The sequence below is a fragment of the Cornus florida genome, unplaced genomic scaffold (genome assembly GCF_030987335.1).
Source record: "Cornus florida cultivar Cherokee Brave unplaced genomic scaffold, ASM3098733v1 CherokeeBrave_3.0.0_Hap2_Chr08, whole genome shotgun sequence".
In the NCBI taxonomy this organism is placed as follows: Eukaryota; Viridiplantae; Streptophyta; class Magnoliopsida; order Cornales; family Cornaceae; genus Cornus; species Cornus florida.
The window spans coordinates 31,286,776-31,347,839 of record NW_026775578.1 but is presented as its reverse complement, the minus strand read 5'-3'; the positions used below and the strand labels follow the sequence as shown (position 1 = coordinate 31,347,839).

General features: G+C 33.7%; 5 protein-coding genes and 1 pseudogene across 8 annotated transcripts; 3 read left to right on the top strand and 3 right to left on the bottom strand.

The window, feature by feature from the left end:
• Positions 1 to 5,852: 5,852 nt before the first annotated feature.
• LOC132271117 (lysine-specific demethylase JMJ26-like) lies at positions 5,853 to 17,889 on the bottom strand. Of its 4 annotated transcripts, XM_059772392.1 has the most exons (9): positions 16,044 to 16,095; positions 12,877 to 14,838; positions 12,429 to 12,784; positions 11,186 to 11,935; positions 9,833 to 9,905; positions 9,655 to 9,740; positions 8,502 to 8,621; positions 7,053 to 7,114; positions 5,853 to 6,198 (listed from the first exon to the last, which is right to left on the bottom strand). In XM_059772392.1, the coding sequence occupies exons 4-9, from the start codon at positions 11,531 to 11,533 to the stop codon at positions 6,192 to 6,194; spliced, it is 696 nt and encodes a 231-aa protein (XP_059628375.1). In that variant the 5' UTR covers positions 11,534 to 11,935; positions 12,429 to 12,784; positions 12,877 to 14,838; positions 16,044 to 16,095; the 3' UTR covers positions 5,853 to 6,191. The 4 variants fall into 4 exon arrangements, 2 of the variants coding, with proteins under 2 accessions (XP_059628375.1, XP_059628376.1); XM_059772393.1 differs by lacking the exon at positions 16,044 to 16,095 and having other exon boundaries at positions 9,670 to 9,740; positions 12,877 to 15,347; XR_009469654.1 differs by lacking the exons at positions 5,853 to 6,198; positions 7,053 to 7,114; positions 8,502 to 8,621; positions 9,655 to 9,740; positions 9,833 to 9,905 and having other exon boundaries at positions 11,533 to 11,935; positions 12,877 to 12,940; positions 14,749 to 14,838; positions 15,132 to 17,889.
• Positions 17,890 to 20,361: 2,472 nt separating this feature from the next.
• Positions 20,362 to 24,125, top strand: LOC132271116 (protein RADIALIS-like 3). Its single transcript, XM_059772391.1, has 2 exons — positions 20,362 to 21,664; positions 23,722 to 24,125. The coding sequence occupies exons 1-2, from the start codon at positions 21,607 to 21,609 to the stop codon at positions 24,123 to 24,125; spliced, it is 462 nt and encodes a 153-aa protein (XP_059628374.1). The 5' UTR covers positions 20,362 to 21,606.
• Positions 24,126 to 24,916: 791 nt separating this feature from the next.
• LOC132269988 (acyl-CoA-binding domain-containing protein 6-like) lies at positions 24,917 to 26,124 on the top strand. The gene is made up of 3 exons (XM_059771215.1): positions 24,917 to 25,228; positions 25,312 to 25,371; positions 25,475 to 26,124. The coding sequence occupies exons 1-3, from the start codon at positions 24,917 to 24,919 to the stop codon at positions 25,550 to 25,552; spliced, it is 450 nt and encodes a 149-aa protein (XP_059627198.1). The 3' UTR covers positions 25,553 to 26,124.
• Positions 26,125 to 26,413: 289 nt separating this feature from the next.
• LOC132271114 (NAC domain-containing protein 78-like) lies at positions 26,414 to 30,644 on the bottom strand. The gene is made up of 6 exons (XM_059772390.1): positions 30,353 to 30,644; positions 29,575 to 29,852; positions 29,134 to 29,319; positions 27,373 to 27,873; positions 27,165 to 27,273; positions 26,414 to 27,026 (listed from the first exon to the last, which is right to left on the bottom strand). Exons 1-6 carry the CDS (start codon positions 30,525 to 30,527, stop codon positions 26,611 to 26,613), a joined length of 1,665 nt encoding a protein of 554 aa, XP_059628373.1. The 5' UTR covers positions 30,528 to 30,644; the 3' UTR covers positions 26,414 to 26,610.
• A 13,538-nt stretch (positions 30,645 to 44,182) lies between these two features.
• LOC132271115 (acyl-CoA-binding domain-containing protein 4-like) lies at positions 44,183 to 51,557 on the top strand (annotated as a pseudogene).
• Positions 51,558 to 53,172: 1,615 nt separating this feature from the next.
• On the bottom strand, positions 53,173 to 56,952 carry LOC132271113 (NAC domain-containing protein 78-like). Its single transcript, XM_059772389.1, has 6 exons — positions 56,717 to 56,952; positions 55,933 to 56,210; positions 55,498 to 55,689; positions 54,108 to 54,608; positions 53,900 to 54,008; positions 53,173 to 53,749 (listed from the first exon to the last, which is right to left on the bottom strand). Exons 1-6 carry the CDS (start codon positions 56,889 to 56,891, stop codon positions 53,334 to 53,336), a joined length of 1,671 nt encoding a protein of 556 aa, XP_059628372.1. The 5' UTR covers positions 56,892 to 56,952; the 3' UTR covers positions 53,173 to 53,333.
• Between the last annotated feature and the right edge of the window lie 4,112 nt (positions 56,953 to 61,064).

Genomic DNA, 61,064 nt, shown 5'->3' with positions numbered 1-61,064 from the left:
GAATGACTTTCATCTTCTTCCGTTTTATAGGGACCTTGACCGTTGATTTTAACTTTCCACACATATAATCGCAAATAATTAGGGTTAGAGGTGCAAGTGTCATGAGTGGTTGGTTGCTTCTAATGTTTGGAAGTGTGTTCCAACCTTGCACTTTCTCCCTCTCTTTTAATGGCTAACAACTAAACTTATATGTATGTATGTGTGTATATATATATATTCATCTCATTATCAACAGCTCAGATTAAAAAATAAAAAATAAAAAATTAGAGTTGGAGGTGGGGAAAAAAGAATAAGAAGTTTTTTCATTTTCTGAAAAACAAAATATTTGTAGAAAATGTAATGGTGTTTACGTAATTTTCCCCTTTCCTTTGCCTCCTCTTTCTTTCAAGAATTATATGCTTTTTGCCGAGAAGTTTGTGCAAAGTGTCACTCCACACGAGTCGGGTAAAGTTTGAATTTTTATTAACAGATGTAACTCTAATGAATTATTTATATTTAAGGAGAGTTGAATCGTAAATATGATAGTTCATGAAACATCATACACCTTCTCCTCTTTTCTCTTTTCTTTATTTTTTTTTGTTTTTTTTTTCTTTTTTAAATTGTAAAAACTAAAATCTCCCTTGAACCAAACAACCAAATTGAGAATGTTAGCCCAGTTATTTCTAACCCTCAAATGCATTGGATTAGACCCAGTGATAAAAGTCCTTTATTTTCTTTCTCCCAGCCCTCACAGAATGGAATTGAATATGATGATAATTCCTAACAAAAGTTTTATCATTATTTATGGTATCTTCAGACGTATTTTTAGGAAAATAAATAAATATATATATACACACAGTCCTAAAATATGCTTATAGCGCATATCACACTCCTCACGTGCAAAAAACACTCCTAAAGTTTCAATTTGGTGCAATTAGGTTCATCGGACAAATTTAAACCTTAAGTTGACTAAATTACCCTTATTGAACTATTATATAATATATATAAAAATAAATAAATTTATAAAATGACCGAAAATGACACTATTGGAGGACGTCCCTCACGTGCAAAAAACATCTCTAGAGTTTCAATTTGGTGCAAATAAGTCCATCTGACAAATTTAAACCCTAAATTGACTAAATTACCCTTATTGAACCATTTTATAAAATATATTAAAATAAATAAAATGACCGAAAAAGACACTATTGGAGGACGCCGGCAATTGGAGGACACGGGCAATGGACAAGTAAAGAAAAAAAAATAGAAAATAAAAATAAAAGTGTAAAAGAAAAGTAAAGATAAAAATAGGAAAAAAAATAAAAATAAAAAAATAAAAATAAAGTGCATATTGATATTGAGATTTTTTTTTTTTTTTTTTTTTTTTTTGCAGTGTTGGTACAAAATATAAAATAAAATAGAGAAAAAAAATAGTAGAAAACAATAAACTGAAATCTCAAAAAATTCAAATACTTATTTTACAAATTCTTAAAAAAAAAAAAGTTTAGAGATATATACAGAGAAAAAAGTTTCAAATATATACACATAACACTATAGTATGAGATTAGTAATATATATACTTCCTTAGACATTTTCGGAAGAGTAAAAGGGCAAAACAGATATTAAAATACTAATTTATGTCAGATTTTTTATTGAGGGGTATTTTTGCTCAATGTGAAAAGATTAGAGGTATTTTTTGCACATTTTTTCAAATAGGGATAAAAGTATTATGCGGAGTATACTTTATAGGTATTTTTTGCACTTGTAGGGAGGACAATGCGACGGGGCAGGGCGAGGACGGAGATCTCATTCCCCATTCCCATTCTAAGTAATTTTTTTCATCCCCATCCCCGTTTAAAATTTCACTTCAATCCCCATACCCGTCTCCGCCCCCACCCCTACCCTCCATTCCCCTGCCCCGCAATCCCCATTCCCGTTTAATATACACTATAATTTTTTTAACAAATAATTTTTCTTATTTTAAAAAGTATGTTTATATATACTTAATATAATTTAGTAATATATCATAATATATAAAAGGGTATTTTAGTAAATGTACACCCTAAAAGATACGGGGCGGGGCGGGTTTACCTATTCCTATCCCCGCTCTCGCCCCAGCCCCTCCTGGTTTTTTTAAAATTATCCATATCCCCATTCCTGTTTGTATAAAAAGGTTCCCAAACTTGCCCTAAACGGGGTTTATTTACATTTTTCTTAAAATAACTGATGATAAAAGTGAAGTTTGAAAGGGTATATATGAAACGTGAATAACAACTCCCTTTGTTTAAATTTGAAATTCCTGTCATTTCAGATTCATTCATCAAGATGCACTACCATAATAGTTAATTAGGAATTCTTTAAACTCAGTTTTCAGAAAATTCAGCGGCAACAAAGGCAAGCAATGGAAGGCCCAAATCTAAAGTCCCTCCCAGATCTGTAACCCCAAGTGGGAGACCTACCACTATTTCATCACAAAACACTAAATACAAACCATTACCAAACCAGAAAATGAACCAGTCCACCACTGACCTCATGAAAAAACCAAATGTACTAACTACCACTCCAAAACCCACAAAGCAGAGAGAAAGCAATCCTAATTTTCTCACTTCAAACCTTACAAAAAGCATTGGCACAGACTCAAAATCCATACCTAAAAGCAGAGGGGTGTCACCCCTAGTGAGATCAACAATCCCAGCTCAAATTCCCGGGTTTACGAATTTAAGGACAGACAGAGCATCTTCTGTCACAAGGGGTCGACCAGGGAACAAAGCTATGCCGATTGTCCGGAAACCCGAGCCAACTACTAACCGTAGGAGGCATTCATGCTCACCAAGTGTGACTAGGGGGCGCAGAGTGGAACAAAAGCGAGTGAAGGAAATGTGAGTGCACAAAAAGGTAGTAGAGTACAATCTGCAGGGAGTGGAACACAAGTTTTGGGCAGTAGAATGTTGGACAAGTTCATGAATGCTAGGAAGTTGAGTGCTGAAGATAGAGAAACAAAGCCAAAGTTGAATGGTTCTGTGAATGAGAGCTCTGGTTTTGGAAGGATGATGTCAAAGAGTTCCTTGGATATGGCTCCAAGCATATGGTATGCTTCTTCCTTCTTTGCATTCGTAAAAACTTATATAAATATATATATATTCTTAAAAAAATGATAGATATATAAAAGGGACATTATTCAATTGTGGTCGGCTGTTGTAAAGTCCGAGAAGGGAGGGCTTGGGACAGACCTAACTTTTGAAAACTTAACTTTATATAGTACAAGCTATATAGGTGTTGTACTGTATTGAATGGCTGATATCGATTCAAAGTAGTATAAATTGATCTCAACTGTTCAATGTAGTGTACTGTATTGGATGGCTGATATCAATTCATAGTATAAATTGATCTCAACCGTCCAATGTAGTGTACTGTATTGGATGGCTGATATCGATTCAAAGTAGTATGAATTGATTTCAGTCATCCAATGTAGTGTTGTACTACATAGGATATCAACTCAACTTTTGATGTTTCACAAAATGAGGGAGGACTTGGGACATACCTAACTTGAGAACCCAACTCCTCTATAATACAAGCTATACAACACAGGTGTTGTACTGTCTTGGACGGCTGAAATCGATTCAAAGTATTATGAATTGATCTTAGCAATCCAATGTAGTATTGTACTGCACAGAATGTCAACTCAAGTTTTGATATTTCACAAAATGACTACACTGAAACTCGAACAAACCTATTATCGTGAATTGATCTCAGTCATCCATTGTAGTATTGTACTACCAAAGATGCGAACTCAACTTTTGATATTTCACAAACTGGAACAGACCTTAAAAATACCTTCTGATGTGGTCTTGTACTATCAACTCAACTTTTGAAGTTTCACAAAGTGATTGCTCATAAACTCAAATTGATACAAGTGTTAAACTGTTGAATATAGTCCAAACTTTTTTGATAGAGTTTGTGCTCGAATCACAAATAATTTCCCTTTTATTTTTTTTTAATATCTTGCATTTATTTGGAAAATTTTAAGCCATATTTACCCTCTAAGTCTCTAACTGGTCTCATCTTTTATGGGTTGATAGGAGATTAAAAGAGAACCAATTATTTATCGTCAAGCAGGCACCAGGAGTACCTATGGCAAAGGTTCTGCAACCATAGAGAATGCTAAATGAAATTTTCATGTTTTGGTGACTTTAGAAGGAAACAGAGGAAGCTAAGTTCTTCATCAATAAGACTAAACTGAATTAACTGCCTTTATTTATGTCTAAATATTACAGTTATCACACAAAGAAATACAGTGAAATCGGATGTGTGACTAGTGACTACAGATACAAAGAGGTGTACATAGGTTTTTTTTTTTTTTTTTTTAAATGGTTGAATAAAGTTTTATTAGCTTTAACACAAGCATGACAATGACATACATACTTTGTTGGGACAATATCTTTTTCTTTTTCTTTTTTTAATTTAAAAAAATAAAAACTTAAAAACTCTTTAGAAAAGAAATGTTACTAGGAAAAATGTTTAGCAGACATTAGAAGCAATGTTCCTTGAATCAATGTCCTAGAGCACCACTAAAGAGGATTAAAGGTCATGCTAAAGTTGTGTCAAAAAGACCTTAGATTTCAGCACCTTTGTTATTTGGGTAAAGTGGAAAAAATATATATATATATACTTTTTGTGTACCTAATGTGCAAATATCTCTCCGATGTTCAGAAAACCTCCTGCATTTTTTCAAATTGAGCAAACAAAGACAATCTATCAATTTAATTATTGAAATATCTATAATGTCCTTACAACAAAATAAAAGAAACAATTAAAAAGCAAAATGTCCACGATTTATAAGGGTATTTTGAGGTTTTAAGAGAATTTTTTCATCAAAATTGGTCTGAGAGGACAACTTATTACAAATTTTCAAATGTACGGGATTTATATAAATTGAATAGTTACAAGTTTGGGGCCTTAGCCCATAACAAAGACCAAAATGGAAGAACAGGCCCAAAACGGCAAACAAGGGCACAGGCCTAGCTATCAATTTGGAACCACCAGGACTCTTCTATTTAAATATCATTACTCATACACATATTATAATTTTTTAATAAATATATATATATATATATATATATATATATATAAACACACACACACACATCAAAGTTATGAAAAGTTAAAAAAGTTACGAGTATATATCTAAAATTAGAAGTGAACTTAAATTTCCAGACATGCCCCAACAAAAATTAAGGCTTATAATTTTTTTTTAAAAAAGAAGTAAAGATATATATACATACAAATTCAAACACACACACAAAAGAATGTCAAGGCCGACCCTTTAAAATAGCGTTGGTTGGGTAGTTTAATCGGAAAAGGCATTCATCATCATTTTAAGTTGTATATACTATATATACACATATATATGAGGTCAAAATGACACAATATATATATATATACGTGTGTGTGTGTGTGTGTGTGTGTGTGTGTGTGTGTGTGTGTGTGTAGTCTTGGAGTAAAGCAGTCTCTTGCTATCCATACACTTGTGTGGAAGAGAGGGCATGTTGATTTATTGTTCCCCATGATGGGTACCACGTGCGTTACTAATTGATAATCAGTGGGCAAATTGGTTTTTAGTGTTTTCATTGTTTGAAAATCACACAGCTGTACAAAACTTCGTTTGGTTGCCATTGTTTGCTGGCCTTTATGTGTTCACTTTGCTGGATCCAAAAAATAAAACAAAATGCTTAGCAATCTCAAACCTCTTGAACGCAGGATTATTTTGCTAGGCCCAGAAGCCCAAAACATTCACCGAGCTGGGAAACTGAGTAGTTTAGGGATCGGTAATTGATAATATTCAGGGGAATTTTCAGACTACACCATTAGAGAGGAGAGAGCACAAAACTTTTCTACCTTTTAAATTGCAACGCAGTACCAAAAAAAGGTCCTGGTAAAGGACAATCATCCAGGAGCGCCGCACAAAAGCAGGGCATATTGCACAAGTGATACAACCACCAAAACCAGACCGAGCAAAATTAAAAAAACACAGCAGATTCAAATTATTTCTAGTTTTTGCTACTGACATGGACTTCGATCCTCCAGAAATGATGCCAAACATTCAGGTGGAATGTGAAGAAGATGCTGGGGAAGATGGAGGGAGATATTTGTGACGGCTGACATGAGTCTGGACTTTGCAATGAAGTTTTCGATAGTGATGCTTGAACTTCAGTGGTCTAAGACCTGGAAAATAAAAGTCAGTAAAAACATTATTGTAGCAACTACTATACTAGGTTCACCACCACAGAGAAGTTTATGTGATCCATGACATCCGTGACAACATTTTAACAAATGAAAAACCATTGACATTCACTCTAACCGACGTCTCCAACAAATTATCACCAACCTTAAACAAACTAAATGGCAGGATGAAGTCCCCAAAACTTGTAAAGAACATCAAATTGTTTTCTCAAGACTGTTGTGGTATTTACATTTCCATGTGATGTGGTACTTGTGAGCATATGGATATTAATGGAGAAGAATAACATTGTGCCAAAACAAACTGGTTCCATGATTAGGTGGAATGTGCATTTGTTACACCTGATGCAAACTAAAAGAAGAAAGACAAACTCCGCAGCAGATATAGAAAAAGAGCAAACTAACTCGTGTTGCTTTAACAATTATATCTCATCCTATGACGAAATGATTCAAGTTTTATCTATTACATAGCCATTTTATTGTAAATTTAGTCTTTTCTGTATCCATGAAGCATGGACAAGGATATGTGATACAAATACATGACATGGGAATATTAATATGGCAAATTTCAAGAAGATGGAATACTAATAAGGAGGGCTATAATAACAAAACAAAATTGATAAAATGGTAAACAATTATTTCTCATCAATATATATATATATTCCAATTTTCTTATTTAAGATAATGAAATTCAGGCAACAAACTTGGAATTATGTTGCATAGAGTTATGTTGAAGGCTATGAAAACTGGGGAAATAGCATAGCAAGCAAAACACAAGGGAAAAGGAAATTGAAATAAGGAAATGCACTAAGAAAGAATTCAAGTTAGCTTATACTCACCGTGTAAGCTGCTCCAAATCGTCCACAGCTCGACTTAATGCGTGGAGAGACATCTTTTTCACCTGCACCAAGCAAAAATGCAGAACAGGTATGAGATTATCACAATGCATATGCCAAAAGCTATTCAAGAAGTGAAATGGCCAATATTTAAGAGATACAAAGGCCTTTGACCTATATACAGATATGTGATGTTGTGGCCCGAATTTTGTTCTGGCCCAGGTTGCTGTTTTGACCCGAAAGTGACCCGTTTTTACTTGCGGCTCGTGGACCCTGTTTAGAACTCTCTTGCAGCCTGGTATATAAGGGTGTATAGGGTTTGGAGTGGGTTAACGAGAGAACACTGAAAATCGCAGGGTTTGGGGACTGAAACTTATAATCTCCTGATTTTCACATAGTGAAGTCTTTCACCGGATCTTTTCCATGAACGCAGGTACAACTTGTGTCGCACAACATAAATCTTTGTGTCTTGTGTGGTGCTTGTTTTTGTCGTGTTCCGTGATTGTTTCTTGGTTTGCAGCTGTTTGTCGTAACAAGATATAAGGCAATTAACCATATTGCTGCACAATATTCATTCTTGGATGGATAGGCAACAGAGGATTTGGTTCAAAGCTTACCCCAGCTAACAAGTTATACACTGTATTGACCTACTCTAACAAACATCTATTACAAACTGCAATGTTTCTCGTTTACAAAGAATCTTTTAATTAAATTAAAATGCAAATTCGCCATTGCAGCACCTGCTTTATGCAAGCATAATATGTTAAGGCAGCAATGCAAGAAAATAGCTACTGTAGAATTGGGATATAGAAGGTTAATCCTGTATGCTACAATATATGGACAGAGATAGCAAACAGCAACTGAGAAATCTGTAACTCGGTTATCTTGAGAGGCACACTAAGGATTTCAAGGTTCGGAAGTTTGATCACTGCTTTAGGAAAGCAGATGAGTAAGGTAAAGCACAATTTAGGGAGACAGCCTGGGCTAACTTAGAAGCTATAAGTAATTCTAACTGTCAAAATAGGATTTCCCAAGTTAAGAAACGACAACTATTGAAATATATCTGCAGTCATCGATCTAAGCAAATTCATTTCCCATTAGCCGGAAGCTTTTCCAGATCCCTTCTAGCCAAATACACCCGTTAGCCAAATGCTTCTCAAAATTTGCTTACTTATTATACTTAAAAATTAAAAGAATGTACAAGTCTAGCAGAACCTTAGCTGAGGAAACAGTATTGCTCCCACAACTTCACAACCGACTTACTGGCCAGATGTGGCCAAAGTCTTGAGGATTCTATATATAATGTATTGGAAAAAAAAAATTAAAATCAAGATTCCACCAAACCTCTAGATGTGTCACGTTGTCCCATAAACCCCAAGCAGGAAAAAGAAGGTAGTAGAAAGATAAAACCTTTAGGCAATATAGTGTTATTCAGGAAACAAGACAGCGTACCTCTAGTTTGTCTTCCTTGGCACTATGATTCTCAGGAAGAACACGAAATTCCTCAGTCAAACGAATGCACTCGCCAATGTTTTCAGGTGAAACAAAGTCAAGAGCAACCTTAATACATGACTGCAGATGATATAAAGAAGAAAGTTTAAAAAAGAGTCATACAAATAAGATCACCGAATGACGAATTCCAAAATGAAAATAACATACCGGGGGGGTTATAGTTGTAAACATCGCAAAAATTTCCCCAAAATGAAATCTAACTAAGAATTGTTCTACGGTTTTGTTTAATTAGATCATAAAATTTACATTTTCATTTCCCAAGAAAATCTTTAAAATGTGAAGGAAGATACAACAGAAACAAGGAAAATATTGTCCAATTTCCTAACACGTATCCTCTCCCTTCTATTAGAAACAATAGAAGTTATAAGAAACCTAGTTCAAGGAAACCTGGAAAATATTGTCCAATTTCCTAACACATATACTCTCCCTTATAGTAGAAACTATAGAGATTATAAGAAACCTAGTTCAAGGAAACCCAGCAAAAATAAAACATAAATTGACTGGTAGGCTACATGAATATATAAAAAACTTGTGTACGTAACCATGCATGCATGTATATTTTTCTTTATTCATTCCTGATTTAAACAGTTTACAGTTGCATAAAATGGATCGACTTGTATTTCCTACAACACATATTTCCAACAATTCCTTTATTGCACGTGAAATTAAATGAACTAGCCTCGGGGTATATAGCGGTCTTTGTCAGAATGGAGAGGTATCTAAATGCTCTCATTTGGGAAATCATGAAACATGCCAGAGAGCATTAAACTGAGAAGGTTCTAAAAGTTGTGTGTTCTGGAAAGACTCCTTTAGTAGCATGGAGGTTCAGATATTGAAGGGGAAAAAATGCCTAAAATGTCAGTCAAATTGAATAAATGTTTAAAAGAGTCACCTTGATGGAATAGTTATATGCTTGAAAGAACCACATGTGGTCAAAATGTACACATACTTTCAAGAAAAAGGCCAATACTCGTAGGATAATAAATGTTCTCACTAGTCATATAAAGATTGCAGATAGTACTATAGTCGCCACATCCTAAACAAAGGTTTCATGGACTAATCCATAAACAAAAAAATTCTATGACTGGCCTACCTTAAGATTTCTTACTTGATGAGGACACCCAGCAGGTATAAAGACAGCCTCTCCAAGTTCTTGCACAAATGTCCAAGGTTCAACTCCTGCATTAAGCATTCAAGTGAATTATTGCTCTGAATAATAGTGAAAGAAACAAAGCACAAAGCCAACAAAGCTTTGATAAACAACAACTGACCGAATTCCTCTTTGATCTTTTTCTTATGATACAAATTGAGGTAGAAAGTCTGATCATGAATAGGGTCAACCACCTATAAAATTAGATAAATATAAATTATTATGCAAAACTTTTATAAACTATAATTTCATTGAACGATAAAACTACATTGATTAAAACTAGAATACAATTACTCAAACTGATTACAGATCAATGACTATGAAATAAAACAATCTAACACTAGAATACTTTAGGGCAGAGAGTGAGGTAATTACTTAGTTACTCACAGTGACGGTTGTATAACAAATTTTAGAGGAAATAGAAAAAGCATACTTTTGAAGAAATAAGTCCTTTCGATAGATGACGAAGAAGAAACAAAAAGGATAAAGGTGAGGTATCCCAAGGGTCAATTACAAGAAAACAATTTAGACAAGCTAATATACAGATATGAGAAGGAAATCTAAAACAGCAGAAGGAAAGACAATAAGCATATATGATGCACCCTCAACTGTTATCCAGTAAACATTATAAAATGTGATGTTGCACACAGCGGAAATTTAACCTTGTGGAAATAACAAACATGAGTAATTTACCAATTTAGGGCTAGGTAAAAGGCAAAGCTAACACTACGTTTACAAAACTAATTTCCTCAAATTAATTAAAATATATTGAAGTTATGCAATAAGTGGTTTTCTTCTTGTAACACTGTGGTCTGAGTATGTTGGACAGTAAAGGAGCCAAGCTGAGTGAGTATCAGTCTGTTCAAGCATCACACAGAAGTTGATGCTACGCTTGGGAACTCAAAAGCTCGGCTTGGTGAACAACTCAAAGCTATAAATAAAAATCAAGCACCACACAGAAGTTGATGCTACACTTGGGAACTCAAAAGCTCGGCTTGGTGAACAACTCAAAGCTATAAATAAAAATGAAAATAAAAAATAAAAAAGCTAATTTTGTTATGCACATAATTTTCTTGTTTCCAATTTCAAGTAGCTAATTTGAAAAAAATAGTTGATAATATAAGAAGCATGATGTCAGCAACCAAGGTGCAAAACAAATTTACTCACACACCAAAAATGTTTCTCAGATAACAAATAGCCGTGGGACTTGTATAAAAACTACATAGCTGCTGTCACACCACCATGTTCACAAGATGAACAAAGCCTGCTTGTTTAGAGGACTCATAATATAATTGACACTATATAAGGTGTGCCTACATTCAGATGCAACACTGAACAAGCAAAAACAAATTTCTCTACATAAATCTCCACCTGAAGGCAGTTCAAAACATCCTTGACACAAAACCTACTGTGACTTCACATTGCAATCAGGATATTATCCAATGCATATTCTTCATGACGGAATTACTTTTACCTGCTCTACAGGAAGACAATAGATGTGCCTAAATTCTCTGTGGTGCTTTCTAAGATATTCCTGCAGCTTGGGAACATCTTGTCGGCGGAATATGTCCCAGACAGCAACTCCCTCTGCTGTCTCCAACCCATTCAATCTGTTTTCAGAAACTCCAGTTGGACCGCCAGAAAACTCTCCTTGCTGGTGGACATCAGTTGTTAAACAATGACGATCTGAGAAATTAGTATCACTCTGTCCTGCTTTCCTATCATTTTCCACATTTCTAGTACCCACTTCATTCAGAGATTCAATACCATTACCAGTCTCTGTCAACAAATCTTCAGACTCAACATCCAATCTATTATGCATATTTCCTCTGTTCCTCTTACTACCTCGCCCAACTCCTCTTCCCTGCCTGTTCTTTGTCTTCTTTTCTTAAGGCAAACTAGAAACTCGATCTATTTCATCAAACATGATATCTTGCATAACATTATTTCCATTTTTACCCAAAATGTCAGCATCTTCCCCCTTGTCTTCAGCTTTAATAACCTCAGCACAATAATCTTCACCGCATGAGCTAGTGTTAGCTCCCTCAGATTTGAACTTCCCATTGGATTCTGGGACGTGCTTCTCAGCCTCTTGATTATCTATAGGAACTATCCCAAAAATTTCTTCTTGGTCTTGGGCAGCATGTTTATTTTTCAATTTTTTAATTTTTGAAAGCTGCTGAGGTGCATAGGCCACTTCTGCAGTGTGCATCAACACATTCACCTGGAAAGTATAATGACATCAAATGAAAAAGGATGGTATTTAATGACAAATGCATAACAAATAAACATAATCAAAACCAGTATACTGATACACGTTAACATAAAAGCACAGACTATGTTAGTTTTCAGGAAATTCACAACTTTTCAATACAAGGAACTTTTTAAATACTATTCCCGTTTTTACCAAAAGGAATTACTACTTCTGTTTCATGGAAATGTGTCCTTCGCTTATGGAAGAATATAAGTGATCATACTGTGGCGTAACCTAGATCATCGAATCTACTTCTAAGATCTCAGCACATTGAAATCATGTAGAAATTAATTCTGTTCTTTGGTTAAAGAAACATGACTTAAATGTCATGGATACTGCTGTTACAGAAGTGATTAATAAACAAATGTTCAGGCTTGGGAATTAACTTCTAGACCAACCAACAGGTTTTATTTTCCCAGGAAAAGCCAATAAGCTATCGTTAAGTCAATTAAACAAATCATACCGCATCTGACATGTCACAGTGAAGCTTTGTCACAGAATCTCCACGTCCTAGCTCTCAGAAAATCCATATGCTATATATGTTTTAGGACCAAGGTCTGGCTTTAGTGATTTATCGGGCAACTTTGAGGCAACATTAAGCAGACCAGAACGGGGATGTGTGTATTCTGAATATGGCAAGGCACTGACAAATTCTGCACCATGGCGTGGTAAGTGCTCCTCAAATAAATTAGATGGGGGCCAATCTTTCAGTTTGAGCATCTCAGGCGAAGAGTTTCTGTGTGATCTACATTCTGAGTAACCTTTAAAAAATTCGGACAGCTTCTATGAAAATCAACCATACAGGTTCTGCAATTGTTGCTGCAATAGAACATGTGGTATCATCAAATCTTTGTCACTACTCAGATTTCAAAACAAAAGAAATCATAAATCATTCAAGAAAAGAACCATACCAGTTTACATGTTCATCGTTATAACAAACTGTCTGCTGTATCTCTGCCTCTGTTGGTGAAAACCCTGTTAAAATTCCATTATGTATTGACAAATTATTAAGAAAATGAAAACTGTTTTAGTTTCATAAGCCACCGCATGTATGACAAAGTGCTCCAAGGCACAGTCAACTCAATGTTATAGATGGTGGACTACCTGTTCAATTCTACAAAAGTTACAATATTTGTGTAAACATGTAAAAATTGAACTTTAATGACCTTCCATAGCCTTCCAAGCCTAATTCACCACATATCATCCTTGGTAGGGGTGGGCATTTGATCCCCAGATCCGATTTGATCTGTGTAAACATGTAAAAATTGAACTGCAATGACCTTCCATAGCCTTCCAAGCCTTAATTCACCACATATCATCCTTAGAAGGGGTGGACATTTGATCTGCCATTTTGATTTGATCGGTGTGGATCAAATCGGATTGTTAGACTCGTGGATCGGTCGTGGATTCAATAATATGGAATCCGTAGTTCACGGATTGGATTACGAATTGAGCTGTTAAAAATTCGATCCGATCCGTGAGATTTATATATATATATATATATATATATATATATATATAGGGCGAATTGCAAAAAAAACTCCTTGACTTTCATCTATTAGCCAAAAAAACCCCTTATGAATTGTTTTAGCAAAAAAAAACCCTCAACTATAATGGGGGTATTTTTACTGATGTCTGTTTAAGGGGTTATATTTTGGACGAAAATACCCCTTAAACACTTACCCTCGGTTTTTATTTCTACTCTCTCTCTCTCTCTAACCTCTCAATCTCCTCCATCGCCACCACAACCCACCACATAACATTGAGACTTCGATTTTAATGAATTATGCTCCTAAACAGTTCATGAATGGCTCAAAGGTGATTTCACTAGTTAATAAACCATCTGATTTAAACTAAATAATTGGGAACTCAAAAGGAATTTTCGATGGGCAAACTTAATACAGTCTCTCAAGACCTTCATGTTATAACCTGGGGGGAAACAATCCATCAGTAATTCATCAAAAATCCCAAATCATCCTTAATTATGCTTCTACCTGTAATAAATCCAAGATTATTGTTTCAAAGATCCAATTCGTCCAAACAATAAATCACCAAAATGGAGTTTATTCATTTTATTAATCCGAATAGCCAATCTAACATTATTTGCTAAAATCGACTTAACCCCAGATTCTCCAGTTTCTCCATGTGGCATCCAATCATCCTCTTCCCCAACCAATTTGAGCAACCTAACTGCAATTGATGGACAAGATCATGAGTTCAAAGTAAAGAAGATATTCGAAAGGTTTCCTCACTAAAGATTGTTTAGCAGAATAATACCTAATTTGCTTTCATCAATCCTGGTTTTCAGAAAAAAGAAATGAAAATACAGCATGTTGCAGAGATATCCAACAATGGCCTAATAAGGGAGCACTGGAAAAGTATTCAGAATAAACCAAAACTACTAGTTAACCGTGAATGGGTTATTCACCTGATTATAAAAAGGTTAGCAGAGGAAAAATGTCTTATGGTTATTTTAAGTGTACAAAGATACGAATCATTTTAGTTATATGTCAGGTTGTTTAATAATTTAAAATCAAAATATAAAAACCAAAATATGCACCTACTTCAACTCCATCCATAGCACAGGTTCACACCAACATCTTTAATGGTAGCTAAAGTTGCTAAAAGGAAAACATTTACATTATAAAACTTCAATCATCACAACAAAATAAATTCAAGCATCTTAACCATTAGAAGGAGAAAAACATGGATTCAGCACAGAGAGATATGCAGTACTATATATATATAGAGAGAGAGAGAGGGAGATGACTATAAACTAGTACCTCTACTGAAGGGAACTCTGTTAGCACAAACGACATTGGATTTAGAGTGGCCGCCACTAATTTTGCACAACAGAATATGAATCACCAAGGCTAAAAAAAAAAAAAATATGTATCACCAATATGGAGGGGCATACTATACCATATTTCAAGTATTCAAAGTTCAAATGCCCAAGTCAATATGATGAAAATATTAAACACCAAAACAGACTAACCATTCAAATGATTTACTTGCCTCCCTTCTAAGAATATTAAACCCAGGAAAAAAAAAAAAAAAAAAAAAAAAAAAAAAAAAAAAAAAAAAAAAAAAAAAAAAACTCCAAACTAACTTTCAGCTTTCTACTTTGCATAAGTAATACGACTTCATTAACATCTTGTAAAACAACCTTGCCATGGCAAATGCCCATTAGATGTAATGTCCACCAATACTAATGTGGCCGACATCACATTCATGTCCAACCTTCATTCCAGTCATGCATTACCTGCACTGTCAAATTAATTCCAGCCCTATTCCTGCAGTTCCTGCAATCAAATATCTTGGGGCCCTTTTTTTTTATGAAGGGACTCTATCCCTAGTATTCAATTCTGTTACATTTCAAATTTGTAAATTCATTGGCTCATCCACTTTCCTCCCCTTCTGTTTCATCCTCCATGCTTCTGTCAATATCCCTTGATCTAGAATCACCGTTAAACAAACCACGATGCCCCATAAGAACAAGATCAAGAAGCTTCCTCCTCACATTGTAAACTGGATTCGGATCAATCAAGCACCCCCTCTCATATGCTTCTCTCAGAAAAACAGTATGTCTCTTCCCCTTGGTTGACAAGTAAAATATCCCAGGGTGATCCAAGAACAAATCCCTTATGTTCAAATCAATCCCGAAACAGTTCCTAAAATGACTAATCTTCTCCACCTCCACCATCTTCTCTACCGTCAAACTCAAGAACTCATGCACAATCCCAACCGCCCGTTTTTCTAATGCCATTATTCCACTCTTAGTTCTCTTCTTCTCTCCCACATCCTCATATGGCCCAACATACGGCAATCTCTGCCACTCCTTAACTTTGGCTCTAAAATTCTTACTCAACCTCATTCCTGGTGGAAACCCATGTTTAAAACTGAACTGCATTTCAGTCCTATCAACACTAGAATCCTCCTTACAGCACTCTGTAATCCTCCAATTCTCAACCGAGGCCACAAAATTATTACTGGGAATTGCACCAACAAGTTTCAATATATGAGTATTAGGTTCATGGGCATCACAAAGCTTAAAAAGATGAGGGTTTTTGGATATTACCGAGTCCTCGAAATCATCAGGGAGTCCGAACTCCCTCCAGACCTTGAAAATTGCTCGAAGTGGCAGCGACTTGGAGGCAGACATGGAGAGAATCCGAACCAGACGATCCACGACAAGTGGCGAGGAATCGCTTATGGCGGCGGCTTCTTGGCGGCAAATTTGAGTAGAACTGTCAGTTAATCTGCAGAAAGGTTGGGACTTCTTGGGGTCATAGAAAATGTCGAAAATGTGAGGGTACTTGCGGAGGAAGGCGGCTGCGCCGCGGTTGAGATGGAGCTTTTGAGAGAGTCTGTTCAGGAATTCAAGGGACACGGACGGTGGGTTGTTGCTGCGGTTTGCAAGGATGAGGTCTTGAATGGCGATCACTTTGAGGAGGTTCTTGTACTTGTCCATGAGTTTCTCGAATGTGGGGTCTCTAGCTCTGGATGCTACGTACTGGGAAGAGGTCGTTTTCGAGCGCACGACGGCCATTGAAGGGCCTTTTGTGGAGAGTTTGAATGGTAACTTTCTGAGGACTTGGGTCGCCATTGACGGACTTTGAGATTTGGTTTTGTGGGAAGTGGGAAGATATGCTAGCTCGGTTCTCGCTGGTGGTCGAGTACAAATCGACAACGGTATTCTAAATCAATCGTGTCTCTAACAACCAGTTTTCATAGAGGACATTCTTCAAGCACATTGCAGGCATATTAAAAAATAACGAAGACACGCAGGTAACAAATGTACTTGCGTGAGAGCTCTGTTCCTGTACCACCGTGTCTTTGGTATAGTTTTGGTTCTCTCTCCAATTTTCCTAATAATTACTAGGGTTAATTACACATTAACACGCCTGAAATTTATTATAATAACAATCATATATAAACTAGACTTTGAACAATGACACCCAGAATTTTTTATCCAAACATGCCCTTAAATGGTTCAAAGAACCAAAATTCCCCATCATAATTTTAATGATAAAATTTCATAATTTTAAAAATACACTTTTGCCCTTCTCCACCTAACTTATTCATTCCCTAAACCAGTTCTGTTAATTCCCTCTCTTCAGGAAGATTATGAATACCAGATGTCAGTGAATAAGATCGATACAAATCATGACCCATAAATATCGTAGATGCTCGCCGCCGACAGCACACCACTCGGACGAATTCGAAGCTCGGAGTGCATGGTCCAACTCCTTGCTCGAGCCATCACCGACGACGATTGTATCACCGCCAAAAACTCCTTATTGAACGGCCCAAACACATCCTCCACCTCTTACGGCAGCGGCACCACTGTCATCTCTATTGTTGGTATTCCCCCTTATCGCTTCTCCTTAACAGAGATCGTCATCACGATATTAAGTCCGTACTCTGATTTTGCAGCATCACCGGATCTATTTGGATAAGGCTGGATTCACTTTCAGGTTGGTATGTGAGACGTCGAACACGAAACTAGTCGAATCGATTCGATTACATCCAACCCGGATGGAGTACCCAGTCTGAGATACAGACCCAAAACTGAAAGGGGAGAATCCGCACTCACCGATCTCTTCAATGGCTGCTGATTTAAATACTCCATCGCCTTCGTCGATACTCATCGACGATCAATTCCCACTTGAGGGTGGAGTTCCAGTAGTTCTATTTGGCCTTGTCGGTTCGACTCGAGAGGAGGGGGCGATGGTGATCCATTTGTTGCCAAACCGGGCGATGGTCTCCATTAAAACTGGGTTTGGAGAGAATTTTTTGTAATTAATTTTGGGAAGGTTAGGGCCGTGTAGGAGTGGACTGAACTGGATTGAAATTGTATGTGTGTATATGTATGTGTCTGCATGTAATACATGTGTGTGTATGTGTATAAGAGATTGAAGACAGGAAATAAAAGGCGGTGGTGGCGGCGGTGGGGGCTGCTGCTTTGTGGGCAGGTGTACCCAGAGTCGTTTGTCCCACGTTAGAATCGGATTGGAAAAGTGATTGGATATAAATGAATGAGTTTGTCCCACGTTGGAATCGGATCGGATGGAAAAGTGATTGGGTATAAATGGATGGGTATGCAACAATATCCAATAGTTCAAGCTAAATGGACAAGCGCCCACCCGTTATAATTGGTATTAAAGTCAGACTCAGTCCTTGATCCGGTGTCACGCCAAGCGCTCGGCCCGGAAGGCGTTTGGGTGAGCATCCCGAATAGACAAACATCGGAGTGAAAATTGTTTTTTTTAATAAAATAATTAAGAGTTTATACAGTACAAAAAATAACATTTTTGTGAAAAAATAATTTTTCATAACAAAAATTTATTTTATTTTTGAAAATTTGTAGTTTGTTAACCAATTATATTGTTTCTTTAATCATAGCAAAATAAAGATGGAAAATGAATGCCAACCTACTTCTTGAAAAATCAAAACACAATAGGATCCTTTATGTTTTTATTTTTGAAACATAATAGATTCACTGATTTTTTCTTCTTCTCTATATTTGCCCTTCCTTCTTCTCTTGTTTTTAAAACAAGTTGGAAACATTTTACTTCTTCTCTTGTTTTTAAAACAAGTTGGAAACATTTTACTTTTACTATTATTTTCACCACTGGGGGCAAGAATGTTGTTATACAGGAGGGAGAGAGTGCTAAGTTGGAACACGAGATCCACAAATAAGAACCGGCTCAATCGTCAACACAATAATTAATATATATATAGGATTGTTCTCTTCAATTTTTAGAAAACAATTTAAAATTTAGAAATTTAGAGATTTGTATAGAAACTTTTTTGATTGCCAATAATGGAAATTATTTTATGAAAATTTCAAAGAAAAAATTGTTTTTAATAATGGTCTTTGATAGTTCTTTAATATATATATTTTTTATTTTATAAGTTTTTGAGAAGTAAATCAAATACAACCTACATTTTCTTGAGATTTAGTGAAAGTTAGTAAGATAATGTAAATGGGAATCAAAGAAAGAGTATTTTAGTTCTAAAAAACAAAAAATAGTTTATAGGCAAATTGCATAAAACCCCTATACTTTCTATTTTTGGCATGAAACCTCTATCCAAAATATTTTTAACATAAAACCCCCTAACATTTTTTTATTGTTGCAACATTGCACCCTAATGACGAAATTGCCCCTTATTTTTTTTTAAATGATTTTCATTTTAGGTTTTATTTTCCTTTTTAATTTTTTTAAAATGGAACTTTAAGAAAATTTTGAAAATTACACACCATTAAAATGATGTAATAATGACAAAAATTCCCCTTAATATATAATTTAAGAAGATTTAGGTTTTCTCAAAAATAATTCTCGTTCTATTTTTTTAAATAAAAAATTAAGAAAATTTTAAAAAATAGAAAGTAATTTTTTTTATTGATGCACCATTTTTTTTAAAAAAATTATTTTTAATAATACCATATTGAATGAGTTATTTGTACTAATTTTAATCTTAGATTAAGGTGCACCATTTTCTTAATATAATATATGTACATAGGAGCATTTTTGTCATTTAGGGTTATGTAAAATAAAAAATAAAACTGGTGGTTTCCTTTTTTATTTCATTTAAAAATTATAAATAAGGGACATAAAATATCTTGAAAAATCAAATCTGAAATACCAAATCATACATTAATTTAGCAACAACATTTCATTTATAAAAGGTTGCGGTTAACTTCAACATTTTTATTATCAACTTAATTAACACCATATTGTGACATCATGTTTACTTTAACTCATCCTCGCTATTAAATTTCTCATTCTTGGAGGTGAAAGTAATTCTTTCACCCCTTTATAAACATCCTATTTTAAATATTCTATTCAAATATTTACCCTTCTAAAAAAGAGTCACAAATATTTTAGAATATTTTACCATATAATAATTATTCAATATCCTAAAATATTTCATCTCTCTATAATAATTCCTACTCTTTCTTTCATATTACAACCTAATTAATTCTTCAATACTCTAAAATATTTCATATATCTATAACATTCCATATCGTACTTGAAAATTGACTAAAAAGTGACAAATTACAATTAGCAATTCTAATAGACTGCCAAATCACTTCTCATTGTCAAAATATAACAAGTGAGTTTAAAATAAATTCTCAAATTGACTGTTAAAGTAACTGTCAAAATTTGAGATTGTCAAAGCTTTTGCCAAATATAAAACAAAATATTGTTACCCGAGTGGGCTGCCAAATAACCTGTCATTCAATTTTAATTAATTTATTTTTATTTTTATTTTTAAAAACACGAAATCCTAATACCAAAACTACCCAAGCAGACACGGCGTCGTTTTAGCTTGCCCGAGAATATCTAAACTGCTAACGGTACCGTCGTCTTCACCGTTTAGGGTTTACATTGGAATATTCAGAACTTCACAAAATTTCTCAAGCGCAGGTGAAGGGTATGTGGAAATGCATTTGGGAGGCTTTTGTATACATAGAAGCAGTTGAATGGAGTAGCATCTACTGCCATCCGTTCATCAAATATATTGACTTTGATTTGGTTCTTCGGTAACTCAAATCGATTTGGGAATTTCGATTTGGGTTACTGAAGAACACGACTACTATGGGAAGATGATATATTCAACAGGCATATAACAAAGTGACGTCGTTTAACTTGGGGTAGATTCGGATCATTTCGCATGAAAGTTAACGGCTAAGTCTTGGAGTTCAGGGTTTAATCAATTTGGCGTAATACAAAATGGATATATCTGTTTCAATTCGTTATTTTTACAGAATTGAAACATACCGAATATTTATATGTACAAAATGCATTAGTTTTATGAATGTTCTTGAAAATCGTGGTATGCAAATTGAATTCAATGACCAACTGACTGATTGAATTAGTATTATCTTTTTAAGATTCAGAAATGGAGTCGGAAGAAGCGGACGAGGTGGATTTTTCTTACCTTAAAAAAGGTTAGACTTTTACATTTGATGTTTGTCGATGGTAAATTCTTAGTTTGTTTACTTAACATTCTACTGACTTGATTGTTTCATAAATTGCGTAGCTCTGCCTTTAAAGAAGTTTTCTTCCTCCTGGTTTTTGTCTGTTAATTTTTCAGTTTTTCTACAATGGCGATAGTGGTTGTGTATGGTGTGACTGTCAAATGGATTCTGCATCTAGTGATGTAGTTTCCAAAATTGTTGTTGATTTTATAAAGTCGATTTTAAGTTAAAGGAATTTTGAAACCCAAAAGATGTCGATTTGGAAGGCATTTAGTGAACTTGCTTATTAATTTGCCAAAATATTTCATGCAAACATTATTGTACTACCGATTTTAGAAGGTTGAGGTTAAGTTCAAGCTAGGTTTTTTTGTTTGGAAGGTAGTTGTCCACACTATTTGTTTCAGTGGTATTGCTGTTGAAAAGAAGCATATCTGTTATATCTTTTGAATTGGCTGTTGAATGGCTCTCTGTAAAAACTGAGATCTTATGTCTGGTGTAAATGGTTGAAGAACACAAGCTCCACAGATGCTAGAGATATGTATATAAGGAGTGCAATATCACATGGACATCTCAATTGTGTGAACTACCCATGTCTACTTAAAGACGACACTGGTGTGGGCATGAAATATGAATTCTTCATGCCTACCTTTGGATGCTCATGCAACAAGCAATCTCTACAAAGGATAAAAGGAACATATTCCTTGCTCATTGTAAGTTCCATTGGAATGTTTTCTTAATTCTCTTCTCTACTGCATGAACATATTATTAGTACCCATGTGATACATTCTACGGATACACCATTCTTGTTCTAAGGTAAAGATGAAAAGAGAAAGAAACTCTTATATTTCATCCATGCAGCTCATATCCAAATTTTTTTGGAATTGATTGTATCTAACAACTTAATACTCATGCCAAGTGATACTTGTAAAGAAGTCAATGATCAAAGAGAAGGGGTTGAATTGGTCAGGCTTTTACTAAAAGCATAATCTGTTTTTCTTTTTATTTTGTTAAAAAGAACATAGATATATTAAAGTCGAGGCCAGGATCTGCACAAAGTGGTAGAGGGAGAGATTCTTTTAGGGCACAAAAGTGAAGAGAAAAAAAGAGAAATATAAATTAAAATTATAATCTTTCCCATAATCCATGGAAACCTAGTCCCACAAAAACCTCAAGGAGCGTGGAAGTGACCTGTGAATCTCTATTGGGAAATTCTTTGTTTTTGGAGAGCAACACAAATCCAAGATTTCTAACATTGAGTAAGCACAGTAGCATGAACCACAAGATCACAATTTCATTAAACACACCATAATCACAGAATCTTCTATAATTCAACAATATGACTACCCAATGGGGAAGTTCTTGAAGACCTTCCAAAAGTGCAATAACTTTGTCAGGAGAGGAAAACCATTTCGCACCAACCTAGGGATATAAAGAACAACTCTACCAAGACGTTCCTGCATTATCTACCATTGACAAAGACCGGGAGTCCCAAGTGCATTTCAGTAAATCAACAATGCTCGTGACGGGTGTTTTCCATTTACGGAAGGGGAAAATTGATGCACAGGATAGCATCAAACTGGTTTCTGACCATTTTCAAAATTAAACTTATGGTGCTCTATTTAAATTTATAGTCACAGAAGCCCAAAAGAGGTTAAGTGGTGCACTTTATACCATAGCTCTTCCCCATTTTGGTTCTGCACAGAACTTATTGCATTTGTTTCAATCCTAACCACCTGAATTAAAGCATCGCATGACCCATCCTCAGAACTTTACGTTTGTTAATAAAACCAAAGGCACCAATATCAATCCCATTTAAGGAACCAACTTCTTGAGTATTTCCCTAAGTTAACCCTACTCAAGAAAAAAAAAAAAAAAAAACCCTCGCCAGAGTTCATAACAAAAGGGGCAATGAATAATGACTGTGTACACCTTAATAATCTTCTTTGGGATATGCCAGCCTTTATTATCTTGTTTTATGTGTTTTTGGCAAATTGACCCCAATTTGAGAATTACAACAAGTGTCTCTTTATAAGAGCCTGAACCTTACATTTATACCTTGCAAGTTTGCACTATCACATTGTTTTATCCAGCTTTTTAATTTCATTCATTTCAAATTTTTGCTAACCTTGTTTCTCTGCAACTTGTAAGGTTGGTTTTGAATAATAACTTAACCATTCATTACTCTTCCAAATTCTACTGTCCATAACCATCATCATGTTAGTATTTAGTTCATCATTAATTATCTATATATTCGGTCATATTTCACCAGTTACTCCATTATTGGTAATCAGATATCTCTTGTTATTAAAGAAATTTCATTACCTTTTTCATCTGTAATTTGTTTGTTCATTACAGTATAGTTTCTTTATATGTTTTTGAACTATAGTTGGTTGTCATGATGCTGGTTATTTGTGCATGTTCCTTCGCTTTTGTGGATCTTATTGGTTTACACATATTGCTGCTTCTCACTTTTACCTCTTTGGCCATATCACATATGTTATTTTTTTTTGTCCTGCTCTACCTATGGGTCAGCTATCAGTTATTGAAACTTGAAAATCCAAGCCTAGGAGTCAGTATAGAAAATTGTTTTGGCGTTTCTTCACGTGTCCAACCTATCAAAGGGAAAGTTTTCGAAAGTAATGCAATTGTCGGTTGTAAGACTATTTCTCGTTTTGGGTTGGAACTGAAAATTGTTTGTGAGATCCATTATTTTCTTTTCTGAGTGCTCTCCCAATCTCTTCCCCTGTGGACTAAACTCCTCAAGCAGGCTTAAGCAAGAGGATGAGCATGAATGGAGCATGCAGTAGCTCTGTGTGGACTAGGGAGCAGGATAAAGCATTTGAGAATGCTTTGGCAATCTATTCTGAGGATTTGAGTGATCGATGGGAGAAGATTGCGGCAGCAGTTCCTGGGAAAACGCTTGAGGAGATCAAACATCACTACAATCTCTTAGTTGAAGATGTCAATGCAATTGAGTCTGGCTTAGTGCCTTTGCCTTCCTATGTTTCTTCTTTTGACGATTCTGCAAATCATGCAGGAGATTTCGGCATTGGTAAGAAGAGAAGCCTGTCTCGGCAAATGCAAAGTGATTCCAGCCATGGAAGGAAGTCATCAACATCATATCAAGAACGGCGGAAGGGGATAGCTTGGACAGAAGAGGAACATAGGTAAAATACATTTGGAATGTGCAGATTTTCTGGAATATATACTCATTTGCAGCTATTCATTAATTTATATGCTTTTGGGTAAATTCTGTTTTCATTTACATTTGGTGCCAAAATTTCATTTTAGTACTTTTCTTGGATAAAAATAATTTATTTCTCCTTCCTAACAATATTATTAGGGGTGCACATTTAAGTGGCCAGACCATCCGATCTGATCCGATCCATTCTGTTATGTGTGGATCGGTTCAGTTTCACAAGCAATCGGTACGGTTACTGTTTCGGTTTCAGTTTCATAGTTAAGAGAATCGTGATGATCAGTTCGGTTCGCGGATTATTGTCCAAAAATAAATAATATAAAAAAAAATCCGAACCGATCCGGTCCGCTATTATTATATATGATATAATAGTTCTCATACTATTTGTTATCTATGTAATATAATATAATAGCTCTCATACTATTGTTTATCTATGTAAGTTTTCCATAGACCTCACACCACACCTTATACAAACAATCCCATAACCCAACCCTAAGGTGATAGGACAGCACCTATGGTTGGATTGTTTTGGGCTTTGTTTCAATAAAGGGTAAATTGCTAAACAAACCAATTTGAACTGTAGTGCTATTTACTGGAATTTATTCAGCCAATTATTGGGTAACGGTGCTTCAATCTATGCTAGTTTTCTCCTGGTTTCCATTGTGAACCAATTTCCTTTTCCTGATGCCTTGGTATAGCATGTCGTTGCAGTTTTATCTTTTTATTTGGTTTCTGTGCTTGCCTGAAACTTTAGGTATTTGTTATGAGACCCAAACCAAGGGACTCTTCACATCCCAAGATTTTCCAGTCGGCAGCAGCTGCAGCAACGGCAGCCTCAGTTACCGCTGCATATGCCGTAAACCAACCTGGAAAGTTGGACTTCATTAAAACAGAAGATTCAAACATTAAGTTAGTCGAGGACAATGGCTCTCAACAGGATCTTTCACTTGACATCAACGCAATTAGAGAAGAAAACAAGGTGTTGGAATCATTACTTGCTGAAGTCAAAGCAGAAAATTCTGGTCTGAAGGAAAAGATTGAGGAAACTTCAAGTACCCATGCCGAGTTGTTCAAGGTATGCCCGTTACTGTAAATTGCTAATAGGTTTTATAAGTCTGTCAATGATCGTTTTTCATCCTTTTTACCAATTTGCTTTAGGAATTCCGTTCATTCAAAGGTCAACTTGGAGCTGAGAGATCAAGATGCACTAAATTGGAGGTTTCCTTTCTATCCATATTAACTTTTTACCAACGTAAATTTTTGTCATCTTTCATAAGAATGGTTGTAAACTTGTAATTGACATTGATAATGGTGTCTCCAGGCACAAATCGCAGAGTTCCAGAAGATGCTGGATAATCTGCAGTCTATAGAGGAAGAGGTTCAGTTACTCCGGAGATAGAAATCTGAGTTGGAACGTGAGGTGGAGCTTGCCACAGCCGCTCAGAGCCAAAGTTCTGGTGGTGTTTGGAAGTGGATAACTGGATTACAGGAGTAAATGCAACTCATTAAAGTTGCTGGTACCTCAAAATAGGAACGTTTAAACACTGGAAAACTGACCACCACAAAGCCTCTAGGTCAAGTTGTATTTCCTCATCCTCCCATACGAGAGGTTGATGGTTCAAGTCTCCATTGAAACCTAGATGTGTTCGTTGAGTTTGACGGCTGTATTTTTACTGGAAAAAAAAGGTGACCTTTACTCACAGTTGTAGCCTCAAGCAATAGGTCTAATCTTTAGCTTATGCGGGATGCCACTGTATTTATATGGTGAACATTCTTGATAGTGAATTTTGAAATATTTTCTGAATACCGATCATTATACGAATTTTGTGAGAACATGAGACCACATTGGGACAATGATTTATAGTATGGGTACCATGTTGTGAGAATCCAAGTAATTTGCTTTGTATCATATATATATATATATATAGTATATTTTTTTTATTTGATCCCATGTAATAGTAATTGTTATTTGTTTATCAAATGTCAAGTTTGTTCCGATGCCACTCAAATTATTTATACTCTGATTTTGTTGGTTCTCTTTGGTATTAAAAAAAATACTGATTTTTGGTACTCATGATGTACCCATACTTGCAGGGAATATACACGCCATGTTTATACTTATATAGACAGGAATATATCCACACTAACCATTTGTCCACACTACGAATCATTGTAAAATACAACACACCAATGTAGCTGAATGATAAATCGTCTCATAGTTCTTAGTCGAGGCCTACATGCAAAGATATGCAAGACCCAATAAAATCTAGAACTCAGCAACTGCATAATGAAAAATTATAGTTGTCAACAAACAATAACAAATTGGAATAACAAGGTCATATATTAACACTATGATTTCAAGAGTAAGCATTACATTCTAAACAATCTTGCAACAGTAAGTTGTGTATCAGGAGTATCGAGTAAATATCCACCGACATGAATTTTTGCCAGTTCTAGTCAATGAGCACAACCTGAATAAATATAGGACCCAATTTTGAAACTAATCAAAAGAATCAGGACCCACATGAACACAATAAGGTAGAACCAACCCCGCGACATTGCCAATCTGTCCTTGTTCGATATGCTAGCCATTGGTTCCAAACTGGCTGAATTTACATTAGTATATGACAGGCCAAGAGAGAGGACAACATTGACGTTCCCAAGCTTATCAAATGTCAAGTTTGTCCCAATGCCACTCAAATTCACGTTTCTTATATGGATCATACCAGCAGTGAAATGGACTGAACTGGAAGACTGAGAAGCAGCATTCAGCTGAAGAATTGCATTCTTCGTAGGGAATTCTGAAGCATATGCAGGAGGAGCGGGGATGCTGCCCAACATTCGACTGGCCTGATTGAATAGATACTTGGTAGCTGCACCATCAGAAGATATTAGGTTTAACAGAAGTAGGTGAATTTGGCAGGTACAATGCAACTCATACTGCAACTAGAAAGGAAATTCTAATGCCCTAGCTGGGCTAGTTCAAACTAGAATAAAATTATCTGTGTTACCTGATTTAGACTTTTCCGGCTCTTGGTTTGAAGAAGCCACAAAAGCATTATTACATCCCTCTAGGAGCTGTTGGCTTTCCCAAGCCCCTTGGTAGGTTTCTCCATTCACCTGATGGTATACAGTAACGAACTGAATAAATCACAAATCCCAATTCTTAATATTGCAGTCAACAAGGGAAATATAGTGAAGTTTGAACTGTAAAATTACCATCCGAGTAAAGGAAGTTTGGTCAGATACAGGATTCTCACTTTCCACCATCTTCGAAGAATCATAATCCATATACTTTAAACTGCCATCATCCGCATCAAAGAATGTAAGGTACTCTTCAAGCATGTCAAAGCCAGAGGGATCCGCCTCAATGGTGTTTGAAAGGTCATCAGTTTCAATGAATTCTCCATGAAATGGTTGATCATTGATAGCATCAAAGAATGGTTCATCAAGTAAGTAATCTGCATGCTCCGGATTCCAGGGGTTGCTTGATTCACCAATAAATTCATTTTTGACTGGTTTGGCATCCACATCATTTTGTGCTGGCAAATCCAATACCTTCTGGCCATCAAGCTGCTCTAAGCCATGATTTTCACTTATCCCTACTGAGAGCTTTTCAGCATCATTAACAACGGTCTTTGACTCCTCCACGTAGTTGTCAAAATCCACATAATAATTCGAAGGAACAGGAGCAGTTTCTAATGGAATGCCTGCTAAAATCTGGGAAAAGGAAGTACAGAGTTTCAACAAATCACATACAATTAAACTAATAGGGGAGTGGGTAAATCACAAAAACAAGTACTGTGGCTTAAATTTTAGGTCATACAGACCAAAGATGCTGTTCCCAACACAACTACAGGATACAATTAGGAAAATTCCAAAAACTAATCATTTTAAATTGCAAGAATCACAAACCTTCATATATTGGGGTGTGTCTGGAAATGGAATGCCTCGACAATTTGCATTTTGTAAAAACATCGCAAACAAAGACAGACGTGCTTCATTTATTTATTTATTTATATTTACAAAAAAGAAGAAGCCAGACATGTGACAATAGAAACGAAAATAAGACAATAAACAATATTTCTTGCTGATGAGGAGGTCAAGAAGGGTGGGGGACTATTTTGGTTGGCAACTCTTTCTCTATTGTGCAGAAAACATCTCCGAAATACAAGTGGAAGAAAAAAGAATTTGCTGGTGTAAGAAAATTAAATTGACCTAAATTGTATCTTAAAAAGAAGTGAAAGACAGAGAATATGATGCAACAACAATTTGGAAGAGTTTATTTCGGAATGGTCAATATATTTTGTACAAGTTTGTGACCAATCTACCATGCAAGCAATATAAAGCAATTCACATATATCATGTACGAGATACAAATAACAGAATCAATAAACAATATAAGTTGGTTTTAACAGATGTCCAAGCTTACTTTTAATGTCAACTACTTGGGCTGGCTGAACTTGCTAAAATGTCTGCTTCACTCAAAGTCACATCTAGTAATTATGTGAGAATATATATATATTTTTTTTTATCTTTGTAAATGTTGTTTTGATGTGCCTCTGGTGAACACAGATTTTCACTTCCTTATTATTTCCCCCCCCCCCCCCCCCCCCACCTAATTTTATTGTACAGTATATTCCATCAGAGGAAAGGAGGAACGAAGGACAAGTAGATGCTTTTTCAAGTACACTAGGCCCCTGTCAACACTCCACACCTAACAGGTACCTCACTCCTAGCAGTTCACAAAAGCTATCTATGCACGTGCAATATATATATATATATATATTGCCCCTCTAAAAATTTACACTCCTATGAATTTGAATTTAAAATATAACAGGAATTTATTCATATAATCATGCAGAGATAGGGCATCACTATTTGACAAAGCAGATTACTTCCAATTCTCACTGTAGTGAGCATGGGTGTGTGAGGGAGAGAGGTACTAATGAATATACAACAATGAAATGGAGTACAGACCTGCTCAAGGTCATTTTCATCAAGAAAAGTATCATCTACAAGCTCTTCTGCACCCCCTTCTCCAGGTACCAAAACAGGCTCATTGTCATTCTCCCATTCTTCCTCGACGAATGGTGCTCCATACTGTTCTCCATTCTTTGGCCCTGAACCACTTTTTCGAAATATTCTACACAGCACAAATGCATCCTACTCCACCAAAAACAAAAAAATAAACAAAAGAAAAACCATATTATATCAAAATCGCATATTACTTTTTTTGTGCTTTCAGAATACTCTTGTTTTTGGTATGTAACAGATTTTCTTTTGCAAAACTCACATGCTAACAAATGCAATTGCACCAAACAATTTCTTTTATATTTTTTTGTCAGAAACTGAAAACATATATAAAAGGAAGACAAAAAAGATTTTTATAACCATTGACATACAACGCACAATTCCCACCTGGACAATGCCAGCTTTCTCCAATTCGTCATCAATCAGTCTGTACTCATGCATCACCCAGTTGGTCCTCTCACCGCGTGGAGCCCTACCGCTATGATAAACGAGGGTCTTTTTCATCCCAACAGTCCGCGACCTATGCAGGACCGCCCGGTCCTTCCCTGTAGTCTTCCAATACCCTCTGTCCGTTGCTCGATTCGTCTTCGATCCATTGCCATGTTTCTTGTCCAAAACAGTGAAGAAGTACCATTCTAAATCCCTACTCTTCAGCCTTGATTTACCTAGGACCCACAATTTACCAATTAGTCAATCACAAATCTAAAGATATTATTTAGATATACATAGTGGAATCAGCTATATAAATCCTAATTTTCCTGTCTGCTCTATTTAAGGCCATAACTCAATCAAAACGCATAACTCTATCCATGTTAATTTTGGTCTTCTGCTTTCTGTAACACACCCTCAATGTGACTAGTCCCTCTTCCTACCAACTTACTCCAACAACAACATCATCATCATTTTCCCAACTACTTGGGGTCGGAATAGTATGTCTCCATTCGGCATCTGCACCCTCTACAGATCTTCTGGTGTGAAGCTGATTTCTATTTCCCTCTATATAAGGCCGTAGCCTCAGACAATCCACATACTTTACAAAATTAGAGGGGACCATAAACCCTCGATACTCTAGAGCTAGGGTTTTAGAGAGGCGAATTGAAGCTCGACGATTCACCAAACAATCAAAAAGAACTCAAATTTATAGTTTTGGAGAGAGAGAGGATACCTGGGAGGTCCCAAGGCTCGCATTTGTAGATGTCCGTGTCGGAGATGGCGTCGAACCGGAATGATTTACCGCAGATCTTGCGCCTGAGGTAGTACCGAACCAGTTCTTCATCGGTTGGGTGGAATCGAAACCCAGGAGCGAGCGATGTCGTCTGCGTCGCTGAATCGATTGCCATGAACGATTGAATTTGCAGAAATAGTGGAAATTGGAGAGAGATGATCGAGAATGGATTGTACAGAGAGAATTCTAGGGTTTGAACGTAGAGAGTTTTTGCGATTGACTTCGAATAATTATGCTTGGTGTCCAAGTAAAATGCAGAGTGTAAAATTATTAAAATACCCCTCCTTATTAATTTATATAAAAATATAAAATATCATAAATATATAATACCCATAATACCCTTCAGAAGTCATGTTACAACTAACCAATAGCTAAGGAGTTTTTTTTTTTTTTTTTTTGTAATTTTACCTAATAATAATAAACCATACCAATAATAATAATAATACTTGAGAGATTTTGGGATACACTATCTCCAAAAATGAGTAGCATTTGGACATATTTGTTAACAATTTTTAAAATTTTGAGCATGAGTGTGTATTTGAGGGATTTTATATTATTGTTCCATGACTAGCTATAATTTTAATCTTTTGATGACTATATTGCTTAAAATTTAAAAATTGCTCGACTTGAGAGTCCAATACTCCTTGTATGCCTTGTGGATGTCATTTAGGAGTAAATTTTTTGAAAGATTGATATCATGCTTGCACTTGTGGTCCACATCATCCTGATTTTTGTGATTATTTTGAGATTCACTCTAGGATTCTACACTAGCACAAGTGCACACTAGCATTCATTTGTGGGGTACATGCTTTGTTGACTATTGAATTAGTTATATCCCAATTGGACTAGTAGTGCATTGAAAACTTTCATCTTGATAAAAATAGATAACAAACCTTTTTTATTGAATAGCCAGGATTCTAGCCTTATCAAGCACTGAATTTCTTGTGCCAAAAGGTGGAGGGCCCAAACTCTAGGTTAAAAAAAAAAAAAAAAAAAAAAAAAAAAAAAAAAAAGTAATAAAAAAGTGAGGACTTCTTCCAAAAGGTGAGAAGTGGGAAATGATTAGATGGAGGTTGTTTTGATTTGTAGCCTAGTTGATTTAAGCTTGTAAGTCCTTAGAGGTGTTTGAACACCTAGTGCCTTAAAGCCATCCGGTTTGGGAGTCATTGATTTAACGCTCGACCTCATGGATCGCTAGAAAGCTTAATAGATCAATACATTGTACTATGCTTCCATCTTTGATCCTTAAGGTTAGTAAAAAAAAAATCGAGTGAAAATAATAAATGCACCTAGATCAATAAAGCTTTAATAAAAGGTCCACTTTTTGTCTTGATGATCGGTACTAGATTTGTGTGCTAATTTGAGGGTAAGAATGTGATCATTTCTTTAGTTGGCTAAGATAACATATTTGATGCCGGTTCACTCAAAAAGGATTCTAGAGTTGTTTTGATTTGCATGATCATTTTCTTGATGTGTGGAAGGCCATACTTGTTTGCTTGATGTTGAAATTTTGGGAGATTGCTTGGAAATTATTGAAAAATTGCATACTTGAGGTAGTTTTCTTCCAATGCTTGTTTGCAATATTGGTGCCTCTTTAGTGTGAATGAGCTTAATGTTTATGGGTATCATTTCTGGAAACCCTCACGAGACTTCACTCATCCACTAGGGGTAACTTAGGGGTTTAAAAGGCTTGTTGCATGTGCTAAATGCAATCGTATTCCCTACGAAAGTGGCATTATCCATTTATTGTTTTCTAGTTCATAGTTGGTAGTTGTTCATTTCATTCCTTTACTTTGTAGTTCATTGCAAGGGACTAGCAATATTTAAGTTTGGAGGTGTGATGAGTGTTGAAAAGTGCGCATTTAAACCTCTTAAGTTTGAGTATTCTAGAACCTTTATCTATCCTATTTTCCCGTCTTATTCTAATTTAATGGTATTGCCCTTTTCAGGTGCTTATCCTAAAAATAAGTTAATTCAACTAAATAAGAGCCTTAAAGAAGTTATCTCAAGCTGAATGGATGAAATGAGCAAAGTGGAAGCAAAATGAAGCAAAGTGTGGAAAGCCAGCATGTTCGATCAATCTCAACAACTCTTCGATCGATCAGAGCAAGATCGATTTGGACACTTCAAGATGGATCCAAGCATTCGTCCTTATCCAAAAGAATCCACCAAGTTCGATCGATCCAATATTTTTCACATCGATCGAAATTATTCGATCTTATCCACACCTACCATCCCACCTACCACTTTTGTCTCTTTCCTAAAATATCTCAGAGATTTGTCTTTATTCAAAAAGGCGCCGCCAAGGATGATCGATCTGTGCAGCATTCGATGGATCTCAGCACAGTTCGATCAAGAATGTGATGACCCTGTGGGCGGGTGCGAGAGACACTGTCAGGCCACCACACTGGCGAGTTACGGGTGCACAGTCCCACATCGCCTGGGAAAGGGAAAGGTGAAGTGCTTATATGTAGGTGTGTTATTTCTAATTGGTATGAGGCCTTTTAAAGTGAAGTCCAAGAGCAAAACCGTGCGGGCTCAAGCCCAAAGCGGACAATATCATACCATATGGTAGGTTGAGTCGTTACAAATGGTATCAGAGCCTCACCCAGCCGGAAGTGTGCTATGATACCCCTCGATTCTAGAGTCACGGGTGATCAAGTCCGAGCACAGATTCGAGGGATACCAAACAATTAATATGTAAACAAGTAGAAATAAAACTGAATTAAGAACAAATTAATAATACGCTGAAAGAAATCTAAAATAAGAATCCTCAAACTTTAAATAATAAATTAATATGATTTAAAACCGTACAACTCGGGAATCTACCTATTGGACCCCTAATCCCAAATCCTTGAATAAATTTACAGAATTAAAATCCAAAATTAAAATAGGAAGGAAATCCTATGTGACCGGAAGAATGAGTGTCTGTATCTGCATCAACACGATCCAGCTCTGAGCCTGGTACTGTCGAACACCTGAAAAATAATAGAGTGGGTCAGGCCCACATGCAAGTCCTGATCTACTATGATCCAAACAGTAATCCGATACGCAGATACATCCTAGAAAAACTCAACAATATCTAGAGTAGTCCATATATGTATATATAGTACACACTATAGGACGCTCGCTAGTCCAGTAGGTCTGTCTCAGCCTGAATAAAAGGCAACATGCGAATACGCACCCTAAGGTGGGCATGAGTACCTAGACCTACCAGGGAACAACACCTATGTCCAGTTATCCATCCTAGGCGATATACAAGCCCTAACCATGGTCCTGAGACTCAGGCTCATACCATGGCACATATAATGAATATATAAAGTCCGTACTCCTCCTAATACAGAATATCATCCATCTGTGTAGTGGTCTGATATCTGTATAATAAATCCATCCTGAAACTATAGTAAGTCTTTCAATTCACAATTGATATGACACATGTAGGTGATGGACTTAACCTCTATGGTTAATCCATACCTTAATCCAATTTAGATAGGTCTTAATATTTTGAGCTAAGCCATCCCCAATATGACACCGTCCCATACCGGTTCATATATATACATCCATATAAGTAGGACTTAACTTTTTTATGGTTAATCCAACTCATTCCAATTTAGGTAGGATTTAGTGTTTGAATTAATCCATACCTAGTATGTCACCGTCCCATACCGGTACATACAATCCTCCTGTTAACACAGTTGACCATGCAATATTAAGTAGTCATCAACCACACTTCAAAATATGCACAAGATAAATTAATGCATATACATAAATAATAGGCATTCATTACGGGCCTAAAATCTAATTCCAATAATGTAAAGTGCTACAATAAAGTCAAGCATTCACATACTCCATTATAGTCCACGAATTGATACAGTGAATAAATATTTTAAGTATCAAGTTCACCCAAGCTAAACATAGATAATTGTAGTTAATTTACTATACTTACAACACTATGGTCATATGATTTATTATATATATTCAAATCATGTTTAACAACCTTGTTAAGCTCCAATATCTAAAACTAGCAAATCCTCCAACATAGCACAGTTACTAAAACAACACTATATAATCAACTGCCATCCTCCAACTATGTTCCCATATGAATTCATACATACATATCAACATTAAGTATTCACTTCAGAACCTAATTATCATACTCCAACAATTTAAATAACTAAAATATTTCATAGTATTTAAATTCTACATACAGTGCATAAACTGATACCTTTTAACAGCCTTTAAGTACCAAATTCATTCCAACCCAATCATAGTTGAATTTACAGATAATTCACTACGTTCATTACATGGTGGAAAATAGGGTTAAATATAATTAATTCATATACCAACAATTTGCTAAGTTCCGGTAATTAATTTCCTTAGCCAAACAGTGCAACGTTTAAACATTTCTTTGAGTTGTTCCTTACTCCTTTCCTTAATTCACTACTGTACTAAGTGTTTTCAACTTTAACATAAGTCCTTAACATTTAATTACACCTTACAATAGCCTTTAAACAGCTTTTGAAAACACTGTATAGCCCAAACATGCCCAAAACCCCACAGAAATGCAAAAATTGGACAAGAGCAGGCTCTAGAAAAATGGAGCCTGCTCTTTGGATGATTGAGCCGGCTCTATGGCCCTAAGAGCCGGCTCTAAGGCTGCCAAGAGCCGGCTCCAACATTAGGGAATCGGCTCTAAGGGTTACAGAGCTGGCTCTTGTCCCCTTTTTGAGCTTGCTCTCACTCCCTTAGACGCCGTCGACTGTTTCTGTATTTTCTTCTCCAACTCTGGTGATTAACGGAGCTTCTGTGATGTTTTTAAATCTTTGTTCTAGGTTTAAACTCAGTCCTAGATAAATTTTAAATCACTTATATGCAATGATAGCATGCATAGAAAAATAGGTTTAGAATTACTAATCATATAAACTTAGTCTGAAATTTGTAAGCAACCCACAACAGAGTATTTTGGTGAATTCAAACACTGTTTTAAGTACTTATTTTAGAGCTCGTTTAATGTCTCAGACTAATCCTCCCACATTAATATACGATCACAATAGGAATCTAACACCAGATTTAGAAGCAATCGGCAACAAGCTTCCAGTTAATACTTTTAAGCAACAATAAAGCAAAGTACTACGATGGAACTAGAAACTGGTTTAAACATGCATACATAATTAGTTTCATCTATTTTAAATCTTTGATTAATCCCTGGAGTCTTAACTAGGCATGCACAGAATACGAATTAAAGGGAAAGAATAAGAACAAGACTTGCCTTTGAAACCCAAACTTGCAAATCTAATTCCACATCTCTGAGTGTTAAACCACCCATGTTGCTTTTACTACAGTCTAGTAATACACACCAAACTTCCCTCCTTGATTCTGTTTTGTGAACCACCCAAACTCCCACTCCGGTTCTCTCTGTATCTTTCTGGTTTTCACTACCAATTTAGGGCTCTGTTTGTAATTTACAGAACATACGTTTATTTTGTTCTCCAAACCCTAAACCATGTATTGCTTTATATTTAAAGGTGTATATTAATACCCTAGTCCACGAATAATCAGAGACTAAACCCTAATCCCCATCCTAACCGGCCCATGAAACTATCTTAGTTCTAGCCTACGGCGGCTCACCTATACATGAATTATAAGCCAAAAAAATATAACTGTAACCCTAAGTTACCATACAGAAAATAAATAAACATTACATTAATTAAATAAAATAATTCAATAAGTATAGTAATTAAACAGGTAATAAATCCAAGTTACATATTACTAAGGCAATCAATTTAAATAAATTCAAATAATATAATTAAATCAATCTCAATTAACATGTAAATTAAATACACACAAATATTAATTAAATCAATTAAACAAACAAATTAATCACTTAAGAAAAACAAAACAACTAAGTCACGTAACAAAATCAATTAATCAATGAAAAATAAAATTAAATTTTCAATTCTATCCTAAACTAGGGGTATTACATGTGCCGACGGGGACGTTGGGCTTCCAAGGGAGGTGGATTGTGATTACCCTGTGGGCGGGTGTGCCGTGGACGGGTACGAGACACTAACAGGCTACCATACTGGCGAGTTACGGGTGCACAATCTCACATCGCCTGAGAAAGAGAAAGGTGAAGTGCTTATATGTATGTGTGTCACTCCAATTAGTATGAGGCCTTTTGGGATAAAGTCTAAATACAAAACCGTGAGAACTCAGTCCCAAAGCGGATAATATCATACCATGTGGTGGAATAGGTCGTTACATCGGCCGAGTGCACTCCGACGGTCAAGTTAGTACTTGACGGTCGAATATCCGAGAAAGAATAAAATATGAAATTTCTAGCATACTTTTTTAGGTTGACAGGTGACTTCTTTTATACTCTATCCGTCCCAAAATAAGTGTCATACTTTTTTTTTTTGTCTGTTTTCATTTTATTTTTTAAAATAATATATTTCACATCTTTTTATATATGTTCTTTGAAATTTAACTTGAATATTCAAAACTTAAAAGGACAAATTAATAGTTTTTTAAGTAAATAATACATGTACCACTTGTTCTTTTAAAAATGACTACTGATACTTAAATCGGTACAAAAAGAGTATAAAAATTAATGGTGATAGTCTTTTGTAATGAAACTAATTTATTTTCTTTGTTCATTATGAATTGTAAGAATCACAGGAGAGAGTAGTATTTATTACTGCTCTCTCCTTTAATTTATTCATATCTTTTGAGCCTCCAATCAATTTAAACTTTGTATCAGTTGGCCCGAGTTTGTCTGTCAAACTTAAGTAACGTTTCTCTTTTTTGACCAGCTTAGGAGTCAAGCAAGAGTACAGGAGCAACAAAACAAACACACACACACACACACATATATATATATATTTCTTTATTATTATTATTATTATGATCAAAAGAAGAATAAGCTGAAGAACCAGCTGGGTATTTGCTGTTCTGTGCTGGGTGTATTGACCCGGTGAATCACAGGTGATCAATTTTTAATTTTATTTTTTTTTAATTTTTATTTTTATTTTTTTACAATCACTTGTTTTGTCCATGTGTAATATATGGGTGGTTAAAAGATGCCTCAGTGAAACAGTGCACTTGAAGTGTTGAAAACACGTGTAGCATATACATGTGAGAATTTTATGAAGTCTTAAGTATTGTCTTACTGAAATTAGACATAATAAAAACACTAAATAAAAACATAATGTTCATGTAAAATTTTAATTTTAATTTTAATATCTGTTTTGAATTCAATTGTCTTACTTGAAATTAAATAATAGCAAGATCAAGAACATATCATGTAAAATATGCTAACTTGAGCCGATGCTGTCTCTGTGAAATGTTTTTTTAGTTTGACTAAACTAGTATGGAGTTTACTAGATGCTGCATTTTGCATGGCAATGAATTTGCGAAGTTCAAGAACATCAAATGTTGAAGTAAGACTGTATACATCTAATATTAATTTTGTCGATTTTACACTAATGTAGCGAAATGTAATAATCAATCTCGAAATATAATAATCAATCTCGAAATATAATAATACAATATATATCTAAATTTTCATCGATCGTGCAATAGTATAGCGAAATGTAACAATCAATCTCGAAATATAATAATACAAGTCGAGTTAGGTTTTTTTTTCTATATATATATTTTTTTGCACCAAGTCGGTTTAGTTTAGTTTAGTTTATATCCTCTCACAAAAAGTCGTGGAACCCACCTAATAATTTATCAGTAAGTTGTGTCAAGCATAATAAGCTTAAAATTATTATTATTTTGATAATTCATAACTTTTGGTTGGCTTCAAAAAAGAATTTTTGGTAACTTTATTTGTGGCGGCCATTCAGCCTCTCAATATCTCTGAATCATAATTGACATAATAAATTTGATTCATTGAATAAATTTTTAGACTCAAGTCAAAGACACGTGCGACATACATAATGAATATTTTTTAACTTATATAATTTATATTTTTTATATTTATTAATTATTTATAGTTTAAAAAAAAAAAATCGGCAAAACAGTTTCAGGCCAGAATGCCTTAGAGAGTAATAATTGTCACCTCAAAAGAAACAAAATAAGGTTTTTCATTAATGTATGAATGAAAAATATAAATATTTAAAAAATATATGAAAATAAAATTTTATAATTTACAAAATATTCATAAATAAATACTATCTATATATTAAAAAATCCGAAAGGGTACCAACAATTTTTAAATTGTAATAATTGTTACCTCAAAAGAAATAAAATATATTAGAAAATCCAAAACTATAACTGTTTGAAAATAAAAGTATTCCTAAATTATTTATTTCTCAGTCTTTATTTTTTTTGCATATCTCATTTCTTCATGAAATGAATCATTGTCAATAGTTAATTCTTTTAATTATTCCACCGCAAAATAAGTTTTCACGACTTGTTGAGTATTGTCTATCTTCACTAGAAAAAGAAAATATTTTCCTTGCAGCTTGTCACTTTGTTGCTGAATTCATCCATGTCTTGCAAAAAGAACAAATATAATTTAGAGCTACTGAAAATTTAGAGCTATTGAGAAATTCAAGTAAATATTTTTTTAATTTAATTAAATTTTATGAATAAGAGTAGAAAATTACCTCAATTTGTAATTGTAGTAAATCATCTAGTGAACAATTTATTAATATTTGACAATCATTGAACACTGTTAGGGTTGCAAGTGTTCCAATATGTTACATACTTCGCACTTTAATTATCATCATGAATCTGCACATGAGTAAAGACAAAGAATTATGTATTTGTAATATTATTAAACCAATGAAATAAATACAATAATAAGATTTTAAGATATAATAATACTTTTGAAAGCATTTTGGGTTTGTTGTGCTGCATCGAGGACAATATACTCTATCTTTTTCAATTTTAATTTTCTTGTTGCATCTCTCATACGCGTTGTACGTGCCACGGTTTGCGATAATTGACGACATTTTCAATTGTTGCTTCGAGAGAGTAATTTGTTTTCCGCAGGTTGTGCAACAAAATATAACTTCTCAATATATAAATTGAATATAAAAATGTGATACACAATTAAGGAAGATTAAGAAATATACTTATGAAATTTAATACCTCAAAGGACATTGTAGATTTTCCTATTATGTCTTGAAGTTTGACTTTTCAACACCATTGAATTTTTTATTTTTTGTACTGGAAATCAAACTTGTTATATCTTTGTTATTTATGTTCTCTTTGGACATGTCCACATATAAATTATCTTGTAAAATAATTAAATAAATAAAACAAAAAAACATGTTATCTTTTTACAAATAGTGTATATATAATGTAAAAGAAGTTACAATAAATAACAAATCAATATCTTAATGCTTTGACACTTTCCATATCCATATTAATTTGCAATGTAGATCCTTTTTGTGTTTGAAGAGACAGACCTATAATATACATTGTTATTTGTAAAAGTTTGTTATTATAGATTTACTTAATAATATATAATGTAAATAATATCAATTTGTATGGTAATTTATCTTTGTAGGTGTTGATTGCCACATGTGTAACTGTGATGATAGGTCTTTCCTGTATTAGCTCTATGATAAAGTTTCCTTCATTCTCAGCAAGATCCTCCCATAATATCAAAGTAGTTGTCCTTCAACTGTAATAAAGATTAATTACTTTAGTTATTATATTATATTTGCATAATTATGATTGTATATGTAATATAGTAATGATGTACTTTATATCCATTATAATGACTTTCCGCTTTTTGGTTGTGCCTTTGTTATTCTTCTTACATGTTCAATGAAGAAGATACCTCAATAGCAATTCCCAAAGCATCTAGCAAGATTAAAAATAAAATAAAATATAAAATTTTAATGTTAATTTAAATTTTTTTTTTTTTTATATATGTACAAGAGAGAACATATATATAGAAAGTTGATAATTAAACGAAAACTAACCCATATATATATATATTTTGCATCAATGTACTTGTTCAGCTCCTTGAAGTCCACAAAATTAAATTTTATTGTTTCTAAGCTTATTACTTTAAGCTCCTCAACTTCAATTGAGGTCAACTTCAATTGAAGTGTTATTAAGAAACTTCAATTCAACAACTTCAGTTCCACCGTTATGAATTCGACCAGTCAAATAGTCAGTTTCTTCTCAATTTCTTCAAGGGTTAAAATGATGAGGGTTATTCTACAGAGAACATCATATTCGGAAGGCATAAGCCATGGACATATAAAAGAATTCATTACTCACAAAAATAAAAAAACAATGCATGATCTGGGTATAAGACACATAAAAATTAATAAAACAATTCATGATCTGGGTATGAGATAAATAAAAAATAATAAAACAATGCATGATATGTGGTTGAGACAAATAAAAAATAATAAAACAATGCATGATCTAGGGGATAATGCATAATCTAAGGGATAAAACAATGCATAATCTGGGGGTTACACGTACCTTGGAAAAAAAACATATAAAACTAATGTGATTACAAGAAGGCAAAAAAAGACATATATAGAGAGAGTATAGATTTTTTTAGAAACAACAAATATATAAAATAGGTAACTTAAATTTTATTAGGTAATAATTTTCAGAGTTTTATGGAAACTCTTTTTTAGAGTTTCCATAATTTGAAATATATTTTGTATTAGAGTTTTAATAAATATTTTATTAGGTAATAATTTTTAGAGTTTCTTTAATTTGAAATATATAAATTGAAATGTATTTCGTGTTAGAGTTTTAATAAATATTTTATTTGAATTTTATTAGGTAATAATTTTTAGAGTTTCTATAATTTAAAATATATAATTTGAAATGTATTTCATGTTAGAGTTTTAATAAATATTTTATTTGAATTTTATTAGGTAATAATTTTTATATTTTATTTGAATTTTATTAGGTAATAATTTTTAGAGTTTCAATAATTTGAAATATATTTCGTGTTAGAGTTTTAATAAATATTTTATTTGAATTTTATTATGCAATAATTTTTAGAGTTTGTATAATTTGAAATATATTTTGTGTAGCAAGGCCAAAAAAGACCTTTATATAGAGAGAGTACATATTTATTTAGAAACAACAAATAGATAAAATAGGTATTTGAATTTTATTAGGTAATAATTTTTAGAGTTTTATATAAACTCTTTTTTTTATTTCTTTAGGTCGAGAAAGTAGTATTATACTTGATCTTAGTCACAAGGCCGAGAAATGTGTGATTATTATTTTTTTAGGTCTAAAGTTTTATAAAAGGTTTGCATGTAATCATTTTTACTTAAAACCAATATGGGACAAGAAAAATGAATTGTATTAGGTAATTTGTAATTTGAATTAAACTCTTTAAATAATTTTTACGTAATTTTTTGTTTATAAAACTCTTTTTTTATATTAATAAATAAATACTAAAAGCCAAAAAACCGAGAAAGTAGTACACACTTGATCTTAGACAAAAGGCCGAAAAATACGTGATTACTATTTCTTTAGCTCTATAGTTTTATAAGAGACTTCCATGTAATCTTTTTTACTTAAAACCAATGTGGGACAAGAAAAATAAATTTTATTAAGTAATTTATAATTTGAATTAAACTCTTTAAATTAATTTTTATAAATTTTATTAGGTAATTTGTAATTTGAATTAAATCTTTTAAAATAAATTTTAAGTAATTTTTTGTTTATAAAGACTCTTATATATATATATATATATAAATAAATACTGAAAGCCAAAAGGCCAATAAAGTAGTATTACACTTGATCTTAGCCAAAAAATCAAGAAAATAGTACTACACTTGATCTTAGCTAAAAAATCAAGAAAGGTTAGCCAAAAGGCTGACCCAAAAAAATTTAATACTACACTTGATCTTAGCCAAAAGGCTGAGAAATGTGTGATTATTATTTCTTTAGATCTATAATTTTATAAGAGGCTTTCATGTAATCATTTTTACTTAAAACCAATGTGGGACAAGAAAAATGAAATTTTATTAGGTAATTTGTAATTTGAATTAAGCTCTTTAAATAATTTTTAGGTAATTTTTTGTTTATAAAAACTCTTTTTTTATATTAATAAATAAATATTGAAAGCCAAAAGGCCAAGAACGTAGTACTACACTTGATCTTAGCCAAAAGACCGAGAAATGTGTGATTATTATTTATTTAGGTTTATAGTTTTATAAGAGACTTCCATGTAATCCTTTTTACTTAAAACCAATGTGGGACAAGAAAAATGAATTTTATTAGGTAATTTGTAATTTGAATTAAACTCTTTAAATTAATTTTTATAAATTTTATTAGGTAATTTGTAATTTGATTTAAACTCTTTAAATAATTTTTAGGTAATTTTTTGTTTATAAAAACTCTTTTTTTTATATTTATAAATAATTACTGAAAGCCAAAAGGCCGAGAAAGTAGTACTTCACTTGATCTTAGCCAAAAGGCCGAAAAATGCGTGATTATTATTTATTTAGCTCTATAGTTTTATAAGAAGCTTTCATTTAATTTTTTTTACTTAAAACCAATGTGGGACAAGAAAAATGAATTTTATGAGGGAATTTGTAATTTGAATTAAACTTTTTAAATTAATTTTTATAAATTTTATTACATAATTTGTAATTTGAATTAAACCTTTTAAAATAATATTTAGGTAATTTTTTGTTTATAAAGACTTTTTTTTATATATTAATAAATAAATACTGAAAACCAAAAGACCAAGAAAGTAGTACTACACTTTATCTTAGCCAAAAAAATCAAGAAAGGTTAGCCAAAAGACTGACCCAAAAAAATTTAGTACTACACTTGATCTTAGCCTTTTAGTACTACACTTGATCTTAGCCAAAAGATTGAAAAATGTGTGATTATTATTTCGTTAGGTCTATAGTTTTATAAGAGGCTTTCATGTAATCTTTTTTGGTTAAAACCAATGTGGGACAAGAAAAATGAAATTTTATTAAGTAATTTGTAATTTGTAATTTGAATTAAACTCTTTAAATTAATTTTTATAAATTTTATTAGGTAATTTGTAATTTGAATTAAACTCTTTAAATAATTTTTAGGTATTTTTTTGTTTATAAAAACTTTTTTTTTTATATTAATAAATAAATACTGAAAGCCAAAAGGCTGAAAAAGTAGTACTATACTTGATCTTAGGCAAAAGACCAAGAAAGGTTAGCCAGAAGGCCGAGCCAAAAAAATTTAGTATTACACTTGATCTTAGCCAAAAGGTCGAGAAAGGTGTGATTATTATTTCTGTAGGTATATAGTTTTATAAGTGGCTTCCATGTAATCTTTTTTATTTAAAACTAATGTGGGACCAGAAAAATGAATTTTATTAGGTAATTTGTAATTTGAATTAAAATTTTAAATTAATTTTTATAAATTTTATTAGGTATTTTGTAATTTGAATTAAACTCTTTAAATAATTTTTAAGTAACTTTTTGTTTATAATTTTTTTTTATATTAATAAATAAATATTGAAATACCGAAACACTTTAACACTTTGCACATTTAATAATAATATACATATTTTCATAAATATGCAGAGTTGACGTAAAAGCTTAATATTTAAATGATCAATAAATACATGTTGTCAATTTCAATTGGCTCAATTTTTATTTATTAATTTTCACATATTTATGTAATTTGCGCTAATCAAACATGAATTTCACAATCTTCACGGTGGATGTGGTGATTAAGAATTTCTATGTTAATGAAATATGATATATATATATATATATATCTATATATATATGAATTTCAAATCTTGTCTAGGTTGGTCTCTATCCATCCAATGCCAATAATGTGTTGAAAGTTCGAAACCTGGGGGCACTAAATAATTTCCACAACCCCACAAACATGCAGTCACGCAGAGATCACCGTTGACTGAGACGGATTTGACCCCGAAATCCGTTTAACGCACACCGTCCGATCTTAACCGACACTTTCAATTGTTCTCTCTCAAGTCTCAACCTTTCATCTACGAGTCTCAGCCCAGAAATCTGTAACAACTCAGCTATCATCAATACTCTGATTATTATTATTATTATTTTTTTCAGTATTTGAATTATAGATGCATATATACACATTACACAAACTCATATCATATATTTCATTCTATTACTGAATTTGAATTGGATAAATTTCATGCTATGTTATTGATCTTGCTATTGTTTAATTTCAACTAAACAACTGAATTCAACGTTGATATGGTGGTGATTAGTGTTCTAGAACAGATATTATTGCAAATCAGAAGAACTGTTTGAAGTTTTCAAGATTTATAGAAATGGTTGAATTATAGATACATATATACACATTACAGACAATTTCATGCTATGTTCTTGATCTTGCTTTTATTTAATTTCAACTAAAACAATTGAATTCAAAACAGATATTAGTGCAAATCAGAACTATTTGAAGTTTTAAAGAATTTTTGAAATGGCTGAATTGGGTTACAATTTCACTATCCGTGTAATCCTAAGTTTGATTTGTTGTGAAGAAAATGGTGGATAAGAAAAGAATTGAACTATTTTCATTAACGTAGTTCTAAGTATTCTGAGTAGTGGTTGAATTAGTTTATTTTCCTCTCCTTTCTTCCCTTTTCTTGCTGACCCAACTCTTTCTCGACTTAGAAATGCTTGGATTACGTCAATTTCCAATAAGTTAGATGATGTTAGAGACCTTAAACCTACCAAAAACCCTAGTTCTGGCAATGGTAATATTACAGCTTAACCAACTCAACAAAGATTTGCATAATAATTTGGGTTGGGTACACCAATCCTATCTCATTTTGGCTTTTATTTAGAGCTAGACTTCTGTTAAATTAAAGGTCTCGTCTTTGTAGGCGTTATTTGATTTGATTTTATTTTATTTTGAGAAGCCTCTAAATCTAACAAAATCACCTCATAATGGTTCTTTTTTGATTGTTGTATATGACCAATTTTCTTAAGACTATTATCTTCTCCTTTGGCTATCACCTTCAATTCATTTCTATATCTTTGGTTGTTGGTGCATTAATTTCTTGTACTAGTAATTGTGGTCTGCCCATACAAACACGTACGCTTGAATGCATATGCTATACACATATGTATTCCTATTTAAAGGATTATTCTCAATCTATCAAATATATATTTTTCATGCCTGCGTACCAATTGTGATGAGTTTATACCTATCATGTATTTCTCCATAGCATGATTTGTGCATTCTACAGTATAGTTTTGGTTTCCACTTTTCTTTTTTTCGTTTTTAAGTTCTAAGAATAATTATTTAATCCATTATGTTATTATTATTTCAGATAATCATTAAGCTCTCTGAATTGAAATACTTGAGAGGCCTCCAAGAAAGTTGGTACGGGAACAGATGGTAGTAATTGGCACTTGTCAATGACCTATGACCAGTGGGTAGCATCATCGGTGTCTGGTCCACGACCACCGGCTCGCTACAAGGTTATGTTCGTTCTAGAGATTAGCCTAAGTTTTGTGCTCAGAAAGTTCTCGTTCAGCGTCATTTTATTGCTTATTCTCTAAAACCGTTTTCAAGTCCATTTAGCGTCATTTTTATTTACTTTTTATTTTAGGTATTTTCTTTTTGACTTGTAGTTTATGGGTTAGTTACTTGACACGGTGTGTTTTCCTTGTACTGCAGCATACTACAACTGTAATTGGTGAAAAACTGTACATTACTGGTGGAAGTCATAACGGTCGGTACCTATCTGATGTTCAGGTATTGATTCTCGTCTAGTTCTGCTTTTTTAAGTCGGGTCCTAAAAGAATTGGCTACTTCTGCAGGTTTTTGATCTTATAAATTTGGAATGGTGTACTCTAAAACTGCAATTGGAACCAAATGCTGATAAAACTAAAGACAGTAGCTCCCAGGAAGTTCTTCCTCCTACCTCGGGTCATAGTATGGTACGATACTGATTCAGAAATTTCTTATTTAATTTCTGTTCTGTTTCATCTGAATCTCATTCGTTCACAAGGTGATTCCGCTTTGTATTCACTGATCAATTGACTGAAGTATATGCGAATCCATCTGTTGGTAGATTTATTGGGCAGGCAAACTTCTTCTTCTTGGTGGGCTTTCAAAGAAAGATTCTGGCAGTGTGACAGGTTTTGTTTCCTTGACAGCAATTTTCAAACTGGCAAGAAACTAATTGATCTTCTTTTGAACCGTATTTCTTATTTACTACCTTCTTGTAGTGCGGTCATTGATCTGGAATCACATCACTATGGTGTTATGGAGACTTTTGGAAAAATTCCGGTAACTGACTGACTTCAGTGACTGCTAATTTATATTCTAGTCTTGGGCATTTCATGTTATTGTATCTTCTGTTCTCTGAAATAAATAAGCCAGGGAATAGGTGTCTCAACTCTTTCTCCTTTGATTCATATATGCTATGGGAGGTTAAGCTATATTTTTTAGTTAAAAAGAAATTTTGCTTAGTTTGCTTATGGGATATATTCCAGGTAGCTTGTGGTGGGTAATCTGTAACTACGGTTGGTTCTAGACTGATAATGTTTGGTGGAGAAGACAAGACCAGGCAACTGCTGAATGATGTCCATGTTCTTGATCTCGAGACAATGACTTGGGATGTGTTGGAGACTACGTAGGTATCTTCATTACTTTTACAGGCAGCAACTTACCTGCTTTTTGTAGAATTCTGCGTCACTTTGTGGTGCTTTGACAGGCAGCCACCTCCGTCTCCCAGATTTGATCAAACAGCTGCAGTGCATGCAGAACGCTACCTTCTAATTTTTAGCGGTTGTTCTCATTCAATCTTTTTCAACAATCTTCATGTACTGGACTTGCAGACTGTAAGTGTTTGTCCTTTTGGGATATTGTTTTGATTTTTCAGTCACATTGAAACTGAGCGTATGATCCTAATTTTGAATTGTTAACGTGTTTTAATTCTGTTATCAAACTTGGATTGCTAATTATCAACCAAAATAAATAGAATCACTCTTTTGTATGTTAGAACAATTTTCTTCTTGTGTAGACTGAACAAGTATAAGAAACTAAACTATCCAGTGCTAACAGATGCTGGAATATTTCTAAATTATTTGCTTTTTTACATCACTCTTTTGTATGTTAAGTCCCCATGTATTGCAGATGGAATGGTGCCGACCACAAATTCAGGGTGATTTGGTGGCATCTAGGGCAGGTCATGCAGGTATCACCATTGATGATAACTGGTATATTGTTGGTGGTGGGGATAATAAAAATGGTATGTACGAACTTGGATGGTTAAATTTTATTTTGGCATGTGATTATTTATTCTTCTTGACTTTGGATTTCCCATCGGTTCTGTTTACAGGTGCCCCAGAAACTCTCAAGTTAAATATGTGTAAGCTTGTTTTGTTAGTGTTGACAAGTGTAAAGGAAAGAGATGCACTGGCCAGTGAGGTTAATATTCTTTGCCTTGATTTGGAATTGTTTTTTTGGACTTTCATCTATAGTTTCTAAATAAGTAATCCCAGAAGCATCAAGTGAAACTTTATGGGCATAATTATGTAAGAATATTAGGTCATATATTATTTTTTAATAAATTTAAAATCATAAATATGTATTTTGGTAAGCATTTAGTTATTCTTTTGTTCTTTCACAGCTTCGCAACATTCACACGCTGAAGATGATAAACTCCTAACATTATTGTGGACTGTTAACATCATTAGTGATATCCTAAGAGTCAGATTTCCATCAAGATAATATGTCATGATGTATTATAGTTTTGAGTATATAGTCTGTCATATTCATAATGAGAATCATACTGATTTATTTCCCTGCCTGACTTATCTAACTTATGTTGTTATACTTCATATATAATGACATACGGGACATAGTGTTACTTGCCACTCTTCTTGACCTGCCCCATAATTTTTATACCTCCAAAGGTACGAGAATAATATATGATTGTTGCTCATAAACACCTTAATGGACCTTTTTGGGCATTGAATATTTTACTGGTCTCTAGTCTAAGTAGCTCAAACACAGATACGGGACACAATAAGATAAGACACGTATACGTTATCTTGAATCCTACAAGAATTGAACACGGACATGGCTACATATAAATTTTAGTGTTTATTTATAATAATATAAATTTTTTATTTTTATGCTATGAGTTACATAATTTAGAAGATGAAGTTAGGTGTATCATAAAGATTATTGTATTATATATGCTAGTACTCTCCTACTTTATTATCACAACATATAATTATACTTTTGCACTACATAAAAAGTGTCATTGCATGCTTGACTTGTAGAGGTGTGTTCCTCGTGGTCTGCTTTTCCCAAAGACTTGAACATTTCCATTAAATTTCACGAGAGGCTCTAAGAATTCATTCTGTAAAGAGGTAGTTTCTGAAGAACAAATTCATCTAAAATGCTATTACACTACATTTTCCCTCCAATTTGGGGTCTTGGAAGAGAGAATTATACAGAAAACTTAGTTTGTGTCTTTGCCTAGTTGTAACTTGGGACACTTTGAAGTCGATGCCAGGTTTCAAATTTCATCATCTAATAGTAATAATAATAAAGAAAAGAAAAAAAGAACTCAGATAAACATAGAAAACATTTGGAACTATATGAACAAATTAATTACTGTCATACTCAAACCATTATTCACACACTTAATAGCCCAAACTTTTCTTATTGCACCAATTAAGTGCCCTTGAAGAAGAAATTCAGCTCCTCATTCTATATGTTGGCAAGTGGCCTTGAAAATTTTCCATTTCCTCTTCGAAAATTGCTTTGTTGCCAATTTTTGTACTGTTTTGCTTTCACCAATTCATTTTTGATGCATTTGTATCTTGACATTTCTATAAGAGCTGGGTGCAGGCTTTTAATTTCTTATTGAGAAACTGTGTGAGGTGACTGTTAGTTTGAAGGTCTGGAAACCACCATTAGATTTCCTTCCAATGTGTGTGCCCACTCCATCTTTGATCCAGTCAGAAAGGTATGTAGTTTTAAAATTTTAAACTATATGCAATAATGCATTGAGTTTGATGGAAAATTTGAATTTTGGACAATTTCACTGAGATTCTGAAATCATAAGAGAAATTTGTCAATAATTTTCACACTATCTGCATAGTTTGACATTTTGACTCAGAAAAAGGAAAAAGGTTCAAATTTTGATATTTTGTTGAAATTCTAATTTTGATAATCTTTTAACATCTTGACTGAACCCGATATAAAAGTCATCTGAATTAATCTTAGGGACTTTCTGCAGAAATATTTGAAATAGATATTCTGTCCAAGAGCTTTCTATATTACTGCCATGTCATACAAGTGTACTTGGATTCATTTTATATAGGTATAATTTATATATGCACATTGGAACAGGGGCTCAGTGTTTCCTTGGCAGTATTGAACGGAGAGAAGCTTCTGCTTGCCTTTGGTGGCTACAATGGGAATTATAATAATGAGGTATCTTGAGCAGTTACTTTTTGTTGGGAAAATTAAAGAAAGAAAAAGTCGTGGTATTACATGTCTGACCATGTATATAGCATGTCGCAGTTGCCAGCTTGGTGTAACCCAGATAGTGTGAGGCTCTCGTGTGAACCCAAAGGTACAAAACTCAATTCCCACCCCCTTCTACATCTGATACATTGGGTTTGTGAGCCATCTCCTATATTAATGGGACAAGTCAATTTTTTCACCTTCAAAGTGGGTGGGGATACCCCATGATACCAATAAAAATAAAAATTAAAAATTAAAAAAAAATTAATTGTAGCATGTAGTTTTTACGCAAGGCAATTTAGAATTAGTGGAATTTTATGTTCCTTTATTTGTGGCAATACCTGTAATGTTTTCCATGACTGCATGTACCTATCTGGCCGATTGCCTGCCTGGCATGGTCAATCACAGGGCTTGGGAAGTTTCCCGTTGATCAAATTCATTGCTCAAGTTATCCCATTGGCTGGTTACTTTTCTTCTCTTGTTTAATGCAGATTATTGATAATAGTGTAGGTTCGCATATTCCTTAAACCCATATAATGTTTTAGTTTACTTACAAGAACTAGGCTGAACAATGATACCATAAAATTGGTTTTTGTTGTTGTTATATGGTGGCTGAATTTGGCACTTTTTACTTATTCATTCAATGCTGTGCATAGACAGGGATCCAACCAGCGATGACAACGGGGTGGGTTGAACACGGTAATAATTAATCCCATCCTAAAGTCAGATGGTGATGGCGGTTGGGAGAAGGGGGTGGGGTGGGGGTAGAACCGTAGAAGTTGTATCTTACTGCCCATAATCTCCCTCAGAGGAAATGAATATACTTGGAAAGAGCAATGATGGTTGGTACGATGCATGCATCTAGTGATGCTTAAATGGCGCTAATCCAAGTCTTATCTTATTCCAAGGAACGACGAGGACAAAAAACGTGCTTTAATGGCTCACCACATGGCCCCACAAAGTGGTAAAAGGATTTTTGTTGTGCCCCACTTACATGCTAATCATGATAACAAAACTATGCCAAACTCTTTTGAGGCTCAATCTCTTCCTCCAGTTTCGTATTATTACAGTAGCAATAATGTGATGCTTGCACGCTTACCTTTTACCGGGACAAAAAAAAGAGAGGAGAAAAAAGCCTGACGCTTGTAACAAGCCTTCTGTTGCAGCAACGTTATTGTATTCTATTTGTAGAACATTTGAATGCGTTTCACATGCTTGGTACCAGAAAGTGATACCTTGTAATTGAACTTGGCAAAAGTTGGTTGCTCTTCACTTGAAGTGGCATGATCACTCCCAAATTCCCAATGGTAGCAAAGCACCCAGTTTTAGATAGGGTTTTGGTATCTAAGAATGCCTATTTGCATCAGTAAGCTTGAATCTCTCTTTGGTCATGCTCAGTGTGATCTTCTTTGCCAAGAATAGATTTGAGCGATATTGAGATACTGCAGCTCTTCGAGCTGAGTTGTCCGTGTGTGTAAAATTGCAGTCTACACCTACAAGGTTGTATTTGTAGGCTCTTGTTATATGGTTATTCTAAATTCTCTTAGCCTTGCCAACTTCTGCACCTTAAATATACTTCGCAATCTCGCTATCTTTGATTTTGAAGTATTTCCCAAGACAATCAGTCTATAACTTATAAAAAAAAAAAAATTCAGTCTATAACTGAATCTCAGTGATTCGATATAGCAATCATAGTATTACTGAAATATGGTAATGTTATGCCCTACCGCTGCATATGCCGTAAACCAACCTGGAAAGTTAGACTTCATTAAAACAGAAGATTCAAACATTAAGTTAGTCGAGGACAATGGCTCTCAACAGGATCTTTCACTTGACATCAACGCAATTAGAGAAGAAAACAAGGTGTTGGAATCATTTCTTGCTGAAGTCAAAGCAGAAATTCTGGTCTGAAGGAAAAGATTGAGGAAACTTCAAGTACCCATGCCGAGTTGTTTAAGGTATGCCCTTTACTGTAAATCGCTAATAGGTTTTATAAGTCTGTCAATGATCATTTTTCATCCTTTTCACCAATTTGCTTTAGGAATTCCGTTCATTCAAAGGTCAACTGGTAGCTGAGAGATCAAGATGCACGAAATTGGAGGTTTCCTTTCTATCCATATTAACTTTTTACGAACATAAATTTTTGTCATCTTTCATAAGAATGGTTGTAATTGACATTGATAATGGTGTCTCCAGGCACAGATCGCAGAGTTCCAAAAGATGCTGGAGAATCTGCAGTCTATAGAGGAAGAGGTTCAACTACTCTGGAGACAGAAATCTGAGTTGGAACGTGAGGTGGAGCTTGCCACAACCGCTCAGAGCCAAATTCTGGTGGTGTTTGGAAGTGGATAACTGGATTACAGGAGTAGATGCAACTCATTAAAGTTGCTGGTAACTCAAAATTGGAACGGTTAATCACTGGAAAACTGACCACCACCGAGCCTCTAGGTCAAGTTGTATTTCCTCATCCTCCCATAAGGGAGGTTGAGGGTTAAGTCCCCACTAGAACTTAGATGTGTTTGTTGAGTTTGGCGGCTGTATTCTTACACCACCAAAATGAAGGAAAAAAAAGGTGACGTTTACTCGCAATTGTAGCCTCAAGCAATAGGTCAAATCTTTGACTCATGCAGGATGCCACTGTATTTATATGGTGAACATGCTTGAGAGTGAATTTTGAAATATTTTCTGAATACTGATCATTATACGAATTTTGTGAGAACATGAGACCACAGTGGGACAATGATTTATAGTATTTCTTTCAGGTGTTTCTCGGTACCATGTTGGGAGAATCCAAGAAATTTGCTTTGTATAATATATATATATATATATATATATATATATACAGTATATTTTTTTATCTGATCCCATGTAATAGTAATTGTTATTTGTTTATTGACATTTACAGTATTATTTATACTCATTTTGTTGGTTCTCTTTGGTATTAAACAAAATAATGATTTTTTGTACTCATGATATCTCCATACTTGCAGGGAATATTGACACGCCATGTCTATACATGACATGCTATGTGCATTGCTTCTTTCTGGAAAGATTTCAAAACTTTAGACTTTAATCTATTTGTGGAAACCCTAATGTGCTTTCTCATTTTCAATAAGAAACTAATTTGTCTCATCAACTAGAATAATTTAAATTTCACAGTAACCATTTGTCCACACTAAGAATCATTGTAAAAAACAACACACCAATGTAGCTGAATGATAAATCGTCTCATAGTGTTTAGTCGAGGCCTACATGCAAAGATATGCAAGACTCAGCAACTGCATAATGAAAAATGGAAGTCGTTGACAAACAATAACAAATTGGAATAACAAGGTCATATATTAACACTATGATTTCAACATTGAACACTACAAGCGTTACATTCTAAACAATCTTGCAACAGTAAGTTCTGTAAAGTTGTGTATCGGGATTCAGGAGTATCGAGTAAATATCCACAGACACGAATTGTTGCTAGTTCTAGTCAATGAGCACAACCTGAATAAATATAGGACCCAATTTTGAAACTAATCAAAAGAATCAGGACCCACATGAACACAATAAGGTAAAACCAACCCCGCGGCATTGCCAATCTGTCCTTGTTCGATATGCTAGCCATCGGTTCCAAACTGGCTGAATTTACATTAGTGTATGACAGGCCAAGAGAGATGACAACATTGACGTTCCCAAGCTTATCAAATGTCAAGTTTGTCCCGATGCCACTAAAATTCACGTTTCTTATATGGATCATACCAGCAGTGAAATGGACTGAACTGGAAGACTGAGAAGCAGCATTCAGCTGAAGAATTGCATTCTGCGTAGGGAATTCTGAAGCATATGCAGGAGGAGCAGGGATGCTGCCCAACATTCGACTGGCCTGATTGAATAGATACTTGGAAGCTGCACCATCAGAAGGTGCACAAAAACGATATTAGGTTTAACAGAAGTAGGTGAATTTGGAAAGTAAAATGCAACTCATACTGCAAATAGAAAGGAAATTCTAAATGCCCCAGCTGGGCTAGTTCAAACTAGAATAAAATTCTGTGTTACCTGATTTAGACTTTTCCGGCTCTTGGTTTGAAGAAGCCACAAAAGCATTATGACATCCCTCTAGGAGCTGTTGGCTTTCCCAAGCCCCTTGGTAGGTTTCTCCATTCACCTGATGGTATACAGTAATGAACTGAATAAATAACAAATCCCAAATCTTAATATTGCAGTCAACATGGGAAATATAGTTAAGTTTGAACTATAAAATTACCATCTGAGTAAAGGAAGCTTGGTCAGATACAGGATTCTCACTTTCCACCATCTTCGAAGAATCATAATCCATATACTTTAATTTGCCATCATCCGCATCAAAGAATGTAAGGTACTCTTCAAGCATGTCAAAGCCCGAGGGATCTGCCTCAATGGTGTTTGAAAGGTCATCAGTTTCAACGAATTCTCCATCAAATGGTTGATCATTGATAGCATCAAAGAATGTTTCATCAAGTAAGTAATCTGCAAGCTCCGGATTCCAGGGATTGCTTGATTCACCAATACATTCATTTTCGACTGGTTTGGCATCCACATCATTTTGTGCTGGCAAATCCAATTCCTTCTGGCCATCAAGCTGCTCTAAGCCATGATTTTCACTTATCCCTACTGAGAGCTTTTCAGCATCATTAACAACGGTCTTTGACTCCTCAACGTAGTTGTCAAAATCCACATAATAATTCGAAGGAACAGGAGCAGTTTCTAATGGAATGCCTGCTAAAATCTGGGAAAAGGAAGTACAGAGTTTCAACACATCACATACAATTAAACTAACAGGGGAGGGGGTAAATCACAAAAACAAGTAATGTGGCTTAAATTAAATTTGCTGGTGTAAAAAAATTAAATTGACCTAAATTGTATCTTATAAATAAGTGAAAGACGAAGAATATGATGCAACAACAATCTTGAAGAGTTTATTTTGGAATAGTCAATATATGTTGTACAAGTTTGTGACCAATCTACCATGCAAGCAATATAAAGCAATTCACATATATCATGTAGGAGATTCAAGTAATGGAATCAATAAACAATATCAGTTGGTTTTAACAGATGTCCAAGCTTACCTTTTATGTCAACTACTTGGGCTGGCTGAACTCGCAAAAATGTCTGCTTCACTCAAAGTCACAACTAGTAATTATGTGTGAATATTTTTTATTTTATTTTATTTTTTAATCTTTGAAAATGTTGTCCTGATGTGCCTCTGATGAACATAGATTTTCACTTCCTTATTATTCCACCCCCAATCCCACCCACCCCCAAATTTTAGGTACAGTATATTCCATCAGAGGAAAGGAGGAACCAAGGACAAGTAGGATGCTTTTCAAGTACACTAGGTCTGTCAACACTCCACACCTAACCTAACAGGTACCTCACTCCTAGCAGTTCACAAAAGCTAGCTATGCACGTGCAATATATATATATATACCCTCTAAAAATTTACACTCCTATGAATTTGAATTTAAAATATTACAGGAACATTTATTCATATAATCATGCAGAGATAGGGCATCACTATCTGACAAAACAGATAGCCTACTTCCAATTCTCACTGTAGTGAGCATGGATGACTGAGAGGTACTAATGAATATACAACAATGAAATGGAGTACAGACCTGCTCAATGTCATTTTCATCAAGAAAAGCATCGTCACCAACTACAAGCTCTTCTGCACCCCCTTCTCCAGGTACCAAAACAGGCTCATTGTCATTCTCCCATTCTTCCTCGATGAATGGTGCTCCATACTGTTCTCCATTCTTTGGCCCTGAACCACTTTTTTGAAATATTCTACACAGCACATATGCATCCTACTCCACCAAAAACAAAAGTAAAACCATATTATATCAAAATCCCATATTACTTTTTTTGTGCTTTCAGAGTACTTTTGTTTTTGGTATGTAAAAGATTTTCTTATGCAGAACTCACATGCTAACAAATGCAATTGCACCAAACAATTTATTTTATATTTTTTTGTCGGAAACTGAAAACATATATAAAAGGAAGACAAAAACAGATTTTTATAACCATTGACATACAACCACAATTCCCACCTGGACAATGCCAGCTTTCTCCAATTCCTCGTCAGTGAGTCTATATTCGTGCATCACCCAGTTGGTCCTCTCACCGCATGGAGCCCGACCGCTATGAAAAACAAGGGTCTTTTTCATCCCAACAGTCCGCGACCTATGCAGGACTGCCCGGTCCTTCCCTGTAGTCTTCCAATACCCTCTGTCCGTTGCTCGATTCGTCTTTGATCCATTGCCATGTTTCTTGTCCAAAACAGTGAAGAAGTACCATTCTAAATCCCTACTCTTCAGCCTTGATTTACCTAGAACCCACAATTCACGAATTAGTCACATATCTAAAGATATTATTTATATATACATAGTGGAATCAGCTATATAAATCCTAATTTTCCTGTGTGCTCTATTTAAGGCCATAACTCAATCAAATGTTACTATACTATCATGCTAATTTTGGTCTTCTTCTTTCATAGCCAACTAATTGGGGTTGGAATCCTAAGTTTCCATTCATCGTGAGGCATCTGCACCCTGTACAGATCTTCTGATGTGAAGGTGATTTAACGTAATAACCTCTGACAATCCACATGTTATTATATATATTTATAAAATTAGAGAGAGATGAGCATAAACCCCATATTGACCAAGCAACTCAACACGACAAAAGGGGCTAGAGCTAGGGTTTTAGAGAGGCGAATTGAAGCTTATGATTCACCAAATAATAAAAAAGAAATCAAATTTATTGAGTTGTAAAGAGAAAAGAGGAGACCTGGGGAATGCCAAATTTAGAGTTAGAGAGAGAGAGAGGGGATACCTGGGAGGTCCCAAGGCTCGCATTTGTAGATGTCCGTGTCGGAGATGGCGTCGAACCGGAAAGATTTACCGCATATCTTGCGCCTGAGGTAGTACCGAACCAGTTCTTCATCGGTTGGGTGGAACCGAAACCCAGGAGCGAGCGATGTCGTCTGCGTCGCTGAATCGATTGCCATGAAGGATCGAGTTTACAGAAATCTTGGAGAGATCGAGAGAGAGAATTCTAAAAAACGGCGACGTTTTGCCTAAGTGTTATTATTATTATTTTTTGACGGACAGGAGGCACTGTTAGGCAGGATGTTTTGCAAATTCAAACGGCGACGTTTTGCCTGTTTGGCAGGATTTTTTTTTAGAAAAAATATATTGTTTAGGCACTGTTTGTCCAAAAAAAAAAAATTTATTTGGGACATTGGAACATTTTGCAACAAAATGTGATAGTTTAACAATATTATGCACAAAATGTACTTCAAGAAAATTATTTACAAATTTAAACATAGTTCAGAGCAATTTGTACACGTTATTTATTCTTTTTTAATTTTCAAATAATAAAGTCTGACATAAAATTATAAAAAATGTTTTTGAAGACTAATTCTCTAGCCTATGTAGTCCGTAGGGATGCATGTGAAGTCAATTATCCCGATTCAACCAAATTATCATTTTTTTTTCTATTTAAAATAATTGCGAGATGGACGTTTATTTTATTTTTTACTCTATATTAACCAAGTGTATTTGCAAACTACATTCAAAATGATATTTTTTATAAAATATGCGATTCTAGTACTTCCTCGCTAAGTCTCAAGTTATCACTATATTAAATTAAGGTGTTGATTGATAAAATTAAAAATTAAGCAAATTTTTTTTTTGAGCTGAAATTTGTAAGCATACTAAGCGCTAATCAAAACTGAGATTTCTATTTTTTTTTTTCTTTTTTAATATCCCTTTTAATTTTAAGTGTTCAAAATTTCATGGTAGGTGAAATTAGTATCACTTGAAATTTTACTTATTTTAAGTAGAACTTATCTTTTTGAATAATATTCAAATTTTGCCATCAAATATTCTCTATAAAATAAATACTTAGTATGTTGAGAATTAATTATTGAATTGAGATATCACATTTATTAAGTGATATACATTCATAATGTATCTGCATTTTACCTCTTCTAAAAAAAAAGTTATAAGATTGAAGAGAGAAAATAATTTGTAAAAAAAAAAAAAAAAAAATGAAAGAGAAAATAAAATAAAGGTCCAGTCAATATAGTTCAACGCAAAACCCAAAGAGTATATTCTATTTTAATTTTGTGTGCAAAGTATGGTGGTAAGGTAAATTAGGAAAAGACTACGGTGCTGTTTCATAAAATTAAAAATTAAGTACTGTAAATTTTTTAAGAGTTTAAATTTTAAGTGTTGAAATTTTAAGTGTTGAATAAATATATATATATATATATATATATATTTTTTTTTTTGAACTTTCAATGTTAAGCTGTAACTTTGCTGATATTCAAAGTGTATTATTAAACACACTTAATTGAATAATTGTTTAATTGAATTAAGGGTCTAAATTGAGTAATCAAATAACACATTAATTAAAGAATAAAAGAAACTTTATCAAAAATAAATTGTCATATTCATATTACTTATCATATATATATATATATATATATAGATTACTTGTCATATTCATATTGACTTTTGAAATTACTGTCCCTGCTTACTCTAGATTATAAGTAGGAAATACTCTAGATTGCTCTAGTTGTTTGTAAATATGTTAAGAGATTGTTTTGGAGGGTTTTAGAATCCAATTCTAAAAATTTGAATTGTTGGATCATATGATACTGAATTATTTTACCAGTTAAATGGAATACGTTGTCCCTATAAATAAGAGCTAGTAATACAAGTTTTTCTCTTTCACCCCAACTCTCTCGCTTTAATAAGAGCTAGTAACTGGAGAATGGATTATTGAGAGAGAGTTTTTATAGGGTTTGAATCAAGATTGGATTAGAGAGAGATTATTCTAGGATTTTTTGCCGAATAATTATGGAAGGTTATTAGTATCTAAGTAAAAGGACAAAGTGCAAAATTATCAAAATATCCCTACTTACTAATTTATATAAAAATGTAAAATATCATAAATATACAATACCCATAATACCCTTAAGGGACCATATTACAACTAACTAATAGCTCAGGAGAATTTTTTTTATTTTTTTATTTTTTTTTTGTAATTTTGCCTAATAATAATAATAGAGAGATTTTGAGATACAGTACCTTGAAAAATGAGTAGAATTTGGACATATTTGTAAACGATTTTTAAATTTTTTTAGGATAAATGGTAAAAAAATTTCTTCAACTATTATCTTTTTACATATAACCCCTAATTATTGATTTGTTATAATTATGAACAAACTCATCGCAAGAGTCTATTTTATCCTTCCTCATTAAATTTGTTATTTTTTTATTAAATTGTTTAATTATCTTTTTTTTTTCTTCTAAATATTAATTAAACTATTTTCCTTAATTTTGTATTAGATAAAAATTAAAATAAAAAATTTGTAATTACCATTTTTAAAATTGATTAACTTATTATCAAAACTTTATTATTTATAATAAAACTTATTATACTCCGTTTAAAAAAATTTATGCCAAAAAAAATACCTTCTTTTTTCATACAATATATTAATGAAAAATTAACAAATTACTTAAATAAAAAATACATTTTTTTCTTCATGCAATATATTAATAAAAAGTTAAGAAAATAGTTAAATTATTTTTAAAAAATTTACTTAATTTCAAAAATTAAAGATAAATTTATAATGGAGAATATGTCATCAAATTAATATGATTTTTTTTCATAATTTATTTCAATAAGAAAAATAAATTAAGTGTAATTTAATAAGAAATGGTATTATGATCATTTAATGAAATATAGCTCAGGCATTGGAACATTTTGCAACAAAATGTGATAGTTCAAAAGGTATTATGCACAAAATATACTTCAAGAAAATTATTTACAAATTCAAACATAGTTCAGAGGACTTTGTACACTTTATCTATTTTTTTTTTTTTTAATTTTCAAATAATAAAGTTTGACAAAAAAATTATAAAAAATGTTTTTGAAGACTAATTCTCTAGCCTATGTAGTCCATAGGGATGTATGAGAAGTCAATTATCACAATTCAACCAAATCATCATTTTTTTTTCTATTTAAAATAACTACGAGATGGACGTTTATTTTATTTTATTCTCTTTATTAACCAAGTGTATTTGCAAACTATATTCAAAATGATATTCTTTTTTATAAATTATGCGATTTAGTACTTCCACGTTAAGTCTCAAGTTATCACTATATTAAACTAAATATTAAACTAAGGTGTTGAGGGTGTTGATTGATAAAATTAAAAATTAAGCAGAAATTTTTTTTCAGTTGAAATTTGTAAGTGTTTATCAAAACTGAGATTTCTATTATTTTTCTTTTTTAATATCCCTTCTAATTTTAAGTGTTCAAAATTTCATGGTAGGTGAAATTAGTCACTTAAAATTTTACTTATTTTAAGTGGAACTTATCTTTTTGAGTAATATTCAAATTTTGCCATCAAATATACTCTATAAAATAAATACTTAGTATATTGAGAATTAAGTATTGAATTGAGATATCATATTTATTAAGTGATATACATTCATAATGAATCTGCATGTGCATGTTGCCTCTTCTAAAAAAAAAAAAGGCAAAATAGCAAATCCCCCCGTCCTAAATTATACCATTGTTACATAATGCCCGAACTATTTTTTGAAGCAACTCAATCCTTTAACTATATAAATGTTGCATATTGCCCACTTGACAACACTTTTTGGCCACCGGAGGCTAATTTTTGACCAACAAAGGGATACAATTACTAATTTACCCTTTACTTATTAATTTATTATAAAAAAATATAAAATATTATGGGTGTAATATTCCGATAATGCCCTCAGTTTTTTATTTTTTTCTTCATCATCTTCCTCTTGGCAGATCTTCTGTTGAGCCGAAAATCATTTGTTACCAATAAGTGTCATCAATGGCGGCCAAATGGGTTCTTTTTCTTCTCTTTCTCTGTCTACAAGTTTCTCTTTCCTCTTGTTCTGGGTCTTTGTTTTCTTTCTTTGTTTTTTTTCTTTTTTTCGAATTTCTCGTGGACTATAGGTTTGATGAGTTTTTTGGTTTTGGGTTTGCGTAAAACCCACTCGTGTAACTGAGAGATTGTGAAATTTGCAAGTGAAAATGAGGCAATTTAGTGAATTTCTACTTGTGTGTTTATGCTTGGGACTCTTTCTTGCAGCTTCTGATGCTTTTGCATCAAATGAAGGTATGCATT

Bases quoted from the DNA above. Each gene is read 5' to 3' on its own strand.
- LOC132271117 (XM_059772392.1), bottom strand. From the start codon at position 11,533: ATGCATAATAGATTGGATGTTGAGTCTGAAGATTTGTTGACAGAGACT. The intron at 8,622-9,654 runs GTAGGCCAGTCA...TATCATCTGCAG, and splicing joins ATCAAGTAAGAAATCTTAAG to TCATGTATTAAGGTTGCTCT. The intron at 7,115-8,501 runs GTACGCTGTCTT...TGCTTGGTGCAG, and splicing joins CCAAGGAAGACAAACTAGAG to GTGAAAAAGATGTCTCTCCA.
- LOC132271116 (XM_059772391.1), top strand. From the start codon at position 21,607: ATGCTCATGCAACAAGCAATCTCTACAAAGGATAAAAGGAACATATTC. The intron at 21,665-23,721 runs GTAAGTTCCATT...CTCCTCAAGCAG, and splicing joins GAACATATTCCTTGCTCATT to GCTTAAGCAAGAGGATGAGC.
- LOC132269988 (XM_059771215.1), top strand. From the start codon at position 24,917: ATGAGACCCAAACCAAGGGACTCTTCACATCCCAAGATTTTCCAGTCG. The intron at 25,229-25,311 runs GTATGCCCGTTA...AATTTGCTTTAG, and splicing joins CCCATGCCGAGTTGTTCAAG to GAATTCCGTTCATTCAAAGG. The intron at 25,372-25,474 runs GTTTCCTTTCTA...TGGTGTCTCCAG, and splicing joins CAAGATGCACTAAATTGGAG to GCACAAATCGCAGAGTTCCA.
- LOC132271114 (XM_059772390.1), bottom strand. From the start codon at position 30,527: ATGGCAATCGATTCAGCGACGCAGACGACATCGCTCGCTCCTGGGTTT. The intron at 27,274-27,372 runs GTAATTTTACAG...GTATACCATCAG, and splicing joins AAACTTCCTTTACTCGGATG to GTGAATGGAGAAACCTACCA. The intron at 27,027-27,164 runs GTAACACAGATA...CTGATGGTGCAG, and splicing joins GCCGGAAAAGTCTAAATCAG to CTACCAAGTATCTATTCAAT.
- LOC132271113 (XM_059772389.1), bottom strand. From the start codon at position 56,891: ATGGCAATCGATTCAGCGACGCAGACGACATCGCTCGCTCCTGGGTTT. The intron at 56,211-56,716 runs GTATCCCCTCTC...TGTGGGTTCTAG, and splicing joins CGAGCCTTGGGACCTCCCAG to GTAAATCAAGGCTGAAGAGT. The intron at 54,609-55,497 runs GTCTGTACTCCA...TCCTTTTCCCAG, and splicing joins ATGAAAATGACATTGAGCAG to ATTTTAGCAGGCATTCCATT.